General features: G+C 37.2%; 4 protein-coding genes across 8 annotated transcripts; 2 read left to right on the forward strand and 2 right to left on the reverse strand.

Annotated features, from left to right (window-relative positions):
* Positions 1-6263: 6263 nt before the first annotated feature.
* On the reverse strand, positions 6264-24023 carry gas2l3 (growth arrest-specific 2 like 3). Of its 4 annotated transcripts, XM_048155226.1 has the most exons (10): positions 23777-24023; positions 16477-16532; positions 13598-13686; positions 12880-13057; positions 11948-12057; positions 11732-11870; positions 9664-9727; positions 9087-9222; positions 7923-8030; positions 6265-7587 (listed from the first exon to the last, which is right to left on the reverse strand). In XM_048155226.1, exons 3-10 carry the CDS (start codon positions 13622-13624, stop codon positions 6664-6666), a joined length of 1686 nt encoding a protein of 561 aa, XP_048011183.1. In that variant the 5' UTR covers positions 13625-13686; positions 16477-16532; positions 23777-24023; the 3' UTR covers positions 6265-6663. The 4 variants fall into 4 exon arrangements, with proteins under 4 accessions (XP_048011184.1, XP_048011183.1, XP_048011181.1 ...); XM_048155227.1 differs by lacking the exon at positions 23777-24023 and having other exon boundaries at positions 6264-7587; positions 16477-16511; XM_048155224.1 differs by lacking the exon at positions 13598-13686 and having other exon boundaries at positions 6266-7587; positions 23777-24019.
* A 610-nt stretch (positions 24024-24633) lies between these two features.
* fgfr1op2 (FGFR1 oncogene partner 2) lies at positions 24634-27926 on the forward strand. 2 transcript variants are annotated; one of them, XM_048155229.1, is made up of 6 exons: positions 24634-24793; positions 25160-25296; positions 25376-25493; positions 25579-25721; positions 25801-25914; positions 27327-27926. In XM_048155229.1, the coding sequence occupies exons 2-6, from the start codon at positions 25162-25164 to the stop codon at positions 27462-27464; spliced, it is 648 nt and encodes a 215-aa protein (XP_048011186.1). In that variant the 5' UTR covers positions 24634-24793; positions 25160-25161; the 3' UTR covers positions 27465-27926. The 2 variants fall into 2 exon arrangements, with proteins under 2 accessions (XP_048011186.1, XP_048011185.1); XM_048155228.1 differs by having other exon boundaries at positions 24785-24923.
* A 2368-nt stretch (positions 27927-30294) lies between these two features.
* Positions 30295-45951, reverse strand: tm7sf3 (transmembrane 7 superfamily member 3). Its single transcript, XM_048155222.1, has 12 exons — positions 45734-45951; positions 43002-43156; positions 42496-42646; positions 41879-41999; positions 40735-40906; positions 39818-39995; positions 38006-38092; positions 36118-36198; positions 34829-34981; positions 33878-33975; positions 33027-33189; positions 30295-31654 (listed from the first exon to the last, which is right to left on the reverse strand). Exons 1-12 carry the CDS (start codon positions 45804-45806, stop codon positions 31401-31403), a joined length of 1686 nt encoding a protein of 561 aa, XP_048011179.1. The 5' UTR covers positions 45807-45951; the 3' UTR covers positions 30295-31400.
* On the forward strand, positions 45931-50533 carry med21 (mediator complex subunit 21). Its single transcript, XM_048155223.1, has 4 exons — positions 45931-46086; positions 47524-47638; positions 47718-47818; positions 49974-50533. The coding sequence occupies exons 1-4, from the start codon at positions 46045-46047 to the stop codon at positions 50151-50153; spliced, it is 438 nt and encodes a 145-aa protein (XP_048011180.1). The 5' UTR covers positions 45931-46044; the 3' UTR covers positions 50154-50533.
* Positions 50534-72089: the final 21556 nt, after the last annotated feature.

Consider the following 72089-nt stretch of genomic DNA (forward strand, 5'->3'; position numbering starts at 1 on the left):
CGGAAACCAGCCATGAGCGTCGGTGGGGGGAAGGGAACTGTCAGTTTACACTAGCGTCATAAAAATAACAAAACTTGAGTCAAGCAAAGTGTTGGCTGTGAGAAAGAAGTTGTTTTTAAAACTCAGCCATGACCAGAATTACTCGAGTTGCATCCCAAACGACGCACTATACACTAAGCACTTATACACTATGTACTTATGCACTATGTACTCATCCATGTAGTGCGTGAATTGTATAAGATTATTTTGTCATTTAACATTGGAGTCTGACAGCCCAGCTACGTAATTAAAGCTGCGACAGTTGAGTGCATGAAGTGTCCAAAATTCCACACTTCAGGTGCGTCCCAATTCGCGTACTTGTGCACTATTCTATAACGTTTTTAAGTATAAATAGTGCAAGTCGTGCGTTCACGTTGAAAATTCCAAAAAGAAAAAGTGAAAAAGTAAATTAACGGAAAAAACTAAGTGTGGAATGTTGGACACAACTGTTGCAGCTTTAATCACGTAGAGGAGGGGGAGAGGGTATCGGACTCCGTTGTTAAATGACAAAATAACCTTATACAATTCACGCACTACATGGATGAGTACATAGTGCACAAGTACATAGTGTATAAGTGCATAGTGTATAGTGCGTCATTTGGGACACAACTTTTGTTTTTTCCATTAATTTAGTGCATCATCCAGGTATTTAAAGTGTACTTTTTCATTTTGGAATTTTTAGTGTGAACGCACTACTTGCACTATTTATACTTAAAAACATCATAGAATAGTGCACAAGTATACGCGAATTGGGATGCACCTTCGGTCTTTTCCATTAATTATTTCCATCCAGCTATTTTTATGCAATTTGGGATATTGCATAAAAACTTTGGGTGGAAAGGATGTGCACAAATTCTAGAAATGTGCTTTAAAAACATATCCGATAAGAGGCACAAGTAATTTATGATGGCATAGTTTCTTTCCCGATCGTATCAACTTCCATTTTTAAAGTCGGCATGAAATCACAATGGACCCTATTTACTTTGTTAGTGCATATTACTAGTCTTGTGGTGAACAATTAATCCGTGCAAGTTATTACACAGAAAAAAATTGTTTGTCGTGGTAATCTTTAATCAAAATCTGAAAAGTTACTTCCGGTTTGGAATGGCGTTCCTTCCCTGATGACGTCAGTTTGACGGCTTGGGTTGAAAATGCTTAAACCACTCCTCTGCAACCGTTAGTCTGCTATGAGCGAGAGATGGAGAGGAGGAGCGCTAAAGTTAAACCCTGCCTTCTATTCAATATTCCATTTCACTTGGAAATACATCACAACACTGGAGTCGTTTGCAACTTCTGGTTCACGGGGACTTTAATACAGATATTTTACGCCAATTTCCCATGAAGTGGCGATTTTGTTCTCATGAACATATGGGATGGAAATGGTGCTTTATGCACAGTTGTTTTATTGTGACATTCCAGTTTTGTGCATAAGTAAAATTTGCAACTTTGGGGGCCGTTTACACGACACCATTTTCAAGTAAAAACTGAAAACTTTTAATGCGTTTTGTCCTTTTATTTATGACAGCAGCGTTTTGGGGGCCTGAAAATGCAAACTTTTGAAAATGGGTTTCAAAGTGCAAGTTTTTGAAAACAGTCGTCTCCGTGAGAACTACAATATGGGAATCTGTGAAAATGTTGTGTTCGGTCAAAGACTATAGAATATCACAAGACACGTCACTCGTATTATTATGAATGGGAGAAAGTGCAATGCGCAGTATGGCGGAATAAGTCCCGCCTTCTAAATAAGAGCCAATCGCCGAATGGTAAAGTCATCGCATCACTGCAGCGGCCGTGAGAAGCTCCGGTTTCTATAGAAACAGTCAGACGCGCGCCTCCTAAATGAGGCACAAGAGACGTGCATTTAGGACTGCGCATGCAGTTGTCATCTGTACAAAGAATTTTTTTTCCCCGTTTTTTGTCATCGTTGTTGTGTAAACATACTCTTGGATGGAAACATTTTTCACAAGTTCATAATGACTCACAAACATCTGAAATGTATAAGTAAAAGCCTGTTCAGTCTGTTATAAAACACCACATATCTGGCACTGCGCGCTGCTCAGAAATAAACATTAATAGCTTAAGTTACACCGTGCTGTCTGCAGTTAAAGTAGTACAATCTGCGCTTTGTTGCAGTGGATGGTTAGTAATTTACTCCCGGTCCCTTGTGATAACCGCCGGGCGGATATAAACGACACGGGGTGACTACATTCAACCATTACACGCACCCCTCTCGCAAGTTATTCTGCCACAAAATGGCGGAGCTCGACGCGAAAGACCCCATTTTGTCAAGCAGACGATAAGAGGAGTTCGAAAAAGCGGAATTTTACATTTCTAACGATATTTCGAGCGAGTTTGGGATGCGTTTCGCCGCGCGTGCTGATATGTTGAGCCGTCGCGCGCCAGAGTGGAGAATAATGTCCGCGCGCTCTGGGTTTGACGCAGCACGAGCGCTGCTCGAGTGAAGGCACATATTTAACAAGCTAGATTAGATTTATATCATATTTTAATAAATTTGATGGGTAGTCATTTTATCTAGAGCCTTATATTCAGTTGAATGTTTTATGTTTTGATCGGTTAGAATTGTTAACCTGGTTTGTGTCCATTTATTTGTAATATATTAATATTATGTTTTCATATTTTATGATCTGTACTGCAAAGTTGTGTTCTTATATCTGTTAAAAAAAATGCAGCTCGCTATACATGTGCATCTGCGCGAACCATGCTTTTATGTACCGGATTCTCAAGGTGATGGAAAACCTAAAAATGTCATGGGGTTTTAAAATTGTGATGTCTAAGGCTGTAAATGTGATGAAAATGTATAAATATGATCATCTCATAGGCCGATCTGCTCGAAACTACTCTTTTGTCAGTGCAATCTCGTTAAAATGCTCTTTAAAAAATCAGGAAAGACTGTAAAAGTCATGCAAGCATTGCAATATTGAAATGCATTGAAGACTGAACTACGTGCAGCTTTACTTCAGCAAACTCAAAAGCCTCCATCATCAGGGTAGTTATTAGACATAAGCCAATGTACCAGATTGTCCAGCTAATCTGTTTAGTATTAATCTATCATCTGAAGGATGCATGACTAAAACAGAATTATTATATCTCAGTCTTTGCTAAACTCAAGACAGCAACAGATATTAAGGAGCATATGAAGGTTTTGAGGTGGAAAAGAAAAGCTGCAGGTAGATATGAATAGTGAAAGTGGGAAAGTGCGCCGCCTTGTGGTTAAACATCGAAAATGTTCTGTATTTATTGAGGCGTTTAGCCATATTTATTTAGCACGGGAGTTTTCAAACAAATGTGTCTGTGGAAAAGTTGAGAGGGAAAAAAACCCTAAAATTAAAAAACAAAAATACAAATACGAGTTTATTTAAATAATAAATCAATACATTAAATTTAAATAATTTTAAATAAAACTAAATAAATTAATAAAATATATTTGATTAAAATAAAAACATTTGATATAAATAAAATGATTATATAATTTGATAAATATATTTGATTAAACAAAACTAAATAAATTAAGATAAAAATATTTAAATAAATGAAGGTTTATTTAAATGAACAAATGTAAAGTGAGTAAAAAAAGGGCAGTGATATAATTAAAATTAAATCTTTTACACATTTATAATACTAATTTTTCACAGTATTGGGTCTTTTAAATATAAAATGCAGGTCGTTGATCCCTCAGCTTGTAGCTTCCCTTTTTAGCCACTAGGGGGCAGCACTTCCACACAAATGAACTGCTATAATTTTAAATCAGGAAGCATTATATAGATTTAAGAGGTTCAATAGATTATGACGGAGAAGAGAATGGTGTTGTTATGGATGCGCACAATATATCTGCCTCCATATCGGCTTATATATGTTCATATTTAATGTTATCGTTATCAGCCCAATAAGAAAATTTGGCTGAAATATCAAAGCTGATTATTAATGGATTATTTCCTTAAGCTGAGACACTTCAGATGTGCACTGTTCACCATGATGGTTTTGAATGGCTTGAAATATGATTGAAATCACTTCAAAAAGGAAAATACAGTTAATTGCAACATGTGCAGCACAAGTCTGTCATATAGGAAACATAAAATTATAATGAGAATATTATATTTATATGCTTGGGACATGGATTTTAAATGGTGAAACTTTTGTTTTTGTAATCAGGCTTTCAAAAATTACACAATTTTGATTTATCGGCCAATATATCGGTTATCGGCTTTCAAATATAAAGAATTATCGGTATTGGCCCAAATTTTCATATCGGTGCATCCCAAACTGATGTTTTCACTGTAAAATGACTGGAAAAAGGATATTAAAATTGTGACATCCAGGCCTGGAAATGTGATGGAAATTGATAAATATGTTTATCAAAACATTTGAAAACAAAGATTTTATTATTTATTATTATCATTTTTCATTGTAATATATACATGTATATTTACATTTACTTGTATAAGCATTAAGACAAAAATTATACTTACCTTGCATTCTGAATGAATTAGTTGATGTTCAAGTAAAGCCACAAAAGCAGGGAATTATACACTGTATAAACCTTTATTTGAGCACAAACAAACAAAACAAACTACATTCAAAACAAACATGTTCTTAAAGTGCTGGAAGAATATCTGACACAAAAATACAATTAAAAGAACCATATTCCCTAAAAAGAATTAACCATTACACATAAAATTAATATTTTAAAATAACCTTTCTGTACAGACGACAACTCTTGAATAAACTGAAGAAGAATATTTAGCATTGTCCTGGACTGTGTGATAAAATAAAAGCTCAGGTGTTTATGGGCATCAGTAGTATTTGTGTGGCGTAAAGGAGGTAGCAATTCATATAACAGCTGGCTGCTCGACCAACTTAAAAACATACAAATTAATCCGCATGTACCTGCCAAACTAACCGAATAAAGTTGTTTGTGGGCGTCTGATAATAAACCACACACATATATATTCCAATAAACACAAACTTAAGGCACACAAACCCTAATCCTCTAAAAACGAGTTTAAAATGTGCTCTAAAAATGAGATTCAAACATGAATTTCGCTTTGGTTGCCGTAGAGAGGCGTTTCTGCATATTATGGGCTGTTATGGATTTCCGTATGTCTCTTATGTAATGAAGCAACGAGGCGCTCTCAATGTAAATATGAACTAGAAACAGAACAGCACGTGTATTTCAGTATTACGTGATCTGAATGCCCACAGCGCTTGTTCCTATATCATACATGAAGACACACACTCACCGCTTTACCTTCACAATATTCTGCTGGTTATGAGATCAGAAGGAAGACATTAACACACAGTGAATAAATCAGTGATGTTGATCCAGATAGAACATAATCAGATCATATAACAGGCATGGACTGACTTTGAAGAGTAACAGATATCAAACACAAATGGCAACGATTGTGCATAATTTTAAACTAAATCTATAACCTTTTAGCTAAAATAATGATAATTACAGTAGCTAAAGGATGTGTTAAAGAATTAGTTCACTTCAGAATTACAATTTCCTGATAATTTATTCACCCCCATCATGTCATCCAAGATGTTCATATCTTTCTTTCTTCAGTCGAAAAGAAATGAAGGTTTTTGAGGAAAACATTCCAGGATTTTTCTCCATATAGTGGACTTCACTGGGGTTCAACGGGTTGAAGGTCCAAATGTCAGTTTCAGTGCAGCTTCAAAGAGCTCTACATGATCCCAGACGAGGAATAAGAGTCTTATCTAGAGAAACCATCGCTCATTTTCTAAAAAAATAAAAATTATATACTTTTTAACCACAAATGCTCATCTTGCACTGCTCTGCGATGAGCCACGCATTACGTAATCATGTTGGAAAGGTCACGCGTGACGTAGGAGGAAGTACCGATCTAGTGTCTACAAAGTGCATGTGCAGAGACAAAGTCGAACGGCCTTTACAAAAAAAGGCGTGACCTTTCCAACGTGATTACGTAATGCGTGGAGCATCACAGAGCAGTGCAAGACGAGCATTTGTGGTTAAAAAGTATATAAATGGGTTTTTTTTTTTTAGAAAATGAGCGATGGTTTCTCTAGTTTAGACTCTTATTCCTCATCTGGGATCATGTAGAGCTCTTTGAAGCTGCACTGAAACTGACATTTGGACCTTCAACCCGTTGAACCCCAGTGAAGTCCACTATATGGAGAAAAATCCTGGAATGTTTTCCTCAAAAACCTTCATTTTTTTCGACTGAAGAGAGAAAGACATAAACATTTTGGATGACATGGGGGTGAGTAAATTATCAGGAAATGTTAATTCTGAAGTGAACTAAACCTTTAATTCCTGTAAAATGTATCCGAGGCATTTCCTGATGATTTGTAATATGGCACAAATGAAAGCATGAGGCGAATGTTTTGACAGATGCAAAGAAAACCGGTTATGGCATATTTAATTTTGATGTGAATGAAAACGAGGCTGCTGGAAGACAGACGTCTCATTTTTACGTATTTTCATAAATGTATTTTCAATATTCAAAACATATAACCACACTCTTGTTTTCATTCAAATCAAATTAAATTATGGTATCCAACTCCATATAGTGCATTTGTGAAACTTGACCCTTTGCACATATAAAAATCCCAGAATTCTCAGTTCTTTACCCTTCTCTTATTGTTCATCTCAAAGTAGGGCTCCTCTCGTTTGCTGGCTTTAGTCCGTGTGGTGAGTTTGTGGGAAGTGCTCGTGGGTGCCGGTTTGGCGGAGGTGCTCACCGCGGGCGGGTTACTGCTGACCAAAGGTTTCCTGTGGGTTGTTTTAACGTTGACGGCCGCGGCAGTTCGTGCCACACCGGCTGCGCTCTGCTCTACAGATTTACTCTTGAGAGGAATCGTCTGTTTGGGCTCATTCGGACGCCCCTTCCTGGAATCTAATGCAGGGGAAGGAGGGCGTCTTGCTGTAAGCCGAGAGCGTACGGGTCCGGGAGGAGGTTTCTGTGCGGGCGGCGCCGAAGGTTTAGGCAGCTTGCAGGTGGGTTCGGGGCAGACGGGACTGCGAGGCTGAGATGGAGATCCACGCGGACGCAGTTTGGTCTTGGAGCCGGCGGCGGCCGGGGCTTTCTGAGATGTTGTGTTTGACTGTGGAAGCGGGTTTCTTTTTGGGACGGGCGATGATAGAGGGGTGGTTTTCGGGGAAGCAGTGGGCGTGTGAAAGATCTTCTTGGGTGCGGCAGCTTTACGAGGCATGGACGGTGTGGACGCAGGTGATTGGGCGTAGCCGCGCGGTGTGGGTGTGTTGGGTTTGGACACTGATGTCGTGGAGGCTGACGATGATGATGATGAAGAGGACGACTCTGGGAGGAGGTTAACGGCTGCGATGGGGTCCATCGTGGGTGGCTGCGCGGTCTGCGTACTGTGGGCGGGGCCTGGGCCGGACGGGCCTTTCTGATAGGCTAGAATCTTCTGCTCTAGAGTTGTGAACTGCAGCACGCGGTCCGGGTCGTATTTCAGCAGGAACCCTTTCAGAGTGTCCCAACCTCCACCGACCCGCACCATCACGTGCTTCCCATGGAGCATCTAAAAAGAGAGGAGGATTTTAATTAGTAAGGAATCTAATGAATTTGCCACACTGAATTAAACACACATTTCATTGGCATCTAGTGTAATGTTTTATAAGAAAGCAAGATTTCACACAGCATCTGCTTGTGAGAAACTCCGCCTCTGTTAAGCTCATTTGCATACATGTTTGAGAGTCACGCCCACACCCCAGCATCCAATCAACAACTGCTGCACAGAACCAAGTCCCGCCCTACATTTATTCTGAGTTACACTCAGATGTACGTCACAATACGTAAGAAAAGATCTCCGTTTCGTCGCAATTGTTTAAAGACAAAACTCCTTAAAGCGCCTACCCTGATGAACAGGATCTTGTCTCCGAGCCTGTAGCGTCCCTCAGACAGATACTCGATGGAAAACTTCTGCGAGCAGTTACAGGGAGGGTCGTCCTGGTCCGCACGATCCTACAAATAGGTGAAGGTGAAGAGAAATGTACTCATTTGCAAGATGGAAAAATAACAGCTAGTTTGCAGATAGTGTATGAACTCATCATTCCTTCAGGGACCCGAGGGCGTCCCGCTGGTTATTTGGCTCAGAGACAGTGAATTTGTTAGCATTTAGGGCAAAAATGTTCTCCACATGAAGCATGAAGTCTCAAAACAACAGCTGCTGTTTACACACTCAACAAACTATAATAAACTCGACAGAAGATGTGTGATAACTGGGTCAGAAACAAATCTGATCAAAATCAGAATATATTTACAATATTTCAGATTAAGCCAGTGATATTTTAATATATTGATGATATTATAGCTTTAATACTATGAATTAGATTTTTTTTTGTTTTAATTTGAATGTTTTAGTAATTTTGTTGTCTTAAATTACATTATTTATATTACATTTAGTTTTAGTTTAGTTAACTTAAAGTAAACAAAAATGAGAAATGTTATCTTGGCAACTAGCTGAAATAAAATAATTTGTTTTATTTCAGTTGATGTTTATTTTATTTTAAGTGATGGATTTTTAAAAATAATTTTAGTAAACAATAATAATGCTGGATTGAGCCTACAATTCAACTGAAATGGGTAATGATTTTCTACTGAAAAGATTAACATTATATTATATAACATGTGGAACAGAATGCAATAAATATATTAGCAAACTGTAAAAACTCTCTTAAATAAATATGGTTATTTTGGATTCTTAATACAATTTTGGGTAAAATAGCTCTCCGAGTAAAGCATCAGATGTTAAAATTTGTAGTTTATAATCACTTCCAGTTCATTTGTTACATTAGGAGTATTGGGAGGTCAATTTGAGTGCACTGCATTGTGGGAAACTGTGTGCACTGCTGTATACGGCACATTTTCTATAGGTATTATCTGGATAATGCATGCATAGAGAAATGTGCCATTTTATGCATAGCTTACAAACTATAAAAAGACCAAGACGATGCTTGAACTCAAACCTAAAAGCCTGAGGTCAGTAAGTGTTGGTGGTTTAATGTGTGTGATACTCACAGCGTGGTACAGCGCTCCGTGCTGACAGCATACGGTGAAGGTTTTGACTGGAGAAGCGTGATCAGTCATCATTAAACTCTCCTCCAGTTCAATTTCCTTCTCCAGTTTAACCAAAACTGGAGGCTCCACCCCATACCTGAACCAACAGACATTACCGGTCACAACACACCCGTCAACAGACTGACCTAACACTTTTAACCTTTACTTATCACAATATAATTGTTAAATATTTATAAATATATTTGTGTATAATTACCATTAAATGGTGATTTTCTCACATAATAAAATAATGTCAAAGTCAAATCAGAATTTCCTATTTTTTTTTTTAATTTGGTAAGAAACAAGGTAATAAAAAAAATTGTCACTATTATGTGTTATTCTAGAAACACTTCAGATTTGTTTTAGATTCTCTAGGACACAAAACAATAGCTGCTCTAAGTACTGAACCCAATCCACTTAAATCCTATGAAATCCACATAAATTTGCCCCCAACCCAACTCATAAGCCCCTGACCTCTGACCCCAAAGCACAACCTGACATCTGTCACCTGTGGGGTCATCAGAGCTGCTTCACTTACCTGGAGACGATCCGTCCGATCTCCAGCAGGCACAGACACACCTGCCGAGGGTTTTTATGCAGAACTGAGGGCGAGACAGAGAGAGAGAGAGAGAGAGAGCAGTTGGTTTACTTTATGATCACTCACTGTCAAAGACACCGCAGGTTAAAGGGCAACATTTATAACTAACAGATAAGACAAGTGAATTCTATTACAAGTTTTCTGAAATGTTATGTTTAAATATGCAGGCCTTATTTAATCAAAAATGTACTAATTTTCAGTTTCATTTTTGTTTTGTGATATTCATATGATAATAATCATGTCTCATAGCAAGCGTATCTATGAAATCTGTTTTTGTTTTGGTGTTTTCTGGTTTAATTTTTCTGGATTCTGTTTTAATACTTTAAATTATAATAATTAAAAGCATGTCTAATCAATCGAATTCATAAAATTTAAACAATTTAATATTTATTAAAATATAATAGTGTCCAATGAAATGCAGTTTATTTTTTCTGAAATTCTACATTGACTGTTTTAATGTGTGTATCATGCAAGTTATTAAGTTGCATTTATTTATTTTTAAATGAAATAAAAAGAAAATGTACCAATTCATTTTATCTTTTGGCAAAAAAAAGTGCAAAAAAGCTCAAATATGCAAATGAGGCATTATCTCAAAACTCACTAAGTTGCATATATTTCCAGATCTGAACATTGGTTGAAGCCAGGTTCAAAATTCTTGTTTCATTTTGGTTGACACTGTTTTTGGATCTCTTTTTATCACTCCATCAATACAAAAATACTGTCAACAGTTAGAAATTTTTTTTATTTTCACCATGTTTTTAGGAATAGATCTGAATAAGTATTATACAGATATATGTATTATAATATAAACATATGTATTAAAAACTGAAATCTACAGATAAAAATAAAGTGTAAATAAAATAAACACTTAAATGTCTATTTTGCATGGTTTTTTTTTTCATGCATTAGTTATGAAAGCAAAACAGAATAAAAAAAAAAAATTACCAGTGCATGAAAAAACAATGGTTTTGCCTGTAGTGTCTTGCCTTAAAAAGAGTCATATCACTAATATCAAATAGTTTAAAATTTAAAAAGTACTACATTCAGGGCTTAAAACTCCAAAAAGACAATTTTTCGAAACCAAAAGCCCTGAAATCCCACAGTAAGCATCGTTACTCATTTCTCAAGCCAATCATAACTAGTACAGTACACATTGAGCTCTGTCAGTTCCCGTCCCATAATGCACAGCGACACACGGACTAGTAACTCACACTCCTCACAACACAAAGTCCCAGGGCCGTACACCCCAGATCCTTCACACTCGTTAAGATCGGAGATTTACGGAGACGTTCAGGGACGCAGCTCAACTGACGTACACGAACACAGATCCTCTGAAACGATTACAGCCCGTTAAACAGCTCAGAGAAAGACACACTTGCTCAGAGGACGCTAAGCTCGGTTTAAATTCATTAATTTAGCCAACCTGATTAAAGTCGTGTTCTAATGGGCTACAGCGAGAGACTAACGAATGCTGGCAAGCCCTCAACATAGTGCTTCAGTCTCATTTTTGTTATGATATTCTTATAAAATAAGATAGCAAGCAAATCTATGAAATCAGTTTTATCACTTTACTTTACAAGCCTTTATGTATAATGCATTATGAAATGTATTCATGATGCATGTTATAATGCATTATATCCTTTCATAAATAAATGTAACCAAAGTTAAAATTCATTATAATATTTGCAGATTCCTTGATGCATTTGAAATTGGTTGTTTGTCCTGTGTTTTAATGCATTATACTTTCTAAAGGTGTAACAATTAATAGATACAGTAAGTATTACAATATAATATAACTCTGGTTACAATTATTCATACAATGCATAATAAGACGCATTACAAGGCATAATGTTTTATCTTTTATATTATATGTATAAGGCTATCCAGATATCCAGCATGACAGAAATAGAAACTAGGCGATGCACAAACTCTTACACATTTCACATTTTTTGACTTGTCAAATTTTTGAGTTGCACCAGGTCAAAAGTCCTCAAGCAGGTTCTCTTACCCAAACCCTCGGACTCAAACAGATACGTCTCGTCCACTCCTATATGACGACACCAGGACAGAAAATTCGCTGTGTTGTCCCGGGCGAAAAACGATCCAGGGGAGGCGTTTTTCTTGAACTGAATTTTCTTTGAGGGCAGCTGTTAACAAAACAGAGACAGGAATTACAACCGAACAGCTCTGCGGTTATGCACAGTTTCACACGTTCCTTTCCCACCTGCGTTTCTGAGTCCTGTGGGATTTTACTCTGAAGAATTCCAACCAGACGACATAGTCTGACGCCATTGTCCAGCTCCTCCATGAAGCGTTCAGCTATCACCTGCTCACCTGTAAAACAGATATCTTTGTATTTCCATGTTGTCAACTTGAGAATGATGATGCAAATGACCATGTTATGAAAATATGGACTATTTGATGGCTGATGTTGAAATCTTAGAGAGCAGGATGGTCGATTTAAAGCTAATATAGGCCTATATGATATCACACATTTAATTTAAAAGATAGTAAATAATTTCTGCAATACATCGTTTTCATAATATTTACTAATGTAAAATTCTGTAAGAATTTCGGGCAAACAGAAAAACCTATTGGCTGAGAATTTAAAAAATACCCTTTAATGTAATTTGCATCATTATGCCATCACGTGCTGGTCAGAATTCAATATATAACAAATAAAATTCACACTTATGATCGGGCATTCGCCAACACCCTGTCATTAGAAAATAAAGTGCAGTCACATTTTAGTATTTTGTTCAAATTCCACAATGTGTGCAATGTATAATCTGAAAGAGGACTATAGGATTACAAGGACTTAATCTAACAAAAAAAGCAACAGGTTTATGGGTGAACAAGCTTTTCTGGGTGACGCTTTTTCTTTTGGCCCACGTAGAGCATCTAGACAGGTGAGGGAAACACCCTCTATTATTCTACAAAGACCGAGAGATTGAATTCTTGTTTCGGGGGTCGTATGTCACCATTATAAGTGAGCGAACGTCGTTTCCCACACTTCTTTGCTTGATTTATGCAGCTTTAGGTTTCAGTTATTTGACTAAAGGAAAAGACGTTTACGATAATAATGGCAGTGATTCTTGGCTTTCGTGCAAGTAAGTGTAAGAGGAAGTCACAGACATCTTATTTTGCATGATTTACCCAGCATGCCGCTGAGCCAGATGGCGAGATCCTCCTGCATGGGCACCAGCGTTGCTTCGTGCCGCACGGCCAACCACTGGTCATACTGGAACACATCAGCCAAACCCGGGCCGGGACGGGGAGACCGCAGGCTGCGAGGGCTCTGTAACGGGACATCAAACTTCTCGCCGAACCAAGCCTGAGACAGAAAGAGGAAGTGCAGACATCTCAGCTCAAGCACACAGAGAAACACACTCTACTGAGACCAAACACACACACAAAAAATTGTGTGGTGGGGCCACAATGACCCCTCACACAGATTCCACGCTCCCTCTCCGGAAAGAGGGTGACTGCTGAAATCAGGACAGTTTGCAAACACTTACACACAAATAACAAACTTACACATGGAGGAGAGAGATTCAACACAACTAGTGATGCACGGAAATTAATCTTTAGTTTTGGCCAAAACAGTTTTGGAGGGCTGAAATCATTGACTGAAACTAGTATAATTAGCACTTTTCAGATGGATTTTGAGATACTGCATAAAAAACAAACTGCTGAATGTAAACAGCTCATTAATTCTAAAAATTAACTAAATTTTTTTTTTATCTGATAAGAAGAGATGCAGATAAACTACAATGGAAAAACATTTACCAAATAAATCCCTTGATGGGTAATGACAACAAAAACTCATTTGACTTTGCCTCAACAGATCATGTGTTTGAATAACTGGACTAACCAGCAGATCAATTCCACTGAACAGCATCTCAAATGTTCTAGTTATTCGGAAATGCCTCAGCCAAATGACCTCCCAGAAGCATCTCACATCTGGGGTTAGAAACAAAACATTAATTTGTAGAGCGCCTGCCATCCAATAATCACAATAAGTTTTGTGCTGTTACTTTTGATATGAAATAAAGTATGAAAAAGTTTACTGTAAATCAATGTACTGTATTAAACTTACTGAAATATACTTTACTCTAAAACTGCTTTAAACTGAAAGCCATGTCTAACCAAGTTGTGTTCCATATTTCAAGTTGATATCACAAAAATTGAAGTTCCTATGAGATTTTGTTTAGGCGCTGTTCAACGACATTCTATTGATTTTTTTATGCATTCTCCTTTAACAAATTTATAAATTTGTCCAAATATCACTTCAAACAGTTGGCAAATATGGAATCGTGAGACTCCGGCCTTTCCGACGATATGCATTTGGTCAAGATTAGAAAAGGTTTTGATAATAGTAGTCAAAATAAATTTTGTAATATGAAACCTGACTCCACTAGGGCTGTCAAACGATTAATCGCATACAAAATAAAAGTTTTAGTTTGCCTAATATATGTGTGAGTACTGTGTGTAATTAATATGTATATATAAATACACACAAATTAATGTATATATTTAAGAGAAATATTTATGTACAAAATATTTTGATTTATATATATAATATAAATTATATAAAAATATAAATAAATACATATACTTGTAAATATTTCTCAAATATATACATGAATGTGTTTGCATTAATATACACATATTAATTACACACAGTACACCCACATATATTAGGCAAACTAAAACTTTTATTTTGTATGCGATTAATTGCGATTAATCGCTTGACAGCCCTAGACTCCACCCACTAGGGGAGGAGCTCACTATAAGAATTTTAAGTAGTATTTCCATGGTAACGCAAGGTCCGATTCCAAGGATGAAAACAAAGAGCTATTTTCAGTAGGGATGCACTGATATGAAAATGTTGGCCAATACCGATAATTCTTTATATTTGAAAGCCGATAACCGATATATTGGCTGATAAGTCTTTATATAATTCTTGAGAGCCTGATTTTAAAAATAAAGTCTCACCTTTAAAAGCCACGTCCCAAGCACACGATTATAATGTTGTCATTATAATTTTATGTAGCCTATATGATAGACTTGTGCTGTACATGTTGCACAACTTTATTTTGTGATTTCAATCATATTTTAACCAATCATTGCGAACAGTGCAATTCTGAAGTGTTTTAGCTGAAGGATTTAATCCATTATTTATCAGCTTTAATATGTCGATATTGTATCCGATATATCGTGCATCCTTCAATTTTAGTTAAATTAAAATTTTATTTTGCTTTTGGTTTAAAAACATTTTGATGCATCACTAGACAAAACAACACCCTCACATGTGAACTCTCACAGGCTTTATTTGCACTTCACACAAACATGTTTAAGTATTTAAACCAACCCTCAACCATGAGTGTGAGCAATAGTGCTGCTTTAGCAAATACCACTAACAACATCTAATTTCTGTCTCACATTCATATGGCCCCTTAGAGACTGAGGCGGAACATCTGTTTGAAACACACAAACAACACAACCATCCACACAGTATCAGTCACCAATTCGATCAGATCTTTAAAAGAGCCCTCACACCTCTGTGCTAGGAATGGCTAAAAAAACAAAAGCACATTTTAAAAATCACACACACAAGCAGGCCACTCCAAGAGAAACCCCACAACCTCACTGCTACTTTGTGAGCTTGAATCCTGCCTTTCCCACATGCATCGAACTCCCAGGAGGAACAGAGCGGGCGAGAGCTTCAGGCTCCTACTAACACACATATGGAGCGTTTCTTCCACTCGTGCTCAAAGCCTGACTAATTAAACAGGAAAGTGTTTGCATGTGGGGTTGCTCTGTTCATATTATATAAGACATCCAAGATTACAATTCCATAGCAGATTACGGTCAGCTCAGCTCTGCTAAAGTTTTATTGCAATTAATGACTGTTAGTCTTTGCTTTTTGGACTGCTCTTTCTGACAGGTCGTTAACTCAATGCAAACACCTGCGCTGCCTGTCTGGTGTGTTCAATCTCACATGCACAGATTCAGTTGCATCTGTCATTACATAATGTGGTCAGTTCACACATGACATCAGATATAATTACAGATACACACTGAAACGAGACGAGTTTTGCGTTCGCGGTTTACTTTCGCTTTCGTGCGTACTCTGTGAATAGGGAGCGGCGGTGCAGAGTGCGCAATCTACAAGATAAGACATTTATCAGATGCTTTTAGGCTCTGTTGTGCAACGAATCCTCCGCCATGGTCTTGTCAGTCATCTCGTCACTTACTCTCGTCACGTGATCAGTGAACTCTGATTCCTGCTGCACTACATATGACACTGAAGCTCGTATTGGATGAGCTGGATGGGATTGAAGCGACTGTTATCCAACTAAATTAAATGGTTTTTATTTCTATAAAAAGCTAAACGACAGTGGAGGCGTAATGTAAACATAGCGGTGGCAACATCCATGCTAAATTCACCCTCTCACTCAGTCATGGCAATATCGCGAGACAGCTTTGCACCTCAACGAGAAATCTCGTCACGTTTTAATATCGCGAGATCACGTCACACCCCTATAAACTCTTCTCTAACTAGCTCAGAACTTGATATAACCAACATCATTATTTTCCTTAAATCTCCTAAAAACGTCTTTTTGGATAAAAGCATATATATATATATATACTAAATATCAAAGCTTTGGCAAGGTGGCTGCAGGATCTTGTGCCACTGATTCAAAAAGCATGCAAAAGCACATAAAACAAAAAAGCATAAACTTGTACCTGCAATCCAGCCTGAACCGCCATCATTAGTTACAAGAAAGATTCACGTCCACATTCTGAAAGAGAGACAGACAGATACTGTTAAAAACAGACACACCAGCTCAGACATGCTAGTTATTTCCTGTGAACACACAAAACTCAAACTCTGTTTGTCCCATCACAGGATTGATAATCATCGCCTGCAGCTTACTGTTAAAATAAATTGTAATAATGCCCCCCCCCCACCACCACCACCACACACACAAAACAAAAACAAAATAAAGAATGAGGAAAAAACCTAATCACTGTGACCAAACACCAGAGAGAAAGACAGGCAGCAAAATTAAGACAGTTCAGTCAACATAAGCACAGCTGAGGAAACAAAGCAAATGCCTCCTTTCCCTAAAAACACACACACACACACACACACACACGCTGTCAGTGACACACTCATGCGAATCCTAAATCATCCATCATCTCCATCAGACTACAGCGAGACACTCACCTGAGAAACACACTCAGAAGAATCCAGTCCCGCTGACACACCTGAACACCTCAAAGCATTAAATCCCACACACACACACACTTACAACAACTCGCTGACAGAGGATATGTGCGCGCGAGAAAGAGAGGGGAGGAAACAGAGATTGACTAATGAAGCCGCTCAGCAAACCCCCATCCAATCCCAGCCAAGCATTTACAATGACTCTATTGTTACAACCCCCTCGATCAAACACAGTCCAAGGTTCGCTCACACACAGTCCTTCACAACAAACTCCTCCATGACAGCACACAAAAGAATCTGAAAATTTTTTGAAGGGCACCAAGAGAATAAACAATCGCTTTCTCTCTTCGGCTAGACATAAAATACCACAGAGAGCGAGAGAACGAGAGTTAATTACTGGAGGAACAGCATGAGAGCTCGAATCAAGTCAGTCTTCTGTGCACTTCAAGCCCACAAAATGTCATGCAGCGGAGGAGATGAGAAACAGCAGAGGACACACAAAACCCAGAATTGATGGCTGCGGCTTATGAAGTGGGTGGCAGTGTGGCTTCGGGTCTCAAGGGCCACATTCCTCTGTCAGAACATAACGGTCGTGGAAAGAGTCCGTCACTAACGGACACGCTGACCGAGAGACGTGTCTGACCGCTCTGTGTTTATTTACAACAGAACGTGTTTCTGTGCCTCTTTAAAGGAACAGGGTCATCATTCACTCTCATGTTGTTCCAAAACATGTAATTGTCTTTTTCAGACAAGCAGATATTTAGCGAATACGTAAAAGTAGATGGTGACTAATAGCTGCCTAACTTCAAAGTACCATTAAAAAAAAGTATCATAACAAAAAAATGATGTAAAATATTGTATGGATTAAAAAAATTGTAACAATGTTTAAGGCATAAATTGAAAACCGTATTAAAATTCCATTGATTCTTTCCTTTTATGTTCCATGGAACAAAAAAAACATTTGAAACAGCATGATGACAAGATTTTGTTTTTTTAACTATTCTTTTAACACATATAATTGAAGTTTTAGCCCAAATACCATATTTCCTTTTCTGGAAAAGAATATAAAATTTAACATTCTTAGAAGCAGAAAATAACAAATGGATGTCAACTTAGTTGCGTTACTTAGTTACTTTTAAAAGTAATGCACTATAATATTGCGTTATGCCCTAAAAAAAAAAAAAGTAACTAATTGCGTTACTTAGTAACTTTTAAAAGTAATGCACTACAATATTGCGTTATGCCCTAAAAAAAAGTAACTAATTGCATTACTTACTTTTAAAAGTAATGCACTACAATATTGCATTATTCCCTAAAAAAAAGTAACTAATTGTGTTACTTAGTTACTTTTAAAAGTAATGCACTACAATATTGCGTTACGCCCTAAAAAAGTAACTATTTGCAGTACTTAGTTACTTTTAAAAGTAATGCATTACAATATTGCGTTTCACCCCTAAAAAAGTAACAAATTGTGTTACTTTGTTACCTTTAAAAGTAACGCATTACAATATTGCGTTTCGCCCCTAAAAAATAACAAATTGTGTTATTTTGTTACCTTTAAAAGTAATGCATTACAATATTGCGTTACGCTCTAAAAAAGTAATTAATTGCATTACTTAGTTACTTTTAAAAGTAATGCACTACAATATTGCGTTTTAAAAAGTAATGCAATACAATATTACATTACACCCTAAAAAAGTAACTATTTGTGTTAGTTACTTTTTATGGAAAGTAATGCGTTACATTACTTTTGAGTTACTTTTTCCTCACTTTGGGCTGGGCTTGCTTGTTTGTTGTTGTTGCAACAAAAAAGTTCTATTTTTGGCAAATGTAAAGACCCTTTCACACCAAAATTGAAATGAATAAGCTTCAGGCTGATCACAAATGTGATATTTATCTAAAATCATTTTTGATTATTAGTATGGTTGAATTAGATCAAAGGTCAGCAGTGAAGACATTGGTTAATAAAGTGATATCAAATACATTAAGTATATATACGTTTAATTTAATACATTTAATTATTGCAGGTTTGTGCAATATTCTGAGATTGCATTTTACTGTTTTTATTCATTTTGATGTATACTGAATCACTTTTTGTGCAAGTGAGATGAGTAAATGCTCAAATTTAGTCTAGAACTACAATAACCATCATGTTTACACACAGTGCATACAACGCCTCTGCACTTGATTTCTCTTAACATGTGTACAGGAGAGCTGTCAGTCAATAAATGGGAAAACTTGAGTTACTTATTTGAAAATGTAACTCAGATATTCTGTTAATTTAAAAGTAATGCATTAGTTTACTAGTTACTTGAAATAGTAATCTGATTACATTAATCAAGTTACTTGTAATGCGTCACCCACAACACTGTAGAAAAGTACAAATTGTGACTGTTAAAATTTACTATTGTATGGCTTCAGAAGAACAATTTTAAACATAGTACATGAGTCTGGATTGGTTTTGTAATGCACTTTTCTGTAGCTTGACAGTCCCTGGACACTTTGTAGTAATTTTAAAACACTTAGATGGAAAAGTGTATTAAAATTATATTAATTATTTCCTTTTATGTTCCAAACATTTTAAATTACATAAATGATGACAGAATACAGTTTTTATTCTTTTAACCAATTAAACTTTCAGTCCAGATCACAGACAGATGAAAACATGAGTAACCTCTCATAAACGGTGTCCTGATAAAAGACACACCCAAAAAATAAAGACAGCTGACTTTTACAGCAGAAATGAGGCTGGGCGGAACATCAGACAGAATGTTGTAATCCCACTATAATGAACGTCTGCATGAGTTACAGTCGATTTGTCGCTTTAATTAAATGCAACGACAAAGGGAGCGAGGGCTGGGGTGTCCACATGGTTCCTCAGGTCATCACATAATCACGTAAGAGGATCACGCTTCCAGACGCATCCCCGTTCGCCTGCTGCTCCTCCTCCCTCTAGACGTGAGCTGACACGTGGCACATGCATGTATGTTTATTTGTATACGTGCACCAGTGGCTCGCACATGGGTCCTAAAAAAAGCCGGCCATCAATCAAAGCCCCTCCCCTTCCTGCTTCTTTGTGATCTTAATTGGCCTGTCAGTTGCTTTCATTAGTAGGCAGAGCCATCAACACACACACAAACAGAATTAATGGTCCCGGAGAAGATGGGCGTCCGATAAACCAAGGGTCAGAAGCCCATCCCCCGTAAACCAGATTAAAACCCCTCTTATACACCTGCCACAGGCTCCGGATCAGTCTAAAACCATGCACACCTCACACTTCTGCTGAATTATAAAATAATGGTCAGGATTTGAGGAAAAATAACCCCAAATAAATAGTGAGAAACTATTCTAGACAAATTCTGTATATTCAGCAAGAGACAGCGGCTCAGTCTTAAAATCTAGTGAGCTGCCTACCTAGACAGCATCAAATGCATTCAGTTCCAATACACATACGATGCCCAAAAATGTTAAAATATGCTTGCATTACCCAAAATGCTGTCTACTTTGGTAGATCATTAGGATGAGACAATCAAATGGTCACCAAGACAGTTTGAGACAACAGGCTTTAGAGAATCAGTGTGATCCCTACTGAAAAGAAGGAAAGGAAAAACAACTTTCTCATGCTTCTACCATTACAAAACTAAGCAACATTTCACCAAAACAAAGATGATCAATGCAGCTCAACATAACAATGACCTCACCGCAATGATTCAGAAATAAAATACCCAGAATTGCACGCTAATCTACAAGGAAACAGGCACTTGAAAACCAATGGTGATACTCTATATGGCATAAGGTAAACAGAAGCGGTTGTCGTGGTAATGCAATGACATGTTATAAGACACTAACAATTAACCAGTCAGCAGCAGCAAGAGGGTCTGCAGCACCCCCGTCCCACTAATCATCTGCTGGGTCATTAATAAACAAACACTAATCCAAGATTCATAACAATGACCAGCATGTGCACCAGAGATCATGGGAAATTAATCCCAGCATTCATTTATTTCAGGATTTCCCCCCCTTCACCCTCCTCTCAAGCTCAAGAACCCCCTGATGCCACGTATCAGGCAGATGGTTGGTAAAGTTGCAGGAAATGGGGTTACATGTGCTAGTGTTCACACAAACACAACCACAGAAATAAAGTCAGCATGAAATGACACTAATTATTTTCTAAATGCATGTTATAGATTTTATTGTGAACAATCCAGCTTCTTTTCTTTATAATTTTGACCTCAATATGTCATAACTGTACCGAAAATGACAGACGATGTTTGTTATACTAGGATTTACATCTTGACTTTAACATAAAAGCATGAGCTCAAATACTGTCGACACATTCAGTAAACAATCAACGCATTTGTCTATGCAGTCATATGCATAAAGTCTTAAAACATTAAAAAAGCTCTTTTATTTGGCACTCATGTAATGGTTCCCTTCTTAGTAGTTGATTAATATGGGTTTTTCCCAATGGCCAGTGCCAACACCGATAATCTTGAGAGCAGGGTGGCAGATAAACAGTGGAAACAGATACTTGTTTTACCCGATTTTAAATAATGCATTAATTAGAGCTGGGTAGTAAAAAAAAAAAAAAAAAAAAAAAGAAAAGAAAAATTCTCGATCTCATTAATCGATTCTCATTTTGAAGAGCCAATAGTGATTCTTAAATCCCAATAATCGATCTTTCAGTATGTGCTGTTTTCAGTTGATAAATGAACAGCTTTGTAGCGCCTCTAATCAAATAAATCACAAAAAAGCTTGTTACTTCTGATATGAAACAACATCTTCGATTTCAAATTCATGTTATTACAAAATTCAAACAATGAATACTGTTTTGGCGCTCTTTAACGTGACGCTGTAGCGGCAGATGAACTGATCATCTCTTCCGCTTTACTACAAGTTGCAGCACGAAAAAAACATGAATGAACATCAGAAGGCATTTTGGAAGATACTGTACAACTTACCAAAATCCATATCATGTCTCATGTAATCGATCAATCAGTGTTTCAACCACGGAAAGACGTCAATAAAACAGCTTGTAAACAATGACACAACCTCAGAAAATCCATTCAATGCCTAAAGACTAGTTAATCAGCTAGAAAAATTAACTTAGAGAGCAGCATTTTGATGTGCACTATATTGCATTTTCGAGAAATAAGACATAAGCGAGAAATAAGTCAGAATTGCGCAATAGCCTATAAAATCATAATTGCGAGAAATAAGTAAATATTGCATGATATAAAGTCACAATTTTGAAAAAATAAGTCAATTGCACGATAGCCTTAAAATCATAATTGCGAGAAATAAGTCAGAATTGCGTGATATAGTCACAATTTTGAAAAAATAAGTCAATTGCACGATAGCCTTAAAATCATAATTGCGAGAAATAAGTCAGAATTGCGTGATAAAAACTTGCAATTGCAAGAAATGACTTAGAATTGCACGATAGCCTATAAAATCATAATTGCGAGAAATAAGTAAAAATTGCGTGATATAAAGTCACAATTTCGAAAAAAATAAGTCAGAATTGCACGATAGCCTTAAAATCGTAATTGCGAGAAATAACCCAGAATTGCGCGATAAAAACTCGCAATTGCAAGAAATAAGTTAGAATTGCGTGATATAAATCGCAATTGAGAGAAAAAAATCAGAATGGCAAGAAATAAAGTCAGGATTGGACTTTAAAAATCGTAATTGAGTTTATATTTCACAATTCTGTTTTTTCTCAGAATTACAAGTTTATATCGTGCACTTCTGACTTTATAACTCGCAATTGTGAGATTAAAAATCGCAATTATCTTTTAAATTGTTTTATTCCATGGCAAAAACAAGCTTCCATAGTACAGTTTACAGATTTAGTTGAGAGATTTTTGTTTTTTGCCATGTACCTGATAGGCCCCCCAATTAATCAATATTGAATCGAAATCGAAAAGCAAACTTGTGAAAAGAAATCGAATCGTGAAATTTGTGTCAATGCCCAAACCTAGTATTATCCATTGATAATATGATTTAAAAATGTCCAAATATCAGGAGGTCTTTCGTCATAGTTGCCATTGTAAGCTGCTTAGCGTCTATTCAATAAATGGAGTTATTCACAACACAAAAGAATAATTCAGCTTCCTGAAATGTTTTTCTGGCACATTCAATCTGTTAACAGCACTTCAGCATGACCGAGAAAGTCTTTGGTGATAAACAGAATTCCCTGCCAGAGATCAAGGACATGCTGAAATCTTTATGGCTGTAGTTCCCATCAGGAAACACCTGCAGTTTTCCACTCCTCTGGAGCTGGACGTATATCCAGCACACATCTCTGAGAGATGAAAGTATAATTCTCAGATGAGCATCATAATTTGCTATTTTAATGAGACATGTGGCTGAATATGAGACATGTTTGGGCAATTTCACTGTCCCTGTAGAAACATGTCTATCTGTCACTCACAACTGACACATACAGAGACAGACAGCTCAATATTTTAAGATTATATTAACTCAAACCGATAAGATTTGATCTTAATCTTAAATATGTGAGCTGTATTTTTAAATAATTGGTCATTCAGTACACATTTTCCATGGAAAGTCATGCAACTTCCTTCCTAAGAATCCTCCTCTTTCAGTGTAACTGCCAAAAATAAACAACAGCGACCGTCTTTTATCACTTAAGTCTGGTTTGTTGACATTTCATTTCCTTTTATAAGGAAATTCTCTTTTTAAACAAGCACATAATCTTCAGATAAACAAAAAAAAAAAGCCAACCCCCCCCCTTTCACTAACTCCTGGTTTCGAGGGTTTGGGTTGAAAAAACAACATGAATAAACTCACCAGCGTTAAATGTGTTTGTTTAGTTGTCTCAGTAACTAGTTGTTTCTCTTGAGTTTGATCCACGTTTCGCTCCTCGGCTGCAGGGGCGGGCGTGCGCGCGTGGGTGCGTGGACGCGCATCAGCTGAAGCTGGAGCTGCTCTCTTGCTTTTCCTCCGTTTCCTCCACGCGACTTGGAATGTTCAGTTGAGAGGGATTCGCGGTTCAAAACAGCCAATCAGAGCGCACATCAAAAGCCTCAATGGAAAGGGGCGGGGACATGAGAGCAGGTGGGCGGCGCCGTACATTACATGACTGAAAAAAATAAAAATAGATAAGAAATTAACATAGTTGCTATTTTATATATATTTTATAACTCGTCAAATCACTAAAACAATGTTTAAATAATTGATTTAAACATTAAAATGACATGTAATTCTAATATTAATGCTATATTAAAATATTTAAAGATCTGTCTGTGCCTATGGTTAAATAAAACACGTACTGAATTATCCATCCGACAATGCATTTGTGTTCGGGAAAGAGTCCAAATGCTTAAAATAACTTCTTTTTTGAAAGAAAAAAAAACTTTTAATGATTCCTCTATATGGTTAGTAAGCTGGACATTGGATATAAAATTGAGTCATAATCACTAGGCAGGATTTGTTTGCACAGGTAAAATCTGATTACCCCCTCTGGGTCACATTGGGGATTAAACTGGCCTCTCTCCACTTTTAAAACCCCTCAAACTCAGTTAATAAAAGAACATTAACAGGAGCTGGTTATGGTATTTTGAGACATTTAGAGAATAATAGAGAATAATACGCCTCACCAAAGTGATTTGGGTATTTTACAGTAATAAACATTCATAATATTACTAATTGCAGTTTTAAACATTCAGAAAGTTTGTCCATTGCGCCTCCATGTGGACGGTGTGATGTAGGACGTACATCGAGCCTACATCTCCCAGAAGTCCTCGCGCGTGACGTCACGCCCGCGGCAACAGGAAGTGTTCTAACTGAGCCGTTGCTGTAGATAAGGTGAGATAGGTTTTTACATTCGTTTAAAATTATCCACGGTGTTATTGGTAAATACAATAAAACAAAAGTATTTCTGGCTTCAGGACAGTGTTTATTTACACGATCTAGCATTTTATTATAATGAACATTGGTAGGTTTATATTCGTAGAAGCTAATGCTAGGCTTCTACCAAAACATTTGACAGTCACCTTTCAGTATTTCTGAAATCAAGACAATATTTAAGCCACAACAGTAACAATAATGGCAGTAAAAGAGTGTTTCACTTATCTGATCATCTGTAGAGTATATTTTTTTCTCTCTCTGTGTGTATTTATTAATGTAATCACGACATCAAGTCAGTCCAAGTGTGTTTCTTGTGCTCTTCAGGAATGACCTGTACACTTGAGAAGGTGCTGGCCGATGCCAAATCACTGGTAGAGAGACTCAGAGACCATGACAGTGCTGCTGAGATCCTGATTGAACAAACCACACTGCTGAATAAGAGAGTGGAGGCCATGAAGCAGGTATCATTGCTTGTTCTCAGTTTCCCTAATGAATAAAATACAGTCAAGTCACTCATAATCATATTTCTTGTTCTGTCAGTATCAGGAAGAGATCGAGGTGTTGAACCAGGTGGCGAGACATCGGCCGCGCTCTACTCTGGTCATGGGAATCCAGCAGGAAAACCGGCAAATACGGGAACTGCAGCATGAAAACAAAGGTGTGTTTGGAGGGTATTTTAATACCCTGCATTTGTCAGGTTTTAAATCTGGCTCCCTCACATCTCTCTCTCTCTCTCTTGGCAGAGCTTCGCTCGTCGCTGGAGGAGCATCAGTCTGCGCTGGAGCTGATCATGAGCAAGTACAGAGAGCAGGTGTTTCGCCTTCTGATGGCCAGCAAGAGAGATGATCCTGCTATAGTCACCCAGCTCAGAGAACAGCACACTAACGTCAGTCCCGCAGACGCTCTTTCTGAGATTCACCCAAATACTGGTGTTCAAATAGGCATTTACTGTGTTTATTTTGCAGGAGATGCAAGCGCACATTGAAAAAATAAATGAAATGGCCACGGTGATGAGGAAAGCCATCGAGGTGGATGAAGGGCGACTATGTGAGGATGAGGAGAGAATAAAACGTCTGGAGGTGAGTTGCACTATACGTGCCGCAATGGGGTGGGCGATATGACCAAAATTTTATTTCATAATATAGTTGTGTTTGTTATTTTATAACAAAAATAACTATGAACAAAGATCAAACAATGGCACAAATAAAATGTAAGAAAGATGCAAATTACATAAACAGTGGTTTAAGTTTACGTTGGGTACAATAGGGCTGTTTAATAGTAAGAAATATTGCAGAAAACTAATATGTAAAATTACAAAACTGCATAGTTTTCAGTGTGTGAATGAAATATACATTGATTCTTATTAAATAATTTATTTGATTAACATTAAAGACACAGACAGAAAATTATAGTTAGTAACATGATCTATTAGGTTACATATTTTTTTAATCTGACTTTTTGAGATTACTTTTGACCTAGACAATGTTGATATAAAAATACAAAAAGAAAGAAAATCTATTCTATGCTATCAACAACGTAAAGTCCATTAACCATTAAGTTATTAAGGAGTTTGTGAAGGGACTCCGGGGGGTTTGTGAGTTGATGAAAAGCTAATAATTCATTTAAATATTAAATTCTTTTAAAATTAAAATATTGTTTTTAAATTATCAAAATAAAATGCTTAAAAAAAGAGATGAAATATTTTGTTTACGTGCATATCATGTGACCATTAATCAATATCAGAACTGTAAATGTGTTATTAAAGGTCCCGTTCTTCATGATCCCATGTTTCAAACTTTAGTTAGTGTGTAATGTTGTTGTTAGAGTATAAATAAAATCTGTAAAATTTTAAAGCTCAAAGTTCAATGCCAAGCGAGATATTTTATTTAACAGAAGTCGCCTACATCGAACAGCCAGTTTGGACTACATCCCTCTACTTCCTTCTTTAATGACGTCACTAAAACAGTTTTTTGACTAACCTCCGCCCACAGGAATACACAAGAGTTGCGTTTGTAGAGTGTGTTTGTCGCCATGTCGTCGAAACGCTGTTATTTTCATCCCGCAGTCCAATCACCGGGTCTGATTCCGGCTCAAATTGATAGGGTAAAATTAAAGACATGTTTACAATAACACTGAGCGCGTGCATCTCCACGTTATGGTAAGAGGCGTGACCTTTCCGGGCAAGATGCGCTAAACTGCTGTCGAATCACAACACAGGAACCGCTGGCACAATCAGAACTCGTTACGTATTTCTGAAGGAGGGACTTCATAGAACAAGGAAGTCATCAGCCCGTTTTTATGACCGTGGAAACAGCGGTATACAGATAAGTAAATTATGTGAAAAATACTTGGTTTTTTACACGCGAAACATGAACACATGTTATATTGCACACTATAAACACAATCAAAGCTTCAAAAGACCACGAAAAACGGGACCTTTAAATTATTGTAATATTAACATCTGAAAAAATCATGATGTTGTTCTGTGCAGCTGGAGAACAGCGGTCTACGAGAGCTGTTGGGAATCAGCCGCGAGGCGTTTCTGGTGCTGAAGAGGGACGACACGTCTGACAGCACGTCTCTGTCACCGCTGCTCACCAGCACAGATGTCAGTCTGAGGAAGAGCTAAAGGCCGTCAGAGACTCAGAGTTTACAAACCATCATTCAGAGCTGCCCTACACATCCCACAATAATCCATTACAGGGTCGTGATGACCTCACAGGCTCTCACTGCGCAACCTGGATGTCCATCAGAGATTGACGGCTGTCATTTGCAGGACGGGCCTGTGGAAACTGTCAAACACTGGGATTCGATTACTTTTCCATCTCTCCATCATCATGGCTTCAAGTCTGGAAAAGTCAAATGACCAAATTGACTGATTCATCCATATGAAAACAATCATTTGTGGAATGACCTATAGGCAGATTGTGAATGATTACTTTACGTGAGCATGGGACTTTGTAAAGGGAATGTCACAATGTGCCATTTTAATGAAAAAGCTTGTTTTCTTTTTGCTTGTTGTGTTTGTAACAGTGTTTTATGTGAGAATGAGTGGAAGTAGTATTGAAAGCGATTAAAACCGTTGAACGAACAGTGGCTGTTTCATTGGCTGATTTCATTCAGGATTTCCACCATCAATAATTCAGTGTGTTCAAATATAGCAGTGCATGTTATTCCAAAGAAAAGACTATAATAATATAACTTGTTTCACCTTTAACACGAATGTCATTTTTAGCTCGAGTATTCCTCCACTGCAAACCAGGGTTATTATCGTTGGCTAAAACATACAATTATTTGTTAATTAAAATAAAATGCTGCCTTGACATTATGACGTTTAATATAAGTTTAAGCTGAAGTACTAAAATTATTAACTGGAAATGAATAACACTGCCACAAACTCTGATTCTTTTCATAATCCAATTAATTCTTGATGGTTTAAATCAATTCCTGCTTGACGTTTCTCATTTAATATCTTATTTCACTAACAACTACCTCACGCTATGCGGCAAAATGCATAACAAATGCTATTTTATATAGACTTGAAAGGCATCAAAGCCGTTGCAACATTTCTTATTTTACTTTAGTTTATCTTGATATACTAAAATATCAAACAAATAAAAATTTATTAAAACCATATACAGTGGCAAGAAAAAGTATGTGAAACACTTGCAGAATCTGTGAAAATGTGAATAATTTTAATAAAATAAGAGAGATCATACAAAATGCATGTTATTTTTTATTTAGTACTGTCCTGAGTAAGATATTTTACATAAAAGATGTTTGCATTTAGTTCACAAGACAAAAAAAAAATAGCTGAATTTATTAAAATAACCCCATTCAAAAGTATGTGAACCACTGATTCTCAATACTGTGTGTGGTCACCTGATGATCCACGACTGTTTTTATGTTTTGTGATGGTTGTTCATGAGTCTCTTGTTTGTCCTGAGCAGTTAAACTGAGCTCTGTTCTTCAGAAAAATCCTCCAGCTCCTGCAGAAATTTCAGTTTTCAAGCATTTTTGCATATTTGAACCCTTTCCAGCAGTGACTGTATGACTTTGAGATCCGTCTTTTCACACTGAGGACAACTGAGGGACTCAAACTCAGCTATTAAAAAAGGTTCAAACATTCACTGATGCTCCAGAAGGAAACACGATGTATTAAGAGTTGGGGGTGAAAACTTCTGAATTTGAAGATCAAGGAATATTGTACTTAATTTGTCTTCCGAAGGGCAGTACTAAATGAAAAACAATGATATTTAAACAAAATAAGAAAAATTGTGACATCTTCATCCTGTTCAAAAGTTTTCACCCCCCGGCTCTTAATGCATCGTGTTTCCTTCTGGAGCATCAGTGAATGTTTGAACCTTTTTTAATAGTTGAGTTTGAGTCCCTCAGTTGTCCTCAGTGTGAAAAGACGGATCTCAAAATCATTCAGCCACTGCTGGAAAGGGTTCAAATATGCAAAAATGCTTGAAAACTGAAATTTCTGCAGGAGCTGGAGGATTTTTCTGAAGAACAGAGCTCAGTTTAACTGCTCAGGACAAACAAGAGACTCATGAACAACCATCACAAAACATAAAAACAGTCGTGGATCATCAGGTGACCACACACAGTATTGAGAATCAAGGGTTCACAAACTTTTGAGCGGGCTGTTTTAATAAATTCAGCTATTGTTTTGTGAACTAAATGTAAACATCTTTTATGTAAAATATCTTACTCAGGACAGTACTAAATAAAAAATAACATGCATTTTGTATGATCTCTCTTATTTATTTTGTATGATCTCTCTCTCTTATTTTATTAAAATTATTCACATTTTCACAGATTCTGCAAGTGGTTCACAAACTTTTTCTTGCCACCGTAGACATGTAAAAAAGTAGACTAAAAACGTAATACATTAAACGTAATGACGTCTTCACAAATTCGCGTTTTTGTAGTTTACACAGACGGTAACGGTATCGTTTTAAAAAACTAGCACTTTGTAACCCGTTTTCCAAGGTTTGCATCTTCAGGCCACCAAAACGCTGTTGTCATGCAAATGAACAGCCAAAACACAAAAAGATTTCCGTTTTTAGTTGAAAACGGTGTCGTGGTGTACAACTGCAGGACGATTCCCGAAACTCCCAGAATGACCCACACGGTGATCAGGATGAATTTTGGAGAAACATCAGACATGACAAACTTCTATAGGTGAACGGAAACTACAACAAATCTATTTTTTTGCTTTCCCATTTTCCCGGCGCATAGTGTTTCTTAAAGTGACACCGCGAATTACTAACGCAAAAGAAAAAAATGCTAAAGTTTTTCCATCATCATCAGTGTCGTGTAAACGTACCCTAAATTACTAAAACTTTAACTGGAATTAAAATGAAAATTGAAAATTTATACATAAAAACCTCAATAATACGAAAGTAACACTGATTCTAATCTGTCTTGGAATAGAAAACATTATTTAGGTATTGTGGCACAATTTACAACTTTATTAAACATTTAATTATTAAACAATTTTATACAAAACAAAAAATACATACTGCTACCACGTAAAAACAGTTTCAACATGTAAAGTCTTTACTGAATGTTTTAGATGCTTTAGAAAAATAAGATGATTAGTTTGCTTCTGTGAGAGACACAAAGATCACATGAAGAAACCCTGAGAGGATATCAGAAATTAATGAATATGCTCATATGCCCATGTAATGCAAAATTACTGATACTGGAGTCAGAGAGAGAAAACAATGAACTTGGGCTTGTATCTCCAAGAGCTACATATTCAGGTATAAAGCACAGATAAAGAGCATCTCTGTTGACTGAAAGAACAAACTTTTAAACAGATTCTCAATATTCCTCTTACACTCAAATCTGCATTTTAAATCCTCATTATCAAGTGTAGCAGTCACATTCCCACAGGAACTCGGTCAAAATAAGCTCATTATTTCCATCATCAACTCCAAACCTCTGCGAGGACCCGCGGGGATTTAGACATTTAGACACACACAAACATCAGCCGTAGAGGCTTACAGTGGCTACTAATGAATACCTGTTAATTCGGTCTGCAGTCGCAGCGTGTTATACATTCATTTCAATGATGAACATGAAAAACAAATTGCATGTCTTAAAAAATCCTTACTCATTCGGACAGGCACATTGTGCTGAGATCCTATACTAATTAGACACAATAAAAAAAAAGTTTAAAAAAATCTCCACTGGACAGGCCTGAACATGTGACATGTCTACCAAGTTTAATGTTTCCTCTAAGCTGCTAAAATGCATCTAAAATCAGGCAGTGGCAGCTTCTGTATATAGTAGAGGTCAATTGCTTAACATGACTAAATCCGGTCAGAGAGCAGCAATGGGATCAAGCACTGCTGGGAACATACAAAAACACACACACACACAAGGTCAGTCTCGCACCATTAATGCTGCGTGTTTCTCCACAGGTCATGTGACCTCAATCAAACTGTGTCAGGCTCTTAAAATCGAGCACAATCCTAATGTAAGTTTTCTCCAAAAGTTCGAGCAACTGGAAGGACTAACAGTGAACTGACGTCAAGTCAGAAGTCAAGGGTTAAAACAGGAGAGGTGTGGTTTCACCGGCCGGTTCCGTGCGCCGCGTGAGCTGGCGAATACGTCCGAGGATTCGGGTGGACAAAGACGGCTTGTGGTGGCTGGGATCCAGAACGTTGGTTTTCCGGCGCTCTCGTTCTTGCTTCCACATCACGTACGGGCTCGGCGGGAAAAACGGCCGTGACTTCTCCCGATACAGCTGCAGGACGATTCCCGAAACCCCCAGAACGACCCACACGGTGATCAGGATGAAATCTGGAGAAACATCAGACATGACAAACTTTTATAGTGGTGAAAAAAACTACAACAAATATATATTATTTGCATTTCCATTTGCCCCAATAGCAAATCAAAATATAGCTGCGAGCAGCAATCATCGGGGTTCAAATGCTTTAAGGCATTTAAGCACATGCATAAAAAGGTATAGTCTTTTAATTAGCAAGCCTGTCACCATCTCGATCATATATGGAAAAGACCATTTATAGCCAACACAGGCAATTTACCATAGTTTTTAAAGCTTTTTAACAGTTATTGAGGTTGAGCCAAAAACCTTGAACTAGTTTGCCAAAGTTGGTTTTTGTAATAATCTCCGATATTTAACAAATGATTCGATGGACAGTGGCGGTCCTAGAGGCAAAGTTGCTCAGATGAGGAGTTCTACCATGTGGTAAGAATGTCGTGGGTGTGTGTGCGAAAAATCACACAATACACTATCCTTTATGCACAAGAAAAACGTGACAAAGCCCACAGTGGCCATTTTCTTTTGAATTTCTCACAGGCCTCTAAGGCCATGAGTTCATGAGTTTCATTTTCATTGGCCGATGGCGGACATGTTTTTTCAGATGAGTCAATGTCCTCATAGACAATCATGGCACCTCAGACAAAAGATACTGCATACCAATTTTCAAGTCGATAGGACTAACGGTAAAGTAGTTATAGCCATTTATATGTTTTTTTTTCTGTTATAGCGCCACCAAGTGGCCAGTCGTCATGTCCTTTTTCACATGATCACAGAATGAGCTCTTACATAAGTATACCAAGTTTGGTGAAAATATCTCATTCCGTTCACGAGTTATAGCTATTTTAGTAAAAGTGGCTCCGCCCACTTCGAACGTTTTGGTGGCCCTGAATCGAAATTATAACTTTTTTTACAATAATTATTGACAATCAGACTCCAGAGAATCTTGCTGCACTGGTTTGGTTCCGATCGGGCCAAAAACCTAGGACTAATTTGCAAAAGTAGGTTTTTCAAAAAATCCAAAATGCTAAAAAAAAAAAAAAAAAAAAATTTCGCCAGAACAACAAGCAAATCTCAGGCATGCATTTTGTCCATCTTGAGCCAAAGATTCCAGCAATACAATTTGAAAGCTGATCCTTGGAAATTTTAACAATTACAATAGGGTTTCAGCTAGCATCATTGATCAATATTTTCCTGTTTATCACTGTGAAGCTGCTTTGAAACAATCTGTATGTAGAGAAAAAGATTAGCCATTTCTCGCTCAGCATTTGTGTTACGAACACTCAAACAGCAGTGTTAACCGGTTGAGGTAAAAAGTATAGTGTTATAAATGACTGTGGAATCACTTTCTAAAAAGGATCCATACATCAATATGTTTGAGCGACCTACCGATATCCTGCAGCGGAACCGAGATAAACGCTCGGCTGAAGTTGTTGTTGAGGAAGCGTTTCAGGACGTCCAGCGTGATGTAGGACAGACTGGTGTAGGTGTAGGCGTTGACGGCCAGGACAACCGTATATGCACCAACCACTCCACATGTAACTATATTGCCCTGAAACATACAGATAAACGTGGGTTCATGTTGTTTGGGTGTCGGATATTAACTTAATAAATATACACTACCGGTCTGGAATAAATTACACATTTTCAGTGTTTTTGATTTTTCAGTCTTGCTCACCAAGGCTGCATTTATTTTATCAAAAATACAGTAAAATTGTGAAATATTATTACAGTTTATATTAACTGTTTTCTATGTGAATATATTTTAAAATATAATTTATTATTAAATAAATAATATAAATGATAAACTAAGAGTTTTCACACCTGTAGATCATTAGCTTTGTTCCAAAACATGGACTTAAACTGTTACAATGTAACAAAACAAGTCTCTTCTGCTCACAAAGTCTGCATTTTTTATATCAAAAATACAGTAAAAATTGTGAAATATTATTGTAATTTAAAACAGCTGTTTTCTATGTGAAAATATTGTAGAATGTAATTTATTCCTGTGATCAAAGCTGAATTTTCAGCATCATTACTCCAGTCTTCAGTGTCACATGATCCTTCAGAAATCATTCTAATATGCTGATTTGCTGATCAATTATTATTTGACGAGAAAACGGCTACTTCAAATTGTAATAATATTTCACAATTTTTACTGTATTTTTGATTAAATACATTTAAATTTTTGTTTTTGAAAGAAGTTAAAAACAAGAAGTTTTGAAAAACAAAAATCTCACCTCTCTAGGCCACCTGATGAAGAACAAAGGAACAACCACCATTATGCAAGAAAACACCACCCAGAACACAGCATCATTATGAAATATAGGAAGGTCACCTGGAGGGAAAAAGAAAGAGAGAAGTAAAACTTAATAAACAACTAATATTAAACATTATCAGCAGGCAAATTTGAATTAAAGCTGCTGCAGGAAGAGTGCATTTCATTGCATTATTTCCATTGCGTTCCATTAAGTGCTTCAAACAAGTACTGCGGCTTTCCCTGTCAGGTGCTTTGACAGATGTATGTGCTGTTTAAAGCATTTAATGCATGTTCTCCCCACAGCATAACTTACTTTTTATGGTTATATAATTATGTTTGAAACTCAAAAAAGTATTTGCATTTTGTTGTTTGGTTGTGCTATCATAAATATGCTTTTTTCAGACATTAAATGTATGTTTAAAGTGGTAGCAGGTTTATTATCATTAACATTTTTGTTAACTGAAATAAAGCTAAAATAAAATAAATAAATAAATATTAGTTGAAAAACTTAAACTAAATGAAAATTAGACCTGTTGCCTTGGCAATAAACTGAAATAACTTTTTGGAGACTGGAAATAAATAAAAGCTAAATCTAAAACGGTGATAAAAATAAATTAACCTAAATAGAAATATTTTAAAAAAAAACAACACTAATAAAATTACATAATAAAATTATATTGAAATTAATAAAAATGTAACTAAAATTAACATGAAAACTAAAAACGTAAAAATAAATGCCAATTCAAAATATTAATAAAACTAAAATAACAGGAAGGACTGTTTTAATGTGGTATAAATATAATGTAATTACTATAAGTGAATGCATATGTTTAGTGTGTGATTTTGTTTTACTTTATTAAGGTGGGCAGGTTTTAGTATGTTTTAACTGTATGAAACAGGATAACTGAAGGTTTTGAACGTGATTTCTTACCAAGTGGAGTGAAAAAGGCGATAGAGGAGACGAGAAATCCAAGAATGAGTCCGACCACCAACACGCAGGCCATGACTGAACCAAACCGCCACCAGCTCATCACCAGGGCCACGCCCCCGACCACGCCCATCAGCGCTGTCAGAGCCAATCGGACTGCGGAGAGACGTTCATTGTCAACAAGCTGCTAGATGCTTGAGGTAAACAGGGTAACATTTTAACTAATAGATATAACAATACTTTCACCAGTTGATTAATCCCAGTGCATTAAGACAATAGTTTTATATATTTAAATATGCAAATGATACTATATCTAATTTGCATACATTTCCATAACAAACCTGAACATTGGATAAAGCCGGGTTCAAAATTAGTTTCATTTTATTGATATATTAGAGTAATTTTGCATGTCTTTTTAACTTGATTCATGCATGGATCGATCAGAAAATACAGTCAACATATTCTGATTCTATATTCTGATTTTATAGAATAAAATCAGAATATAGATGGTAATAAAGCTGTAAAGTTTGGCGTATGTAAAGCTGCTGAAGTGGAAATTTCTGACTCAAAACTCGTGACCTTTAAAGAGATGTACTGATAATAAAATCTACAGACGTGATAAAATCAACACTTAAGTGTATTTTGGATGTTTTCTTTCCACTAGTCTGAAAGAAGACATGCTATGGGAGAAAACTACACCAAAATTGAACAGTGCATGAAAAAACAATGGCTTTGCCTTGTGTCTCAACTTATTAAAAGTATTTTGCATACAAACTTGAGCTAATTAAAATTATCTGATTAATCAGAAAGCACCTACAACTATCTCAGAGAACCAAAAATTATTTTAAAAATGTTCTTCCTCATTTCAGCAATGCCTGCCCTGCAAACACAAACAGCTGACAAACATCCTTCACACGCAATGCATTTGATAGAGAAAGACTCGTTTAACAGCTCCATTTGAAATCCATGGCACATGACTTCAGCTGCGGCAGCATGACTCTAATTCTTCAGAGAGTTACGCAGAACAATAACCTCAATCCTCTGAGATGACTAATGACATTCACTGCAGGTGAAACAGTTTGTGTAGCCAGGTTCAGTCATACTAAACTCGAAAAACACTGGAAAAACGGTTGTCTCCAGAAACTATTTATAGATATGTAGACATGACCTCACTGCAAATCATCCAGAATCACATGAAACTCTGAATATGAGCACAGATGTAAGAGATGATCAGAAACCTCATACTAAAGGCTCTAATTCTACAGTGATTCAGTACGTGTGTAACGACTTACTGTCGTATACCAGCATTGTGGTTCTGGTGATCAGGATGAAGAAGAGAAATGCCATAAAGCCGAAGCCCATGCAGAACAGCTCTGAAAAGACACAGAAATTGACATTTTTTACTGGTTACATTACAAGTGTTTACATGCACTTATTTTCATCAGTCTGAATCAGTGTTATTTTAGTATCATTGAAATACTCATAGATTTTATTAAGATTTTGAATTAGTTTTTATTTACATATTTTTCAGTTTCATTGTAATTTTTAAGTTTTAGCAATTTTGTTGTGTGTTGTTTTATCATTTAAATATGTCTATATCATTTTTTTCATTTCATTTTTATTTCACATGACATGCGGGAAAAAAAAAAATTATCTAAAAAATCATGGCCACAAATTAAAAATTTCTACTCTCCTTTTAGTAAATTGCGTGCACAATTTAGTAATTCATTCCCTCATTTTACTAAATCATGCACATATTATAATTTGCTCCCTCGATTTAGTAAATGGCCACGTTGTACAAATTCATTCCCTCATTTAAATTTAACTAAAACAAGGGGAAAACAATTATTACATGGCCACGATTTAGTAAAACGAAGGACCGAATTATTATATTGTGCGCATGATTTAGTAAAACGAAGGACCGAATTATTTTATTGTACGCATTTAATCAAACGAAGGACCGAATTATATTGTGCACATTATTTAGTAAAACGAGGGACTGAATTATTATATTGTGTGCATTATTTAGTAAAACGAGGGACTGAATTATTATATTGTGTGCATTATTTAGTAAAACGAGGGACTGAATTATTATATTGTGCACATTATTTAGTAAAACTAGGGACTGAATTATTATATTGTGTGCATTATTTAGTAAAACGAAGGACCGAATTATTATATTGTGCGCATTATTTAGTATAACGAACGACGGAATTATTATATTGTGCGCATTATTTAGTATAACGAATGACGGAATTATTATATTGTGCACATTATTAAGTAAAACGAAGGACCGAATTATTATATTGTGTGCATTATTTAGTAAAACGAGGGACTGAATTATTATATTGTGCGCATTATTTAGTAAAACGAAGGACCGAATTATTATATTGTGCGCATTATTTAGTAAAATGAGGGACTGAATTATTATATTGTGCGCATTTAGTAAAACGAATGACCGAATTATTACATTGTGCGCATTATTTAGTAAAACGAGGGACTGAATTATTATATTGTGCGCATTTAGTAAAACGAATGACCGAATTATTATATTGTGCGCATTATTTAGTAAAACGAAGGATCAAATTATTATATTGTGCACATTATTTAGTAAAACGAGGGACTGAATTATTATATTGTGAGGCATGATTTAATAAAACAAGGGAACTAATTATACTGTGTGCATGATTTACTAAAATAAACTAAAACTAATTACTGGTTGCATGTAAATGAAGCTGGTAAACTGGTATAAGAGTCTTGCTAACAGAGACATATAATGAGAAATCAAATATTCTAAGAGTTTGAAGCTTACAAAAAAGACCATTTAATGAAACTAAACTGCACATACAGCTCATTTAAAGCATTAAATTATTTTTTATCTTCACCAATGGAGAGAGTGTTGAAATGGTCATAAAACTCTGAATGGACTGTTTGTTGTGAAAGAAGCTTTGACTAACATTGCAAGTGGAGAAATGATGCATCATGTGATCCCTTTAAAAACATGCCATCCATTTGAGTGTTCAGTAACTATACTATATATTAGTAACTATGATATCTGTCAAACTTTGACACGTCAAATCTGTGGCAAAGACCACAGAACGAAAACACTTGGGTATCTTTAGTAGATCGACAGATATTAATAGATCTGTTTCTAAGAAAAGAAAGAAAAACATCACTCACCACATTTGAAGAACCGATGGCCCACAAAACACACAAACAGCCCAGCCAAACCCATCAAAGTGAAAAACACTTTAGTGGAAGCTCTCCCTGCCAAAATGAGAGTATAATACCACATAATTACACCAAAACACATGAATATGAAATCATCATTCAATCAATAACCTTTTTTGTAGCACATTTAAAAACAACAGAGCTTCACAATAAAAGCAATAAGTATACATTAATCAAGTTAAAATATAGCTGCAAGCAGCAATTAAGGGGCCAAGCACAAAGAAGACACAATGAGGCATGCCATGGTGTCAATAAGCCAACACTGCAGATATACAGTCTGTAGAGTCGTTTTGGCATCATGCCTCAAATATGTTGCTGCAATATGCAAAAACAATTTAATCTATCAACGTGAAATCCATAACTTTTTGCCAGCAAGGTCTGAAGAGGATATGATTCGATTCTGGTGAAAATCAGACCAACGGTCTAGGAAGAGTTTGAAAAAGTATGTTTTTAAAGAAAAACAAAATGGCAGACAAGAAGTTCATCCAACTATGGCAAAATTGGTATTTATGTTCTCAGCATGACCTAAGGAATCTATTAAGACCATACACTAATTTATTCAAAAGTTGTTAGCATTTATGTAAATTTCAGTATAACTCTTGACCACAAGGTGGCGCAGCCCCAAAACTTTTGTTTGAGTACCGTTAGGTGCAGAAGACCCATACAGACTTTCATAATGATACGCTAATGTGTTTATAAAATACAGCATTTTACTACAAAATTCAAAATGGACCAAGTTTGGTCCGAATATGATAAAGCTTTGAGGAGATACATCCTTATGTCTATTTTCCCAAGCGCTACATAAAATTTGGTTGCATGTTTTTCGAAAAACGTGTAACAAATCGACTTGAATTCCGTAACTTTTTGTTGGCATGGTCTGAAGCATCATGGTTCAATTTTAGTGAAAATTGGAGCAATGGCCTAGGAGGAGTTCCTAAAAGTAGCTTTTTCGGAAAATTCAAAATGGTGGAAAAGTTCTCATGATATCATAGCAATTTAATTGTTTTAAGCCAAGGAATCAGAGGGAAATTTTGTTTCTAGCCCTTATGGTTCAAAAGTTATCAGCATAAGCGTGAGTGCAAATTTGGACAGTTGGTGGCGCTAGAGAGATTGAGGTAGAGACTCCAAATTTGCTATGGTGACAGTTCAGATTGTCCTCTATCTGTGTGCCAAATTTCAAAACTTTTCCGCAAAGGGTTCTATGGGCTGCCATAGACTACCAGAGAGGAGGAAGAACAAGAACGCCAATGATTACAATAGGTGCCTACACACCTTCTGTGTTAAAGGTGCCATAGGATGGCCATTTCACAAGACTGATATGTAACAGTCTGTGTTATGTTGGGATTCACCCTTTTTTCTGTGGTCTTTTGCATGAACGAGATTTACATATGAAGGAGGAAACAATGGTGTTTGTGGCTCACTGTATGTCATTTCCATGTACAGAACTCTTATTATTACCCTTACTATCCCAAGGTAAATACAATTTTCCATTCTAAAGCACCTTTAATAATGTATACTCAAACATTCAATATATAAATAGGAAAAAATAAAAAATACCAATAAATAAATAAAAACACATTTAAATACCCAGTCATAAACCTGTCACAGAATCTATTCAAAAGCTAATGTTTTCAAGTAGGATGTAACAGTTGCAGCTGAAGGAGCTGACCTCACAAACTAAAGGAATTTCTTAATTTATGAATAAAATAATTAAGCATGAATCTACAGCGAATCTCAGCAGGCAGTCGTTTGTCTTCTAACCTAAATCGCTGCATCCGTCCAGCGTGGAGTTGAAGCTGCAGGCGTAGGTGTGAACGGGGATGTAAGACGCCGAAGTGTTGAGCAACGGGTCTCTCACAATCACTGAGAAAATCACACCTTGACCGGGCAAAGAGTTGAAGGAGAACTGCGTCCGGTCATGAGAGGTTAAAGACATCACCTGAAAGAACAGAAAAGAGTTGAATAAACTAACCAGTAACACTTCTCATTTGTTAACATTATACATAATGCATTAAATAACAATGAGTTAATACATTCACATTCACTTAATGAAGGTTAATAACTGACATGTTAGTTCACAGTGCTTAAACGAATGTTAACAGATATTCATCTTTAAAATGTTTTAGTAAATGTTGTTTGTTAGTTCATGTTAGCTAATGTAGTGAACTAATGTTAAGCTTATTGTAAAGTGTTACAATTAAATAAATAATATAAATGATAAACTAAGAGTTTTCACACCTGTAGATCATTAGCTTTGCTCCAAAACATGGACTTAAACTGTTACAATGTAACAAAACAAGTCTCTTCTGCTCACCAAGTCTGCATTGTTTTATATCAAAAATATAGTAAAAATTGTGAAATATTATTGTAATTTGAAACAGCTGCTTTCTATGTGAATATATTGTAGAATGTAATTTATTCCTGTGATCAAAGCTGAATTTTCAGCATCAGTCTTCAGTGTCACATGATCCTTCAGAAATCATTCTAATATGCTGATTTGCTGCTCAAGAAACATTTATGATTATTATCAATGTTTAAAACATTTGACTGGCATATTTGTATATGAATAAACAAGCCAAACTAAGAGAAAAAAATGCACCAGGTTCTGAAACAAACACTAAAACAAAACAACAAACACCAGAAAGTTCAAAGGAAGGGCAGAGAGAGATTTCACACACTTTTCTGCTGTTGTCCCGCACGTTCTGCACATTGGCCACTCTCTCCATACTGCTGATCAGACTCTGCTCTGATAGGTCACCTTCCGGCAGGAAGTACTGGTACACCTCATAAACCAGACGCCATCGAGTACTGGAGCCCGTGTCCTTGTCACACGCTGGAGGAACTTCCCCTCTGAAAAAAAAAAACATGTTAGATTTTTTTTGCACAGAATATTGCAGTATTTATTATAATGATTCATCCGTGCACATTATTTGTTTAAATTCATGTTCCACGTAATCTTGAATCAGAATAACTTCCTCTCCCTCTTGCAGCATCTCTTCTCTTCTCTGATGACGAGGGCGGGGCAACCTGTCACTCACATGAGATCAGCCAATAGCAAACCACAACCAGCCAATCAATTCCCCACAGACAAAATCAAGCCCCGCCCTACATTTGTTCTTGTTCCAGAAGCCATTTCACTTGGATATACGTCACAATAGAGAAGAAAAGACTTGCGCAACTTCTGTTTCATGGCAACTTTAACAGGTGTTGCACATCACAGAAGATGACAGCATCCATTGATTTGAATTGTAGTAGAAAGCTGGTTAATTTTGAGATTTTGCTTCACTATTTTCTTCTTCTAGAAATAAGTTCTCGCTAAGTTCTTCTCACATTGATGACTCGACGGTCTCATTATTATTCATGAGACTGTCGTGTTTCTCTTAATTATTCATGGCCGAATGTGATAGAGGTTTAAAACTGAAATCACATACAGTAGATGCAGTGAGTTTTCGCTTTGTAAGAGTTTCTGCGTGAAATAAACCCTCTTCCATAGTTCCAGAGTCTTTGACACAAACGTGATCCATCCATCTTTAGAGCTCACGAATATAACAGATCAAACACCACAATATAACAGTCTTAAAAGTTATTAAAAATGCAAAAGTGCATTACATTATAGTTCTCACAGGATATGCATGTATTTGTGTAATGAACTTAAAACTTGCTTAAAAACCAATGTGTAATATTTTTGTTCATTTTGTTGCATGCAGTGGTGAATTGCAGCATGCAATTCAAAAATTTTCAACTAATTTGTGCTGAAACAGAGGGTTTCATGACCCTTTAAAATGCCCTGACAAGTCCATGACTTTATTAAATTTCTCTCACCTTCCATATCCGATGTTAGCAGGTGCAAAGGTAATGGTGGTCTCAAACAAGTTGTATTGCAGGTAGATGTTTGGATCAATCTCCAGCGCAAACTCCTGATTACAAGCTCCTGGAACGGGATCTGCACACAACAAGACACACTAAATATTCTTTATTCCAGCCAATAGTATGTAAAAGGATTAGTTCACTTCAGAAATAAAATTTCCTGATAATTTACTCACCCCCATGTCATTCAAGATGTTTATGTCTTTCTTTCTTCAGTCGAAAAGAAATTAAGGTTTTTGAGGAAAATGGCTAATTTTTTTAGAAAATGGCTGATCGTTTCTCTAGATAAGACCCTTATTCCTCGTCTGGGATCATGTAGAGCTCTTTGAAGCTGCACTGAAACTGACATTTGGACCTTCAACCCGTTGAACCCCAGTGAAGTCCACTATATGGAGAAAAATCCTGGAATGTTTTCCTCAAAAACCTTCATTTCTTTTCAACTGAAGAAAGAAAGACATGAACATCTTGAATGACATGGGGGTGAGTAATTTATTAGGAAATCCTGAAGTGAAGTAATCCTTTAATGAGAGCGTTTGTGTTGTGACATGCAGGTGAAGTGTTAGGTCTCTAACCAGCGCTGCTGTATGGCAGAATCACACCGATTCCTGCTGTGCTGCTCCCATCTGGTGTCTTCAGGAACCAGGAGAGAGTGGTCTGGCTCGGTATCAGGGTGGACAACAGACCAGCATCCCGTCCCGTGACCGAGAAACCATAAACAAGGACCTAACCAATACACAAAAAAACACACTTATACTGTATATAAAAATGCACTCTATGTATGGAAGTAAACAGCATTTCATGTTGACTTTAACTATGTGTCTGAACTTGTGTACAGCTGCATGACTGCTGACATTATGAATAGAATGCATGGAGGCGTGTGTGTGTGTGTGTGTGTGTGTGTGTGTGTGTGTGTGTGTGTGTGTGTGTGAGAGAGAGTTGAGATCAGAGCTTGTGATTAAACTCTCACATGATGTCTTGCTCAGTCAACCCCCATGCAACTCGGGCAGCAGCGGTGTGTGTTTCTTACTCTTGTATGTCAGTGCATTACAGTCTTGTGTGTGTGTGTGTGATATCTTACCTGAAAGTATGAGAGTGTAATATTGCTGCGTTGTGTGTGAAACTGCAGTGTTATGAAGGAAACGTTAGCAGGAATACGGGAAACGACAGCTTGAACTGTCCCGTTCTCTGGGACACTCACATTCTGGAAGGTTCCCAAAGAAAACACCACACGGTCTGCAAAACACATACAAGAACGCGTTTGTATCAGCACCTGTTTTGTTGTTGCCAATATTATAATAAAGGCACATTTTTACAATAACATATTTTTTCTTACGATAAAATAAAAAAAAATGTTTTTTTTAATGTTAAGTACTTTTTTAATATTTAAGAAACATTTATTTATTCATATATACAGTACGGTCAATAGTTTGGACATATTACTATTTTTAGTGTTTTTGAAAGAGTCTCTCCTGCTCATAAAGACTGCATTTATTTGATCCAAAAATACAGTAAAAATAGTGAAATATTATTACAATTTAAAATAGCTAGTTTTCTATGTGAATATTTATTAACATGTAATTTATTCCTTGTGATTCAAAGCTGAATTTTCAGCATCATTACTCCAGTCTTCAGTCACATGATCATTCAGAAATCATTCTAATATGATGATTTATCAATGTTGGAAACAGTTGTGCTGCTTAATATATTTTTATTCAATTCAATTCAATTCACATTTATTTGTATAGTGCTTTTCACGATACATATCGTTTCAAAGCAGCTTTACAGAGAATGCATGTCAACATTACAATTAATTAGAATGCAGTTAGCAAATAATGTAATAATTTAGGCAATTAATTTACAATCACTGTTAGCAGTTTAACTGAAGGTAGAAGCAATGAGCTCCTGGAAAAATTAATTACATTTTTATAACCTGTGATGCTTTACAGTATTCAATGATGAATAAAAAGATACAAAAGAGCAGCATTTATTCAAAATAGAAGTCATTTTTTTTCTTTCTTTTTTTTTGAAAGAGATTAATACGTTTAATACTTTTATGTGTTAAATTGATAAAAAGTGATAGTAAAGACTAACATTGTTAGACAATATTTATATTCTGAGCATATTAGAATGATTTCTGAAGGATCATGTGATACTGAAGACTGGAGTAATAAATTGTATTTTAAAGTATATTAAAATAGAAAAACATCATATTAAATTGTAATAATGTTTCACTTTTTTTCTGTATTTTTGATCAAATAAATGCAGTCTTGATGAGCATAAGAGACTTATTTCAAAAACATTAAAAATAGTAATGTTTACAAACTTTTGAACAGTACTGTATATATATATATATATTTTAATATTTAACAAATGTTTATGTATTCATATATCTCATTTATACATGTATATATACACAGCGATGTAATAATTAAATACTGCTAGAAGAGGCACCGCTGAACGCTTTGAAGGAGGAAGTGGCTTTTGACAGTTTATGTGATTTGGTGTAGAAAGACTGGTCACGATTGCTCAGACTTCCTGCCTAACTGTGAAATGTTACCCGATTATAAAGTCATCTGATTTCATAATGACTCACATCACCTGCGGTACATCACGGAAAACCTGAAACCTTTACAGGTTAGAAAGCCGCCAAATAATGTCTTGTTTTAATGTTAAATTTGTTCTACGTCTACATTCAAAAATGTGTAACAAACAGTAAGTGAATTTGTTTGAGATCTTGAAGACTGGAATCACTTCACTGCTCTGGAAGAATCTCTCTTTATCCCTTTCAGGAATGTGGAAATAGTTTCTAAATTGCATCTCATGGATTGTTGCTCTGTTTCATTGTTGTCTGTGCATCGTGAGCAGGAACGAGGTTTATGAAAAGAAAAAAAAACACTGAAAGAAAATGCAAAAGAAAATAACTGTAAAAACGTCCACCTTGCCTTTTTGTTGTGAAATCTGATAAAGTGCATGTAATAAAAACCTTTATATTGTTAGTAATATTTCAACTGGACTGAAGTAACTTAAGATTACTTGATCATTTTTTAGAAAAACCTGAGTCTCAGATATGATCAGGTTTTTGAGGAAGGTTTATTTATTCACCTCTCAATCATCATTGTATTGCATTGCATTATATGTTTTAAAACTACAGAGGAAACTTACTCATCTTACTAAGATATTATTGGCAGATATAGAGTGACGACTGATATTTGCATGCATTTTATGCAAGTAGTCTGCTGTTACTGTTATAAAGATCTCAATGATTTATATCTGAATTTCATCTTACTTATCAATTTGCATATTTTTGCTCAGTTTGGGACTAAAAAAATACATTTAATGTGTTTAACTTTCTCGAGTTTGAGCTCCATATTCTCACTATTTCATACTTTAAGCCATAAAGGCGTGATGCATATGACAGAAAACATAAAACACATATACAAACATACATTGCCTTAATTTTTAATAAATGTTCCAGATTTTTCTGCCTGTTATTTCATATATCAGACTGTGCATGTACACTTTCTGGGGTTTACTGAGCTCTCAAAACCTCACGTACATTAGTTTAGTCCAGTTCATAAAGAATACATGTAGTCAATGGGTGTGAGAGACCTCAGAAAACATAAATGCACCACAGAAAAACTAGCTTTTGTAGCATTATGTAGTAATAATAGGGTGAATTCAAGGGGAAGATCAGTATTAAGTTGGTAAATCATGTCTCAGCTATCGCATAATCTAACCAAATGTCCTTTATTAAATGCAAACGCTTGTATCTGTGGTTATTATAAAGATGTTCAATGTTTGTTTACTCACTCTCATCCTGCGCGCGCACAGAACTGACCCACGACAAGACGAGCAAAACGAAGCATTCTCTCTTCAGTGGCATTTTCACGGATCAGTCCAGTCCATAAACACGCTCTAGCAAGCGGGAGTCATATTAAAGCTTCACATTTAGCCTACGGAAGTGTCACTCGCAGACTAGCTCCTGCACTGCGCTACAACGCAACAACTTTTGAGTCAAACGAGCGCTTCGCCTGTAGTGCGCAGGCGCGACTGCATGGCGTCACGTGACCTCGCTTTGAACTCCGCGTCGGCGGAAACGGAAAAGGAGAGAACGCGCCGACATGGCGGACAGGCTAACGCAGCTTCAGGATGCTGTTAACTCTGTAAGACTATTTTAATCGTTTATTTCATGATTTATAAGCTGCAGAAGACGGCAAATATCGTCAAATTATATTCATTCAGTAGTCTGGTTCATGAAATCATATTATGTGTAAGAGGTCATATTAATATACTGGAGCGTATGAAGGTTTTAGCATAGCATGCAGTTGTGAATGAATATACAATTAAAGTTTGCGTATTAATTTGTAGAGAAAGAAGTTACTACTTTAAATTGATAATATTGATATATATTGTGTTAAAGTATGTTTTAATAGGAAATAATGTAAATGTAAGACTAGCTGTGTTATAAACTCAGCGGGATTAAAATGCAATTTTTTTTAAATTAACATTGAGGTCAATACATACCTAAAATACATACATAAAAATATAAAATAAATATATACACACATATATAATGTATACATATATTGGTTGTTTTTATATGTATGTATGTATGTATGTATATGTGTGTATATATATATATATATATATATATATATATATATATATATATATAAATTAATTTGTTTTATTATATATATGTATAAACACAATTATTTAGTTTGTTATTATATAATATTATCTTTATTCATGACATACCAAAGCATTGTTTTTGTTAGTGTTCTTTAAAGTTTGTACTCTTGTTTTTACATATTTTTTTTTACATGTTATTGCCATGTACTCTTGTCTCTTGTTTTTACATATTATAAAAATAAATAATAATAAAAAAAAACATAATAACACTTGGGGTTATTGAATAATAATACCTAAAATACATAATTAAAAAAATGTGTGTATATATATATATATATATATATATATATATATATATATATATATTAAATAATTTAAATATTTTTTATATATATATATGTATGTATTATAAAACAAATTAATTTATATATTATTTATATTATCTTTACTTGTGATATACCAAAGTATTGTTTTTGTTAGTGTGCTTTAAAGTATGTACTCTTGTTTTTACATATGTTCATATATATTATTGTCATGTACTTTCTTGTTTTTACATATTATAAAACTAAATAGTTAAGAAACAAAGTAACATTTAGAGTTAGTTAATGGTAATTCCATCATTTACTAATACACGATATTAAAATCAAAAGTTGTATTGTTCATATTATTTAGTGAACTTAAAATAACATGAATTAATATTTTTATTAACTAACATAAACAAAGATTAATAAATACTGTAAAAATTTATTTTCCATTGTTAATGTTAGTTAATGCATTAACTAAATGGGGCATTATTTTAAAGTGTTTAAAAAAACATTTACATATTATTCACAATATTAGCTAAAATTTCAGCATGTTTATGTAGGAAAGACAAATACCCAATAAAGCAAATGCATAGGTGTATTGTTATATAGGGCTGTATGCATGCGCAGTGTGTTTGATTTATCACTCTGATGTGTGTGTTTTAGCTGGCCGATCAGTTCTGTAATGCGATTGGAGTCCTGCAGCAGTGCGCACCTCCTGCCTCCTTCAGCAACATCCAGACCGCCATCAACAAAGACCAGCCCTCCAACCCCACAGAAGGTGCACAGATCAGGGCTGAATGGGTGTGAGAAAATATTGTCTTGTTGTTTATCTGACATGTTGTCATGTGTCTTTCTAGAATATGCTCAGCTGTTTGCTGCACTCATAGCAAGAACAGCAAAAGATGTTGACGTGCTGATTGACTCGTTGCCCAGTGAAGAATCTACTGCTGCGCTGCAGGTACATTTATGTGCATATTTATCCACTTTTTACAATGAGCATTTTTAAGGTGTCTACTAAGCTGTTTTCCACGTTCATCTTTCTTTAACGTGTAATGTTGCTGTTTGAGCATGAAAAAAGGTCTGCAACTCTGAACTCCCTGAAACGCCTCCATTGTAGTCTTGAGTTTTCTTCCGGGAACGAACACGTCCCAATATTCAATATTCCTCATTTAAATAATTAATACGCAGAATAAAGGGGTGGGGCCTGGTTGAGTTAGTAGTGTGTTGAAATTGGCGGGACATTTACCTAACACAGTCGAAGCGCTTGACCAATCACAACACACTGCTCCAGTTGACCAATCATACTTATATATAATATTTTATATATATATATATATATATATATATAGATAGATAGATAGATAGATATAGATATATATATATACACACACTGTCGAAAAGTTTAGGATCGGTAAGATTTTTACTGTTTTTAAAAGAAGTCTCTTCTGCTCACCAAAGCTGCAATTATTTGATTTAAAATACAAAAAAACAGTAATATTGTGAAATATTATTACAATTTAAAATAATTGTTTTCTATATGAATATATTTTAAAAACTAATTTATTTCTGTGATCAAAGCTGAATTTTCAGCATCATTGCTCCAGTCTTCAGTGTCACATGATCCTTCAGAAATCATTCTAATATGATGATTTGCTGCTCAAGAAACATTTATTATTATCAACGTTGAAAACAATTGTGTACAATTTTTTTTTTCATGGATTCTTTGATGAATAGAAAGTTCAAAAGAACAGCATTTATTTGACACATAAAGCTTTTGTAACATTACACTACCGTTCAAAAGTTTATAAGAATTTTATTTTTTTAAAGAAATTACATTTGCATTAAATTGATCAAAAGTGACAGTAAAGACATTTATAGTGTCACAAAAGCTTTCTATTTCAGAAAAATGCTGTTCTTTTGAACTTTCTATTCAAAGAATCTTGTTTTCAACATTGATAATAATCATAAATGTTTCTTGAGCAGCAAATCATCATATTAGAATGATTTCTCAAGGATCATGTGACACTGAAGACTGGAGTAATGATGCTGAAAATTCAGCTTTGATCACAGAAATTAATTACTTGTATTTTAAAATACATTCAAATAGAAAAATTATTTTAAATTGCAATAATATTTCACAATATTACTGTTTTTGTATTTTTAATCAAATAAATGCAGCCTTGGTGAGCAGAAGAGACTTTGTTTAAAAACATGAAAAATCGTACTGATCCCAAACTTTTGAACAGCAAATTATTATTAAATGTACTTACTTTCTTCTTCTAACCAAGAACGGTCTCTGCTTGTATTAAACCAGACGACGACAGCTACTACTACTTCTTGCGTATTCAACGTAGTGACAATGCAAGCTGCCTCTAAAAACGGCAACGAAGAAGAAGAACAACAACATAGTGATGAAACACGCTCTGTTAGAGCAGTTTGTCCGTTTAGGGCTACTGTAGAAAAATGGTGGCGCAAAATGGCGACTTAACATGTAATGGGACCCGCGGTGCATGTAGATTAGTGATGGGGAAAAATGAAGCTTTGAATCAATCAAACCAATTTTTTCGCAAAATTATTCAGTGTTTCGACGAGTTTGAAATGAACAAGTTTTCGACGAGTTTTTCCATGGATGGCTTATCTAAACAGGCCAATAAGAGACTATTAACTACTATTATTCCTTTTAATTATACTAATGTCTAATTAAAACATCTACAAATGTATAAAATGATAAGAGATCACGGAAAACCCATAGACACTTGTTCAATGATTCATCGCTGGTGGGCGATCTCAGTGAATCCGCATGATTCATGGGTTCCCAGAGATTATCACCCTCCAGCAGTGACGCATTGAAATTTCGAAACATTTCGAAAAAGTTATCATGTGACTTTGGCAGTTTAAAACACACTTCAATACACTGATTCAGAACTAAAGATTCATCAAGGTGTTTCGAAATCACTAATATAGATAGAAATGGCTCATTCTAAGGTAATAAATATATAACAGTTCATTATGCAAGGTCTTTATACACTATTGAAAACATAGTTATGTATATTATATTGCATTTCATTTTCTCTACATGTCATTTAATCTGTCTCCTCCCTCTTGTTTCACAGGCTGCCAGTCTGAGGCAGTTGGAAGAGGAGAACCAGGAAGCTGCGGCCCGTCTGGAGGAAGTGGTTTACAGAGGAGACATGCTGCTGGAGAAGATCCAGTCCGCTCTAGCAGACATCGCCCAATCACAGCTGCGCACACGCAGTGGTGCCCCGAGTCAGCCAACACCCCAAGAGTCATGACCCGAACCAAACATGGACTATATCGTCTGTACACAGCAGGGATTTTATACTCATCCTTCATCAATTGCAAGAGATCTTGTGTTAAATGTACAGCTTGTTTCTGGACTGAAGAATGATTCTGATTTCATTCTGTAAGTGCCCACTGTTTCCCATTGCACATCTTTATTATGTGACATCTGACATTGTTTTCTACCTGATAGCAGTATATGTTCAGCATTCATCAGCCCTTTTCTGCAATTAACAGTCAGCGGTTGGGTAAGTTGGTTTTTGTATATTTAATGATATTTTTTTCTGGCCAGGATCATGCAGTGATGCTGTTTGTTTTGTTTTGAAAGAAATTTTGTCTTTGTGTTTAACCAATAAAAAAAAAGTTGTATGAAGGGCTTGTTATTCATTGCAAAGTGAATTGTGAATGTGGTAATTTGTTGCCATTGTCGGTAAATTTATACAAACGATGTATAGCACACACAACAGATTATTTTATTTCGCTATGACCAGCTGAAGTTATTTCATGAACAAATGCTTTGGTTGGTTCTGAAATGTATAATATGCTAGCCAAGAATTGGAAATAATAACTTTTAATATGGTGTTGTAAAGAAAGTTTGTTAAATAATTATAGGATTTGTTTACTGTTCCAGTGCTGCCATCTGCTGGTCATATAAGCGAATTTAATGTGCTCAAACAGGCGTCAAGTTTTTTTTAACATTAAAGGGTTAGTTTACCCAAAAATGAAAATTCTGTCGTTAATTACTCACCCTCATGCCGTTCCACACCCGTAAGACCTTCATTCATCTTCGGAACACAAATTAAGATATTTTTGTTGAAATCTGATGGCTCATTGAGGCCTGCATAGCCAGCAATGACATTTCCTCTCTCAAGATCCATTAATGCACTAAATCACATCTAAATCAGTTCATGTGAGTACAGTGGTTTAATATTAATATTATAAAGCGACGAGAATATTTTTGGTGTGCCAAAAAAAACAAAACAACTTATTTAGTGATGGCCGATTTCAAAACACTGCTTCAGGAAGATTCGGAGCCTTATGAATCAGTGTATCGAATCAGCGATTCGGAGCGCCAAAGTCACGTGATTTCAGCAGTTTGACACGCGATCCGAATCATGATTCAACACACTGATTCATAACGCTCCGAAGCTTCCTGAAGCAGTGTTTTGAAATCGGCCGTCACTAAATAAGACGTTATTTTGTTTTTTTTTGCCGCACCAAAAATATTCTCGTCCCTTAATAATATTAATATTGAACCACTGTACTCACATGAACTGATTTAAATATGTTTTTAGTACATTAATGGATCTTGAGAGAGGAAATGTCATTGCTGGCTATGCAGGTTTCAACGAGCCATCGGATTTCATCAAAAATATCTTAATTTGTGTTCCGAAGATTAACGAAGGTCTTACGGGTGTGGAACGATATGATGGTGAGTAATAAATGACATTATTTTCATTTTTGAGTGAACTAACCCTTTATTTTTGTACTGCAGCCACTCTGATTAGAGCATAACCTTTATTTATTTTTTTCATCCAATAAGAGCTCGCCTTTTTAAGAACGTAAACAAAACAGTTGCTGAATTCGAAACCGCATACTACTCTTACTATTTCTGCCAAAGAAAGATATGGTAAAAGTTACGAGTAGTATGCAATTTCGAATTAAAGTATGTGTGTTTGAACTGAAGCGGCGCTTCGCAGACCGTGTATGACATCAAAATACCGCGAGAGCAATTCGAATGCAGGCGGAGCGCTCTGCTCTCGCGGTACTTCGATGTCATACACCGATTCAGTCTAGTGATGGGAAGTTCGGATCATTTTACTGACTCGGACTTTTGAGTCTCGTTCAACAAAATGAACGAATCTTTTTTCGAGTCATTTCGTTCATTTCGTTCATTTTAGCAAAATGTAATTAAAATGTTACGTGTTACTTCCCCAACACATCTACTACTTATGCAAACGTTGATCCCACTACAAACAATACAAAACTACAATGCTATAAGATTCAGAAATGATTCATTCATTACCTGGGTCTTCAGTTTATGACAAGCTGATTAAGCTCACCTCACCTCTTGTCTGACAAGTCTTCGGGTTTAAGTCATTCCTTAATGACGTGACAGGCAGTCCCATGCTAAACCAATGCAGTCCGAGCCGCAAAGAGAATTGATTAGTTCATTTCATGAGTCTTTCGGGTTTTTTGAGTCGTTTCTTAAACACGTGACAGACCCATACACTAAGCCAATGCATTCTGAGCCGGAAAGAGAATTGATTAGTTCTCTTCATGAGTCTTTCGGGTTTTTGAGTCGTTCCTTAAACACGTGACAGACCCATACACTAAGCCAATGCATTCTGAGCCGGAAAGAGAATTGATTAGTTCTCTTCATGAGTCTTTCGGGTTTTGAGTCGTTCCTTAATCACGTGACAGACCCATGCGCTATTTCTGACATTTCTGTCACTGTTTTTGTTACTGAGGATCTGTGGTGTGTTATTATAAATAAATAAAGCCCTGTTATAAATAAAATATTGATTAATTTATCTTTTTGACTGTCTATCTGTAAATAAACACTAGGCTATATAATAATATAATAATCCAAGCCTACAATACAAAGTATTTATAGCCTAGTTTGTTCATTTTTACTCCAATTTTGAGTTTGCTATTATAATAATTGCTTTTCCTAGGCAGACTTGACATATTGGTCTAATATAAGAAGATTGCTCAAAAAGGACATAATGACATAAATTAAAAGCAAATAACATTTTGAATTTGAATTATTAATTTTAGTTTTAGAACATCAAGGTTATGATAACTTCAGCTTTAACAGTTGTAACACAAACTCAAACAAAACTGGAGAGTTAACGTTATTTACTAATAAATATAATGTGCTTGGGTCACACAGCATAGTGTATGGGTCTGTCACGTGATTAAGGAACGACTCAAAAACCCGAAAGACTCATAAAAAGAACTAATCAATTCTCTTTCCGGCTCAGAATGCATTGGTAGCGTATGGGTCTGTCACGTGATTAAGGAACGACTCAAAACCCGAAAGACTCATGAAATGAACTAATCAGTTGAATCATCAGGTGAACTGATGGAGATGGGCCAAGATGGCGACTGAGTAACATGCATGTGCTGAAGCTCTGCATTCAACTTTAGTTAACAGAAGATTTAATATGTAAAAGGACACAAAATAACTTCTTTATTGGTTTGAGCAAGTCGTTTTTCATTCTTTCGTTTTTCTATCTTTTCAACGAGCGTGATGGATGTAGATAAACCTACTCGTGGTGCAATGCACTCGTACGCCAAGAAATCTCTGGATGCTGCGTTCAAAGTCAACGACGCTTCAAATGCCTCGGGGCTTAAAGTTCCCTTGCCTGAAACTCCTAAACCGCCTCCCAAAAAATCAAAAATGAGTGACAGAGCGGCATCGGATAATCAGACGGTTTCCAATTCGCATTTGATGGAAGTTTTGCAGAGAGTTGAAAATATGCAAACGGAAACTCTGAATCGTATGCAAACTCTGGAAGCAACGGTTAAAGACAATACAAGTTCGCTAAACAGCGTGACTGAGGCGCTTGAGTTTATGAGCAATCAAGTTGAAGAGGTATCAAGCAAGGTGAATGCATTACAGAACAGGGTGGAAACACTCGAAAAGGAGAACTGTGTGCTGCGTGACAAAAGCGAGGAACTAGACGCTTACAAAAGGAGGTGGAATTTGCGAGTGGCCGGTATTGCGGAGCAGAGAGGAGAAGATGTCCGGAAAATCCTACTCGACTTATTCGGCAAAGTGTCTCCAGAGATTGCAGACCAGCTTGTTTACACTCTTGATGTCGCCCACAGACTGGGCCCACGTTCTGAAGGAGCGCACTCGAGCCGTCGCATCATCGTTCAGTTTCTGTCACGCAACGTCCGAGATAAAATCTGGAGGGATGCCAGAACCGCGGCCATTCTCAAAGAAAGGAAGATACGAGTTTTTGAAGACTTAACCCAAAGCACCAAAGACGCCAGGAACAAACTTTGGCCACTTGTCGAACGCGCACGAAAGGAAGGGAAGAGAGCAGGCTTCAGAGGCCCCTTCGCATATATCGACGGTAAAAGGATCTCTGCAAGTGATCAGAAAGGCTGATTAAAGCTGTGGCATCTTCATTGAGATATCGTCGCACCAGTTGACTTTTGGCACTCACGGGTAGGCACGAACTGCTCCAGGTTTTTTTTGTTGTTGTTGTTTTGTTTTGTTTTTCTCAGACATGATGGATAGACTTTGATCTAGCGTCATTGTTCTTTTTTACATGATGGATCTTCTTATAATTTTATTCTTATTTTGGGACCAATGCATTAATGACAACGATCATAATGGAATATTTCCATTTGAAGTTACGTTTTCAGCCGACCATATACTCGTTCTGAAGAAGAATCCACAAACTGAATGTCTGATAGAGGAACGAAAGTGTGAATAAACAAACAAAATATAAATGGGAAGATAAGGGAGAAAGACTTGTGCATGACTTACTATTGTTCTTTTGTATTGCAGAGTCAGGCGATCTGTTGCTTTTTTTTCGTATTATTCTAGAGAAGTTTCTTCTGTTCTAATTGATATCCTGTTCTGTACCTTGTTCGTTAGGTATCAGATACTCTTGTTTTCTTTTTTATGTCTTTGTCTCTATTTTCTTTAAATGCCAGGGGTTTGAAAAACAATGTCAAAAGGAAGGCTTTATTTCTGTTTTCTAAGAGGCACAAAGTAGACTTCTGTTTTTTTCAGGAAAGTCACTCTACATCTAAAGATACCAAATTTTGGAGGTCACAGTGGGGCAATGAAATTTGGCTATCACATGGGTCAGAACATTCTGCCGGAGTAGGGATAATGAGGTATAATTTTAATGGTAATATTCTGGAAACCAGTATTGATCCTTCAGGACACTTCTTACTAATGATAATTGTCATTAATCAGTTTATTTTAATTATTGTCAACATCTATGGATACAATTCTGTTGCAGAAAACTGTGATTTCTTTAACACGCTAGATCAAAAACTCTCATATGCATTAGGTAAATATCCTACTGCCTTTCTGATTTTAGGAGGTGATTTTAACATAACAATGAATAACATGCTAGATAGGTACCCTCCAAGGAAAGCAGTTTCTCCAAATTCAAATCTTGTAGCATTTATGGATAAATTTGACTTGGTTGACATCTGGAGAGAAATGTATCCGGATGTAATGCAGTATACCTGGAGTAACAAAGACCGTTCAAGGCGATCAAGAATTGATTATTGGTTGATTTCGAAAACATTAAGTAGTAATAATATCTCTATTAATATTAGCAACAGCCCACTGACTGATCACAATGCTATTTATATGGTAGTTAATTTATCGCAAAAAACAATTCCTACCTCCAAACCGTTGCTCTGGAAATTAAATAACTCCCTTCTTAAATACGAAAAGGTCAAGCAACAGATTATTGAACTAATCCAAATTTACTGGGAAAGGGCTAAATCACAAAATAATTATGGACGTAATTGGGAGCTTTTAAAATATGAATTGGGTAAATTCTTAAGAAAATTTGGAAGTGAGATGGCAAAGCAAAAAAGATTAATAGAGGATGAAGTTCTTTCACAACTTTCTGCTTTATCATTTAAGGAACCACTGACAGACGTTCAAAGTGTTGAATATTCCAATCTACAAAATAAATTAGACGACATGTATAGATCCAAAGCTAAAGGAGCCTATGTTAGATCAAGGAAAAAATGGCTGGAAGAAGGAGAGCAGAATTCAGCCTATTTTTTTAGGTTGGAAAGATCCAATGCTGTGAACGCTTCTATTGATCGTCTCCGTACAAATGACAAAGTTCTCGATAATCCTAAGGACATAGCTTCTTTTTGCTCTAAATTCTATAGTAATTTATATACATCAAGATATTGTGAAAATTCAGCCAAATCCTTTTTTGAATCTATTAATCAAAATAAAGTTATTTCTCTAGAGGACAAAGAAGCTTGTGATTACAATATATCCCTATCAGAAATTATGCAGGCTATTAAGAGTCTAAAAAATAATAAAAGTCCCGGCTGTGATGGTTTAACCTCTGAGTTATATAAGATGTTTGCTGATAACTTATCTCCTTTTTTACTAAAAGTATTTGAAGAAAGTTTTGATTTAGAAGTACTTCCACCTACAATGACTCAAGGAGTTATCACCTTAATACCCAAACCCAATAAAGATAAAGAATGTCTAGAAAATTGGAGACCAATTACCCTCTTAAATAATGATTACAAAATTTTAGCCCTGATTTTAGCAAAAAGAATTAAAGACGTCCTTAACTGTATTATCGATGAATCACAGTCAGGTTTTATGGAAAAACGTCACATTACAAATAATATTAGATTAGTCCTAGATATCTTGGATTATGAAGATCTCATCCTTAATGACAGTTACATGCTTTTCTTAGACTTCTACAAAGCCTTTGATTCACTCGAGCACAACTTCATATTTCAAGCTCTTACCAAATTTGGGTTTGGAGATTCATTTTGTAAAGCCATCAGGACATTGTATAGAAATAATAATAGTGTTATTAAATTAAAATTCGGAACCTCACCTAGATTCAATCTGTCACGCGGCGTAAGACAAGGCTGTCCTATATCTCCATATTTATTCTTGCTTGCCTCTCAATTCTTAGCTCTGCATATTTCTAGTAGTAATTTACAAGGTATTACAATTGACGATAGACAAATTATTATTAGCCAGCTGGCTGATGACACCACTTTGTTTTTGAATGATGCCTCTCAAATTCCTTTAGCTTTAAGATTGCTTGATTCCTTTTCCAGAGCTTCAGGTCTCTATTTAAATATTAACAAATGTGAGTTGATGTCTGTTAAAGGCTGTAATGCTCCCTCCATATGTAATATTCCTGTGAAAGACCAAGTTACATACTTAGGAATTGTAATTAATAAAGACCAAAAAATAAGATGTAAACTCAATTTCGATCCTCTAGTAATGAAAACCCAAAAGAAACTAAATTCTTGGTTGCAGAGAGACTTGTCGATAAGAGGAAGAATTTTACTCTCTAAAGCCGAAGGATTGTCGAGACTAACGTATGCAGCTCTTTCCTTGGAGGTGAACAATAGAACATTAAAAAAGGTTGATAGCATGTTAAATAATTTTGTTTGGAAAAATAAAACCCATTTTATTAGAAAATCTGTACTGATGAATCCATTAAAACAAGGGGGGTTGGATGTTTTAGATTTTACTACTTTAAATAACACTTTTAAGATTAATTGGCTTAAAAATTTCCTTAATAATTCGTCCTCTCTTTGGAATATTATCCCTAACTATATTTTTTCTAAAGTTGGTGGCCTGAATTTTCTCCTACTCTGTAACTATAATATTACAAAGATCCCTGTCAAACTTTCTAATTTCCATAAGCAGATGCTCTTGGCTTGGTCCCTGATATACAAACACAACTTCTCTCCGCACAGATATTACTTATGGAACAATAAGGATATTCTCTACAAAAATAAGTCACTTTTCTTTGACAACTGGTTCAAAAATGACCTTCTATTAGTTGGACAGCTTTTTAATTCACAGGGCAGACTTTATAACTATTCAGATTTTTTACAGAAATATAAAATTCCTGTAACTCCTAGTGAATACGCTATTGTTTTCAATGCTATTCCTTCCGGTGTGTCTTTTCTGTTGCAAGGTTCTACATTTCCATGGCCATGTACTCACTCTTTGAACCTAACTGACACAATGATTGGAAATGTGTGCTTTTCTGTAGAGCAACATAAAAATAATTCTAAAATCAGAGCCCTCTTCCAGAGAGAGTTGATGACTATTCCTTATATAACACCATATTGGAATAATATTGTAGAGAATTTACTGTGGGAGAAAGTGTGGTCCTTGCCGCATAAGTATCTGCTTACTAATAAAGTTAAAGAAATAACATTTAAATTAATTCACAAATGTTACCCGACCAAAGCCTTTCTTAAGAAATATAAGTCAGATATTGAAGTGAATTGTTCTTTCTGTCACTCTGCTGAGGAAGACTTCATTCACTTGTTTTGGCAATGTACCCACACAGAGAAATTTTGGTCAGATGTTTTATTGTTTATTCAGTCATATTTTATAAGTGACTTTTCCTTTTGTTTTAAAGATGTTTTCTTTGGATTATTTGACTACTCTAAAGAGAATATAGGGAAATATTACATAATTAATTTGTGTTTCCTACTGGCTAAGTTTCACATACATAAACAAAAATTTACTGGCTCTAAGCCTCTCTTTTCTCTATTCAGAGATGATCTTGACAGGTATATTGAAACTATCCAATGCTCTATTAATCCCAAAGCTATGAAAACTGTTTCTCTTTATTCATCCTTTTTGTCCTCTTAAGGTTTACATAGCCTATATTGCATTGTTGTTGCTTTATTACCCTGGCAACTTATCTGTGTCTGTGTTTTTTTCTTTTTTGTGTTTTACATGTATTAGTATTGATTTTATGCTCTGATCTTGTATATTGTTTAATTTAAAAAAAAAAAAAAAAAAAGAACTAATCAATAAAAAAAAAAAAAAAAAAAAAAAAAAAAAAAAAAAATCATCAGGTGAACTACTTCTAGCAGTACAGAACCTGTAGAATATTGCACATGCGCGACTGAACGAATCACCCCCCGAGACGACTCGTTCTTCCCGAGTCACATAAAAGATTCGTTCAAAATGAACGAATCGTTCAAGAACGACACATCACTAATTCAGTCTGCGCAGCGCCCGCGTCGCTTCAAATCGACCACTCTGTCGCCGCGTTCGTGAAGTGGAAGATTTTTATGAAAACGAGAGTCACTAACAAGGTAAGAGTCGACAGAATATTATTATAACAGAATTACAGAATAATACCATTTAGAACTAGCAAAATATTAAGAAAAAATTTGACGAACATTTAAAACATTCAGGCTGGCATGGCTGTTGGACTCGGTGAAAGCAAACTGAAATTGTAACTTCTAAAACATTAAACTATATCTTTCCAAGCCATAATACATCCACCAAAACATATATCAACCTTTAGATGTTTGTTACTTGTAAACATTTTATTTAATCAGAAAGACGACTTTTGAATGTCTGTCAATTTAGAACCACGTGACCAGCAGAGTTTAGTGTAACTAGCCTAATTAGTCCACTTAGTCTGTCAGTCATGTGATATAAAATATACCTGAGTATTACTTAACGCCATATGCTGTATGTACTGGGGTTAGTGCCTTAAAATTATTGCATTTTATTTAAAATTAGCACCAGGGCCAATAAAACATGTACTCATTAAATGTACACACAAGGTTGAATGACATTAAAAGCTGAATGGACAATTAAAGGGATAGTTCACCCAAACATGAAAATTTGATGTTTATCCGCTTGCCCCCAGCGCATCCAAGATGTTTCTTCAGTAGAACACAAATGATGATTTTAAACTCCAACCGTTGCCGTCTGTCAGTCAAATAATGGGAACTTGGATCACTTACGCTGTCAGAGTGCGATCAGACCTCACTAACCGAGTGCTGAACGCAGTTGGGCATAGTGGTGTTTTAGAGGTAAAAAATGATATAAATACTGTTCGGTTTCTCGCACAAACCGATCGTTTCGTGTCTTAGGACATCAATGTGTCGTCACGAGCCACAGGGCTTAATTTGGATTTGTCTATGCAAGGTTTTTCGACTCTTATTGATCCAAGTTCCCATTCACTCCCATTATTTGACTGACAGACGGCAACGGTTGGAGTTAAAAATCATCATTTGTGTTCTACTGAAGAAACAAAGTCACCTGCATCTTTGATGCGCTGGGGGTAAGCAGATAAACATCAAATTTTAATTTTTGGGTGAACCATTCCTTTATGGGTAAGCAAGTATTTCAAGCTGTACTTTTTATGTACCTGCTACCTCATATTTACATGATTGTTTTGTATTTAAATTGCCAGAAAATAACTTAAAATTCATAATCTCTGCATTGATTGTGCAGACCTGTCACTTATTTTTTGTTATTCCAACTTTTGAATAAAAACTCAACTAAACTTGTACCTGATGCTTTTTCTCTCATATTTAGATTCTAATTTTCTCATATTCTCTGTCAAATTTGCTGATATGCATCATTAGTAACCTATTTAAAAGATCATCAATAAATTGTCAGATATGTTTCAGAGTTGTTAAATGTATTTATTTGTGTGTGCAAAATAAATCGACACATGTGAAATTTATGTCTGCATTATAATAAATATAATGATGGGCAGGTGGGCAGGTGGGAAGGTCAGTTTCCACAGATCAAACATTGAGATTTTATGAGGGAATGAATTGGAAAAGGTTTTGCATCCACACATTGCAAAAAAAAAAAAAAAAGCACAGAAGTCTTAACGAAGTCTTTAGTAATTGCCAAGCTGAAACACGTCTGTTAGGTTCTTCGGGATTTTCTGGAGCTTGTTCCAGTGATTTGCCACAGTTCTCAGAAGTTCGAGATTCAGATCATTAGGTGCTGGTTCGAAATTTTTGGAGAAGTCGATCCGTGTCAGTGTGCTCAATAGTCTTCCGGATCGGGGTTTGAACCCTTGTCCGGTCCTTGATTTCCTTTGGCTAGTGTACTTGTGTTTAAACACCAGTAGGTGTAAAAAATGAAGATATGCCCCCCAAAAAAAGCATGGTGAGTGTCAATGTGCCAGCAGCTCAGTGGTAATGAGCACATCCTTCCATGCGGAGTGTTCCCGGTTCGAATCCCGGGCTGGTCACTAAAGGACACTGAAGGAGGTTCTGGTTGGGCTGGAGAGCAGATCGAGTCTGGGTGGAGGATTGAAGACCGTGGATGATCGAAGACTGTGGTGGAGCAGAGGATTATCCAAGAAAAAGTGGATTAAAAATAACGACTTAATCTTGGGGCTGGATATTTTTTATTATAAGTCGAACACTTGCATAATAGATAACCGCTGCTGGTTATTGTCCCAGAAGTCCCCAGGGGGAGGCGGCTGGATATTTACCTCCCCCCTTCGTTTCCGAACCTTCTCTCATCCTCCTGTCAGGATCTGATCGTTTCTGCCACAGCCTGTCACTGATCCTGATCATGTGACCATCCTGCAACGCAACCATGCTTCAGTGTCCAGGCCGGTTTCGAACCGGGAACCTCCCGACAGGGGGACCATGCTCATACCACTGAGCTAACTGGCACTTCCACATTTACACTTCTTTTTTTGGGGGGCATATCATTTTTTTTCTGGACAAAACCACTGAAAGTTAAGTATTTTTCTGCAAAGAGTGGGAATCAAACCAGGATTCTCCACTTGGAAAAGCAACACTTAGACCGCTGAACCACTGAAGTGCTCACTCTTGCACTTCTTTTTTTGGGGGGCATATCCTTTTTTTCTGGACTTAACCACTGAAAGTTAAGTTTTTTCTGCAAAGAGTGGGAATCGAACCAGGATTCTCCACTTGGATAAGCAACACTTAGACCGCTGAACCACTCACACTTGCACTTCTTTTTTTGGGGGCATATCCTTTTTTTCGGGGGCATATCCTTTTTTTCTGGACAAAACCACTGAAAGTTACGTTTTTTCTGCAAAGAGTGGGAATCGAACCAGGATTTTCCACTTGGAAAAGCAACACTTAGACCGCTGAACCGCTGGAGCACTCATACTTGCACTTCTTTTTTTGGGGGGCATATCCTTTTTTTCTGGACAAAAGCACTGAAAGTTAAGTTTTTTCTGCAAAGAGAGGGAATCGAACCAGGATTCTCCACTTGAATAAGCAACACTTAGACCGCTGGACCACTGGAGCGCTCACACTTGCACTTCTTTTTTTGGGGGGCATATCCTTTTTTTCGGGGGCATATCTTTTTTTCCTGTACAAAACCACTGAAAGTTAAGTTTTTTCTGCAAAGAGTGGAAATCAAACCAGGATTCTCCACTTGGAAAAGCAACACTTAGACCGCTGAACCACTGGAGCGCTCATACTTGCACTTCTTTTTTTTGGGGGGCATATCCTGTTTTTCTGGACAAAACCACTGAAAGTTAAATTTTTTCTGCAAAGAGTGGGAATCGAACCAGGATTCTCCACTTGGATAAGCAACACTTAGACCGCTGAACCACTGGAGCGCTCACACTTGCGCTTCTTTTTTGGGGGGGCATATCCTTTTTTTCTGGACAAAACCACTGAAAGTTAAATTTTTTCTGCAAAGAGTGGGAATCGAACCAGGATTCTCCACTTGGAAAAGCAACACTTTGACCGCTGAACCACTGGAGCGCTCACACTTGCACTTCCTTTTTTTGGGGGGCATATCCTTTTTTTCTGGACAAAACCACTGAAAGTTAAGTTTTTTCTGCAAAGAGTGGGAATCGAACCAGGATTCTCCACTTGGAAAAGCAACACTTAGACCGCTGAACCACTGGAGCGCTCACACTTGCATTTCTTTTTTGTGGGGGGAAAAAACCATTTCAACTAAAGCTTTTTTCTGCAAAGAGTAAGGATTGAACCAGGATTCTCCTTCTTCCTTGAACTTTTGAATTTGGTGGAGTTTTGTCTCAATTGATCATTCAGAACCAATGAAAGTAAAGAATTTACCATCGCAGAAGAGAGATTCAAACCATGACTCTCCACATTAAGGAATGACATTTAGACCACTGAGCCACTGGCAATGACGGATTCAAAGCTTGTTTTTGGGGGACAATTTTGTCTCATTTCATCATTGAAAGTAAAGAACTTTCTGCCTGAGAAATGAGATTTGAACCAGGATTCCCCAATTTTTTGGACAAAACCAGTGAAACTAAAGATTTTAACTGCAAAGAGGGAGGATCAAACTGGGATCCCCCACTTGGAAGAATAACACTCAGACCGCTGAACCACTGGAGCGTCCACATTTACTCCTCATTTTTGTGGGGGCATGTCCTTATTTTTTCTTTTTGGACAAAAGCAGTGAAACTAAAGCTTTTTACTGCAAAGAGGGAGGATCAAACTGGGATTCTCCACTTGGAGGAGTAAAGCTTAAACCGCTGAACCACTGGAGCGTCCACACCTACTCCTCATTTTTGTGGGGACATGTCCTTTTTTTTTGGACAAAAGCAGTGAAACTAAAGCTTTTTACTGCAAAGAGAGAGGATCGAACTGGGATTCTCCACTTGGAGGAGCAACACTTAGACCGCTGAACCACTGGAGTGTGCACACTTACTCCTTATTTTTGTGGGGGCATGACCTTTTTTTTGGACAAAAGCAGTGAAACTAAAGCTTTTTACTGCAAAGAGAGAGGATTGAACTGGGATTCTCCACTTGGAGGAGCAACGGTTAGACCGCTGAACCACTGGAGCGTCCACGCTTACCCTTTATTTTTGTGGGGGCATGTCCTTTTTTTTGGACAAAAGCAGTGAAACTAAACTTTTTACTGCAAAGAGAGAGGATCAAACTGGGATTCTCCACTTGGAGAAATAACGCTTAGACCGCTGAACCACTGGAGCGTCCACACTTACTCCTTATTTTTGTGGGGGCATGTCCTTTTTTTTGGACAAAAGCACTGAAACTAAAGCTTTTTACTGCAAAGAGAGAGGATCGAACTGGGATTCTCCACTTGGAGGAGTAACGCTTAGACTGCTGAACCACTGGAGCGTACACACTTGCCCTTTATTTTTGTGGGGGCATGTCCTTTTTTTTTTCTTTTTGGTCAAAACCAGTGAAACTAAAGATTTTAACTGCAAAGAGAGAGGATCGAACTGGGATTCTCCACTTGGAGGAGTAACGTTTAGACCGCTGAACCACTGGAGTGTCCACACTTCCTGTTTTTTTTTTTGTGGGGGCATGTCCTTTCTTTTGGACAAAAGCAGTGAAACTAAACATTTTACTGCAAAGAGAGAGGATCGAACTGGGATTCTCCACTTGGAGGAGTAACGTTTAGACCGCTGAACCACTGGAGCTTCCACGCTTCCTGCTTTTTTTTTGTGGGGGCATGTCCTTTCTTTTGGACAAAAGCAGTGAAACTAAACTTTTTACTGCAAAGAGAGAGGATCGAACTGGGATTCTCCACTTGGAGGAGTAACGTTTAGACCGCTGAACCACTGGAGCTTCCACGCTTCCTGCTTTTTTTTTGTGAGGGCATGTCCTTTCTTTTGGACAAACGCAGTGAAACTAAACTTTTTATTGCAAAGAGAGAGGATGGAACTGGGATTCTCCACTTGGAAGAGTAACGTTTAGACCGCTGAACCACTGGAGTGTCCACGCTTCCTGCTTATTTTTTGTGGGGGCATGTCCTTTCTTTTGGACAAAAGCAGTGAAACTAAACTTTTTACTGCAAAGAGAGAGGATCGAACTGGGATTCTCCACTTGGAAGAGTAACGTTTAGACCGCTGAACCACTGGAGCTTCCACGCTTCCTGCTTTTTTTTTGTGAGGGCATGTCCTTTCTTTTGGACAAACGCAGTGAAACTAAACTTTTTATTGCAAAGAGAGAGGATGGAACTGGGATTCTCCACTTGGAAGAGTAACGTTTAGACCGCTGAACCACTGGAGTGTCCACGCTTCCTGCTTATTTTTTGTGGGGGCATGTCCTTTCTTTTGGACAAAAGCAGTGAAACTAAACTTTTTACTGCAAAGAGAGAGGATCGAACTGGGATTCTCCACTTGGAGGAATAACGCTTAGACCGCTGAACCACTGGAGCGTCCACACTTACTCCTTATTTTTGTGGGGGCATGTCCTTTTTTTTGGACAAAAGCACTGAAACTAAAGCTTTTTACTGCAAAGAGAGAGGATCAAACTGTGATTCTCCACTTGGAGGAATAACGCTTAGACCGCTGAACCACTGGAGCGTCCACACTTAACCTTCATTTTTGTGGGGGCATGTCCTTTTTTTTTTTCTTTTGGTCAAAACCAGTGAAACTAAAGATTTTAACTGCAAAGAGAGGGGATTGAACCGGGATTACCCACTTTGAAGAGTAATGCTCAGACTGCTGAACCACTGGAGCAACCACACTTACTCTGCATTTTTGTGGGGCATGTCCTTTCTTTTGGACAAAAGCAGTGAAACTAAACTTTTTACTGCAAAGAGAGAGGATCGAACTGGGATTCTCCACTTGGAGGAGTAACGCTTAGACCGCTGAACCACTGGAGCGTCCACACTTGCCCTTTATTTTTGTGGGGGCATGTCCTTTTTTTTTCTTTTTGGTCAAAACCAGTGAAACTAAAGATTTTAACTGCAAAGAGAGAGGATCGAACTGGGATTCTCCACTTGGAGGAGTAACGTTTAGACCGCTGAACCACTGGAGTGTCCACACTTCCTGTTTTTTTTTTGTGGGGGCATGTCCTTTCTTTTGGACAAAAGCAGTGAAACTAAACTTTTTACTGCAAAGAGAGAGGATCGAACTGGGATTCTCCACTTGGAGGAGTAACGTTTAGACCGCTGAACCACTGGAGCGTCCACGCTTCCTGCTTATTTTTTGTGGGGGCATGTCCTTACTTTTGGACAAAAGCAGTGAAACTAAACATTTTACTGCAAAGAGAGAGGATCGAACTGGGATTCTCCACTTGGAGGAGTAACGTTTAGACCGCTGAACCACTGAAGCTTCCACGCTTCCTGCTTTTTTTTTGTGGGGGCATGTCCTTTCTTTTGGACAAAAGCAGTGAAACTAAACTTTTTACTGCAAAGAGAGAGGATCGAACTGGGATTCTCCACTTGGAGGAGTAACGTTTAGACCGCTGAACCACTGGAGCTTCCACGCTTCCTGCTTTTTTTTTGTGAGGGCATGTCCTTTCTTTTGGACAAACGCAGTGAAACTAAACTTTTTATTGCAAAGAGAGAGGATCGAACTGGGATTCTCCACTTGGAAGAGTAACGTTTAGACCGCTGAACCACTGGAGTGTCCACGCTTCCTGCTTATTTTTTGTGGGGGCATGTCCTTTCTTTTGGAACAAAAGCAGTGAAACTAAACTTTTTACTGCAAAGAGAGAGGATCGAACTGGGATTCTCCACTTGGAGGAGTAACGCTTAGACCGCCAAACCACTGGAGCATCAACACTTCCTGCTTATTTTTGTGGGGGCATGTCCTTTTTTTGGACAAAAGCAGTGAAACTAAACTTTTTACTGCAAAGAGAGAGGATCGAACTGGGATTCTCCACTTGGAGGAATAACGCTTAGACCGCTGAACCACTGGAGCGTCCACACTTACTCCTTATTTTTGTGGGGGCATGTCCTTTTTTTTGGACAAAAGCACTGAAACTAAACTTTTTACTGCAAAGAGAGAGGATCGAACTGGGATTCTCCACTTGGAGGAATAACGCTTAGACCGCTGAACCACTGGAGCGTCCACACTTACTCCTTATTTTTGTGGGGGCATGTCCTTTTTTTTGGACAAAAGCACTGAAACTAAAGCTTTTTACTGCAAAGAGAGAGGATCAAACTGGATTCTCCACTTGGAGGAATAACGCTTAGACCGCTGAACCACTGGAGCGTCCACACTTAACCTTCATTTTTGTGGGGGCATGTCCTTTTTTTTTTTCTTTTTGGTCAAAACCAGTGAAACTAAATATTTTAACTGCAAAGAGAGGGGATTGAACCGGGATTACCCACTTTGAAGAGTAATGCTCAGACTGCTGAACCACTGGAGCAACCACACTTACTCTGCATTTTTGTGGGGCATGTCCTTTCTTTTGGACAAAAGCAGTGAAACTAAACTTTTTACTGCAAAGAGAGAGGATCGAACTGGGATTCTCCACTTGGAGGAGTAACGCTTAGACCGCTGAACCACTGGAGCGTCCACACTTGCCCTTTATTTTTGTGGGGGCATGTCCTTTTTTTTTTTCTTTTTGGTCAAAATCAGTGAAACTAAAGATTTTAACTGCAAAGAGAGAGGATCGAACTGGGATTCTCCACTTGGAGGAGTAACGTTTAGACCGCTGAACCACTGGAGTGTCCACACTTCCTGTTTATTTTTTGTGGGGCATGTCCTTTTTTTGGACAAAAGCAGTGAAACTAAACTTTTTACTGCAAAGAGAGAGGATCGAACTGGGATTCTCCACTTGGAGAAGTAACGCTTAGACCGCTGAACCACTGGAGCGTCCACACTTACTCCTTATTTTTGTGGGGGCATGTCCTTTCTTTTGGACAAAAGCAGTGAAACTAAACTTTTTACTGCAAAGAGAGAGGATCGAACTGGGATTCTCCACTTGGAGGAGTAACGCTTAGACCGCTGAACCACTGGAGCGTCCACACTTACTCCTTATTTTTGTGGGGGCATGTCCTTTTTTTTGGACAAAAGCAGTGAAACTAAACTTTTTACTGCAAAGAGAGAGGATCAAACTGGGATTCTCCACTTGGAGGAATAACGCTTAGACCGCTGAACCACTGGAGCGTCCACACTTCCTTCATTTTTGTGGGGGCATGTCCTTTTTTTTTCTTTTGGACAAAAGCAGTGAAACTAAAGATTTTACTGCAAAGAGAGAGGATCGAACTGGGATTCTCCACTTGGAGAGTAATGCTTAGACCGCTGAACCACTGGAGCAACCACACTTACTCTGCATTTTTGTGGGGCATGTCCTTTCTTTTGGACAAAAGCAGTGAAACTAAACTTTTTACTGCAAAGAGAGAGGATCGAACTGGGATTCTCCACTTGGAGGAGTAACGCTTAGACCGCTGAACCACTGGAGCGTCCACACTTCCCTTTATTTTTGTGGGGGCATGTCCTTTTTTTTTCTTTTGGACAAAAGCAGTGAAACTAAACTTTTACTGCAAAGAGAGAGGATCGAACTGGGATTCTCCACTTGGAGGAGTAACGTTTAGACCGCTGAACCACTGGAGTGTCCACACTTCCTGTTTTTTTTTGTGGGGGCATGTCCTTTCTTTTGGACAAAAGCAGTGAAACTAAACTTTTTACTGCAAAGAGAGAGGATCGAACTGGGATTCTCCACTTGGAGGAGTAACGTTTAGACCGCTGAACCACTGGAGCGTCCACGCTTCCTGCTTATTTTTTGTGGGGGCATGTCCTTTCTTTTGGACAAAAGCAGTGAAACTAAACTTTTTACTGCAAAGAGAGAGGATCGAACTGGGATTCTCCACTTGGAGGAGTAACGTTTAGACCGCTGAACCACTGGAGCTTCCACGCTTCCTGCTTTTTTTTTGTGGGGGCATGTCCTTTCTTTTGGACAAAAGCAGTGAAACTAAACTTTTTACTGCAAAGAGAGAGGATCGAACTGGGATTCTCCACTTGGAGGAGTAACGTTTAGACCGCTGAACCACTGGAGCTTCCACGCTTCCTGCTTTTTTTTTGTGGGGCATGTCCTTTCTTTTGGACAAAAGCAGTGAAACTAAACTTTTTACTGCAAAGAGAGAGGATCGAACTGGGATTCTCCACTTGGAGGAGTAACGTTTAGACCGCTGAACCACTGGAGTGTCCACGCTTCCTGCTTATTTTTTGTGGGGGCATGTCCTTTCTTTTGGACAAAAGCAGTGAAACTAAACTTTTTACTGCAAAGAGAGAGGATCGAACTGGGATTCTCCACTTGGAGGAGTAACGCTTAGACCGCTGAACCACTGGAGCTCCACACTTCCTGCTTATTTTTTGTGGGGGCATGTCCTTTTTTTGGACAAAAGCAGTGAAACTAAACTTTTTACTGCAAAGAGAGAGGATCGAACTGGGATTCTCCACTTGGAGGAATAACGCTTAGACCGCTGAACCACTGGAGCGTCCACACTTACTCCTTATTTTTGTGGGGGCATGTCCTTTTTTTGGACAAAAGCAGTGAAACTAAACTTTTTACTGCAAAGAGAGAGGATCGAACTGGGATTCTCCACTTGGAGGAATAACGCTTAGACCGCTGAACCACTGGAGCGTCACACTTCCTGCTTATTTTTGTGGGGGCATGTCCTTTTTTTGGACAAAAGCAGTGAAACTAAACTTTTTACTGCAAAGAGAGAGGATCGAACTGGGATTCTCCACTTGGAGGAGTAACGCTTAGACCGCCGAACCACTGGAGCATCAACACTTCCTGCTTATTTTTTGTGGGGGCATGTCCTTTCTTTTGGACAAAAGCAGTGAAACTAAACTTTTTACTGCAAAGAGAGAGGATCGAACTGGGATTCTCCACTTGGAGGAGTAACGTTTAGACCGCTGAACCACTGGAGTGTCCACGCTTCCTGCTTATTTTTTGTGGGGCATGTCCTTTCTTTTGGACAAAAGCAGTGAAACTAAACTTTTTACTGCAAAGAGAGAGGATCGAACTGGGATTCTCCACTTGGAGGAGTAACGTTTAGACCGCTGAACCACTGGAGTGTCCACGCTTCCTGCTTATTTTTTGTGGGGGCATGTCCTTTCTTTTGGACAAAAGCAGTGAAACTAAACTTTTTACTGCAAAGAGAGAGGATCGAACTGGGATTCTCCACTTGGAGGAGTAACGTTTAGACCGCTGAACCACTGGAGTGTCCACGCTTCCTGCTTATTTTTTGTGGGGGCATGTCCTTTTTTTGGACAAAAGCAGTGAAACTAAACTTTTTACTGCAAAGAGAGAGGATCGAACTGGGATTCTCCACTTGGAGGAGTAACGCTTAGACCGCCAAACCACTGGAGCATCAACACTTCCTGCTTATTTTTTGTGGGGGCATGTCCTTTTTTTTGGACAAAAGCAGTGAAACTAAACTTTTTACTGCAAAGAGAGAGGATCGAACTGGGATTCTCCACTTGGAGGAGTAACGCTTAGACCGCTGAACCACTGGAGCGTCCACACTTGCTCCTTATTTTTGTGGGGGCATGTCCTTTTTTTGGACAAAAGCAGTGAAACTAAACTTTTTACTGCAAAGAGAGAGGATCGAACTGGGATTCTCCACTTGGAGGAATAACGCTTAGACCGCCGAACCACTGGAGCATCCACACTTCCTTATTTTTTGTGGGGGCATGTCCTTTTTTTGGACAAAAGCAGTGAAACTAAACTTTTTACTGCAAAGAGAGAGGATCGAACTGGTATTCTCCACTTGGAGGAGTAACGCTTAGACCGCCGAACCACTGGAGCATCAACACTTCCGGCTTATTTTTTGTGGGGGCATGTCCTTTCTTTTGGACAAAAGCAGTGAAACTAAACTTTTTACTGCAAAGAGAGAGGATCAAACTGGGATTCTCCACTTGGAGGAGTAACGTTTAGACTGCTGAACCACTGGAGTGTCCACGCTTCCTGCTTATTTTTTGTGGGGGCATGTCCTTTCTTTTGGACAAAAGCAGTGAAACTAAACTTTTTACTGCAAAGAGAGAGGATCAAACTGGGATTCTCCACTTGGAGGAGTAACGTTTAGACTGCTGAACCACTGGAGTGTCCACGCTTCCTGCTTATTTTTTGTGGGGGCATGTCCTTTCTTTTGGACAAAAGCAGTGAAACTAAACTTTTTACTGCAAAGAGAGAGGATCAAACTGGGATTCTCCACTTGGAGGAGTAATGTTTAGACCGCTGAACCACTGGAGTGTCCACGCTTCCTGCTTATTTTTTGTGGGGGCATGTCCTTTTTTTTGGACAAAAGCAGTGAAACTAAACTTTTTACTGCAAAGAGAGAGGATCAAACTGGGATTCTCCACTTGGAGGAGTAACGCTTAGACCGCTGAACCACTGGAGCGTCCACACTTCCTCCTTATTTTTGTGGGGGCATGTCCTTTTTTTTGGACAAAAGCACTGAAACTAAAGCTTTTTACTGCAAAGAGAGAGGATCGAACTGGGATTCTCCACTTGGAGGAGTAACGCTTAGACCGCTGAACCACTGGAGCGTCCACACTTCCTTTATTTTTGTGGGGGCATGTCCTTTCTTTTTGGACAAAAGCAGTGAAACTAAACTTTTTACTGCAAAGAGAGAGGATCGAACTGGGATTCTCCACTTGGAGGAGTAACGTTTAGACCGCTGAACCACTGGAGTGTCCACACTTCCTGTTTTTTTTTTGTGGGGGCATGTCCTTTCTTTTGGACAAAAGCAGTGAAACTAAACTTTTTACTGCAAAGAGAGAGGATCGAACTGGGATTCTCCACTTGGAGGAGTAACGTTTAGACCGCTGAACCACTGGAGCTTCCACGCTTCCTGCTTTTTTTTTGTGGGGGCATGTCCTTTCTTTTGGACAAAAGCAGTGAAACTAAACTTTTTACTGCAAAGAGAGAGGATCGAACTGGGATTCTCCACTTGGAGGAGTAACGTTTAGACCGCTGAACCACTGGAGCTTCCACGCTTCCTGCTTTTTTTTGTGGGGCATGTCCTTTCTTTTGGACAAAAGCAGTGAAACTAAACTTTTTACTGCAAAGAGAGAGGATCGAACTGGGATTCTCCACTTGGAGGAGTAACGTTTAGACCGCTGAACCACTGGAGTGTCCACGCTTCCTGCTTATTTTTTGTGGGGGCATGTCCTTTCTTTTGGACAAAAGCAGTGAAACTAAACTTTTTACTGCAAAGAGAGAGGATCGAACTGGGATTCTCCACTTGGAGGAGTAACGCTTAGACCGCTGAACCACTGGAGCGTCCACACTTCCTGCTTATTTTTGTGGGGGCATGTCCTTTTTTTGGACAAAAGCAGTGAAACTAAACTTTTTACTGCAAAGAGAGAGGATCAAACTGGGATTCTCCACTTGGAGGAGTAACGCTTAGACCGCTGAACCACTGGAGCGTCCACACTTCCTTATTTTTGTGGGGGCATGTCCTTTCTTTTGGACAAAAGCAGTGAAACTAAACTTTTTACTGCAAAGAGAGGGGATCGAACTGGGATTCTCCACTTGGAGAGTAACGCTTAGACCGCTGAACCACTGGAGCCCACACTTCTCTGCATTTTTGTGGGGCATGTCCTTTCTTTTGGACAAAAGCAGTGAAACTAAACTTTTTACTGCAAAGAGAGAGGATCGAACTGGGATTCTCCACTTGGAGGAGTAACGCTTAGACCGCTGAACCACTGGAGCGTCCACACTTCCCTTTATTTTTGTGGGGGCATGTCCTTTTT

The sequence above is a fragment of the Megalobrama amblycephala genome, linkage group LG14 (assembly GCF_018812025.1).
Source record: "Megalobrama amblycephala isolate DHTTF-2021 linkage group LG14, ASM1881202v1, whole genome shotgun sequence".
Lineage (NCBI taxonomy): Eukaryota > Metazoa > Chordata > Actinopteri > Cypriniformes > Xenocyprididae > Megalobrama > Megalobrama amblycephala.

Excerpts from the sequence above, each read along its gene's own strand:
- gas2l3 (XM_048155227.1), bottom strand. The coding sequence starts at position 13,624 with ATGCTGTTCAGTGGAATTGATCTGCTG. Across the intron at positions 12,058-12,879 it reads CTGGCTCAGCGGCATGCTGG|GTGAGCAGGTGATAGCTGAA; the intron begins GTAAATCATGCA and ends TCTGTTTTACAG. Across the intron at positions 9,223-9,663 it reads ATCGGACGGATCGTCTCCAG|GTATGGGGTGGAGCCTCCAG; the intron begins GTAAGTGAAGCA and ends CTGTTGGTTCAG.
- fgfr1op2 (XM_048155228.1), top strand. Across the intron at positions 25,297-25,375 it reads GAGTGGAGGCCATGAAGCAG|TATCAGGAAGAGATCGAGGT; the intron begins GTATCATTGCTT and ends TTGTTCTGTCAG. Across the intron at positions 25,722-25,800 it reads TCAGAGAACAGCACACTAAC|GAGATGCAAGCGCACATTGA; the intron begins GTCAGTCCCGCA and ends TTTATTTTGCAG.
- med21 (XM_048155223.1), top strand. The coding sequence starts at position 46,045 with ATGGCGGACAGGCTAACGCAGCTTCAGGATGCTGTTAACTCT. Across the intron at positions 46,087-47,523 it reads TTCAGGATGCTGTTAACTCT|CTGGCCGATCAGTTCTGTAA; the intron begins GTAAGACTATTT and ends TGTGTGTTTTAG. Across the intron at positions 47,639-47,717 it reads GCCCTCCAACCCCACAGAAG|AATATGCTCAGCTGTTTGCT; the intron begins GTGCACAGATCA and ends GTGTCTTTCTAG.
- tm7sf3 (XM_048155222.1), bottom strand. The coding sequence starts at position 45,806 with ATGCCACTGAAGAGAGAATGCTTCGTTTTGCTCGTCTTGTCGTGGGTC. Across the intron at positions 38,093-39,817 it reads GGACGGATGCAGCGATTTAG|GGAGAGCTTCCACTAAAGTG; the intron begins GTTAGAAGACAA and ends TCATTTTGGCAG. Across the intron at positions 31,655-33,026 it reads GGTTCCGCTGCAGGATATCG|ATTTCATCCTGATCACCGTG; the intron begins GTAGGTCGCTCA and ends ATGTTTCTCCAG.